At 34.5% G+C, this 71,559-nt stretch overlaps 5 protein-coding genes, 1 long non-coding RNA gene and 1 other non-coding gene across 7 annotated transcripts; 2 read left to right on the top strand and 5 right to left on the bottom strand.

The window, feature by feature from the left end:
• The first annotated feature begins 4,473 nt into the window (after window positions 1-4,473).
• On the top strand, window positions 4,474-13,261 carry LOC114323480 (disease resistance protein (TIR class)). Its single transcript, XM_082887871.1, has 9 exons — window positions 4,474-4,884; window positions 4,974-5,150; window positions 6,673-6,806; window positions 7,481-7,533; window positions 7,628-7,680; window positions 7,784-7,936; window positions 8,606-8,862; window positions 10,048-11,741; window positions 12,563-13,261. The coding sequence occupies exons 1-9, from the start codon at window positions 4,826-4,828 to the stop codon at window positions 12,779-12,781; spliced, it is 2,799 nt and encodes a 932-aa protein (XP_082743997.1). The 5' UTR covers window positions 4,474-4,825; the 3' UTR covers window positions 12,782-13,261.
• A 3,874-nt stretch (window positions 13,262-17,135) lies between these two features.
• On the bottom strand, window positions 17,136-23,502 carry LOC114323527 (protein FAR1-RELATED SEQUENCE 5-like). The gene is made up of 3 exons (XM_082889488.1): window positions 22,446-23,502; window positions 17,437-17,588; window positions 17,136-17,258 (listed from the first exon to the last, which is right to left on the bottom strand). Exons 1-3 carry the CDS (start codon window positions 23,500-23,502, stop codon window positions 17,136-17,138), a joined length of 1,332 nt encoding a protein of 443 aa, XP_082745614.1.
• Window positions 23,503-23,636: 134 nt separating this feature from the next.
• LOC145799855 (protein FAR1-RELATED SEQUENCE 5-like) lies at window positions 23,637-24,401 on the bottom strand. Its single transcript, XM_082889487.1, has one exon. It carries the CDS (start codon window positions 24,399-24,401, stop codon window positions 23,637-23,639), a length of 765 nt encoding a protein of 254 aa, XP_082745613.1.
• Window positions 24,402-28,940: 4,539 nt separating this feature from the next.
• On the top strand, window positions 28,941-33,623 carry LOC114323489 (uncharacterized). Its single transcript, XM_082889486.1, has 9 exons — window positions 28,941-29,073; window positions 30,402-30,599; window positions 30,721-30,816; window positions 30,919-31,120; window positions 31,158-32,496; window positions 32,606-32,771; window positions 32,861-33,025; window positions 33,129-33,281; window positions 33,394-33,623. The coding sequence occupies exons 1-9, from the start codon at window positions 29,023-29,025 to the stop codon at window positions 33,607-33,609; spliced, it is 2,586 nt and encodes an 861-aa protein (XP_082745612.1). The 5' UTR covers window positions 28,941-29,022; the 3' UTR covers window positions 33,610-33,623.
• A 6,768-nt stretch (window positions 33,624-40,391) lies between these two features.
• LOC114323507 (polyphenol oxidase, chloroplastic) lies at window positions 40,392-44,646 on the bottom strand. The gene is made up of 2 exons (XM_028271122.2): window positions 43,220-44,646; window positions 40,392-40,981 (listed from the first exon to the last, which is right to left on the bottom strand). Exons 1-2 carry the CDS (start codon window positions 44,411-44,413, stop codon window positions 40,436-40,438), a joined length of 1,740 nt encoding a protein of 579 aa, XP_028126923.2. The 5' UTR covers window positions 44,414-44,646; the 3' UTR covers window positions 40,392-40,435.
• Window positions 44,647-47,169: 2,523 nt separating this feature from the next.
• Window positions 47,170-49,243, bottom strand: LOC114323536 (uncharacterized). Its single transcript, XR_014340514.1, has 3 exons — window positions 49,138-49,243; window positions 47,622-47,682; window positions 47,170-47,470 (listed from the first exon to the last, which is right to left on the bottom strand). It is a non-coding gene; the product is annotated as an uncharacterized LOC114323536 (transcript).
• A 1,336-nt stretch (window positions 49,244-50,579) lies between these two features.
• LOC145798820 (uncharacterized) lies at window positions 50,580-51,599 on the bottom strand. The gene is made up of 3 exons (XR_014340513.1): window positions 51,344-51,599; window positions 51,203-51,267; window positions 50,580-50,853 (listed from the first exon to the last, which is right to left on the bottom strand). It is a non-coding gene; the product is annotated as an uncharacterized LOC145798820 (long non-coding RNA).
• Window positions 51,600-71,559: the final 19,960 nt, after the last annotated feature.

Here is a 71,559-nt window from a genome sequence, read left to right as displayed (position 1 = left end):
TAAAATTAAAAATTTAGAATTTATTTTGTTACAAGACTCAAATTTTGAAATTTTTTTTAATAATTATTTCTAAAATTAAAAATACAAATTAAATATTTAAAATCATTTTTAAAAACTTAAAACTACATAGATGAAAATAGAATTAGCATATTGGCTCCATTTGGCAAGGTCTTTTGTGGCTATTTTAATCACAAAAAACAAAATAAATTATTTTAGTTACAACAAATAAAACATCACATTCAACTCATAATCATTACACTCTTTTCTCATAAAAAAATTAAAAAAATTAAAAATTTAAAAAATGTTTTTTAAACTAAACTTTTTTGCTGAATGAATACATGTACAATAATTACAATCCGACAAAGAGACGCCGACTACCCAACTAACGCATGCCCCCATCACTCCCTTCATCATTTCATTTGTCGGTCCCATCCTATCTAACCTCGCAAAAGACAAAAGTAGATATTTGTAAATGCAATTTATCTGAATTAATTATAATTTATTTATTTATTTATTAATAATAAGGTTTTATATCAAATTATTTAAAAATTGAAAGTTGTGTGATTTTGATTTCTATTTTTCTATTACCAACCTAAAATAAGTTGCACACCTATAAAATGTGCCTGTTTGGCAGAAATTATAATCAGCTTATTTCAACTTTCAGCTTAATTTAAACTATTTTGATGTGTTTGGTTTAACTTATACTTATAGCTTTTTGGAAGTCAGAAATCAGCTTATTCTTTGAGTGAGGCATGAGATGCTTTAAGAATAAGTCAGAAATCAGTTTATATTCATAGTTATAAGCTATAAGCTATTTAGGCATAAGTTATAAGCACTTTCTCACAGCTCTACCAAACAGGGCTAATGGTTGAGATCATAATCATGTTAAATTTGTGAATTACATAATTGTGGGATAATTTTTTTTAAATTCACTAAAACAAAAAAACTGGATAAATTACAATAACTTCCTTAGCCTCAATTTGGGAAGTTGAGGTTGGGACATTTTTGCCACAAAAAAAATAAAAATAAAATAGATTTTTTAGTTTAATAAGACAAAATATCACGTCTAATTCATAATCATTACATTTTTTCTTCTACAAAAAATAAAAAAAAAATCAAAAAGCCCTTCTCAAATAAGACTTTTTAACCCTAAGCTAAAATAGTCAAAAAGATAAAAAATCAAAAAACTAACTCACTTCCCAAACGAACCCTTAAGATTTATAAAGAAAATATAAATAATTTTACCATAATTATAATAATATTCTTTTTAGTAAAACAAAATAACTGAAATTAATATAAACAGGGTGAAAACTCAACAATAAATAAATATATATATATATATATATAATCAAGTCAAATTAAGTCTTAAGTCTCATCAATTAAGAAAAAAAATATATATATATATATATATATATATTAGTGTAAAATAAATAATACATTTCTTTTTTTATTAATATGACAAACGAATTATTAATGAAAAGATAGTTAAGTGTTATGTAAGTTAAATTTAAAGAAAGTTCAATGTAATTATACCAAACCTATATCTTTTGGGGGAGATCAGTGCAAACCCTCGAAAAAAAAACAAAAAAAAAAAACACCATGCTAACTTTGTTTTTTTAAATTTACAAAAAAAAAATTATTATTTTAGATACATGTAGATTAAGTACATATATATAAAAAGCAAAAAAAATTGTGAAAAAAAATTCATGAAGACCAAAAAAAAATAAAAAACGCGCACAGAATAAAAATGCTCAAACACTCTCTAAGAGGGGCTAATTTGAGCCCACTAAATTATTTAGGCCCAATAGCCTAAGATTAGTGGGCCCGAATTTATTGCAAGTCCAAGACTGGCGGGACCAGATTTATCATCATCAAACAGGCTAAATGGCTCTAAGCCTCGAAAGGGTTCGGATCCACGAACCTAGAGACTTACTCGGCCCCGGACTCGAAAGGGTATTAAGCAAGCCTAGAGATCCGAGGCACTCGGACTCGAAAGGGTTCGTATCCACGAACCTAGAGGTCCGAAACATTTGGCTTCGAACGGATTCAGACACAATCTAGAAGTCGCTCCGTTAATGAGTCCCAGAACACTTATGGGCTCGGAGCTTTCCGGGATCTACGTACCAGAACTATGGGCGTAATGGAGTCCGAACAAAGGACCCGATCCTGAGGACAGTGAGTGGAGATAAATTCACTCTTCGGTTAAACTAGCCTATACCCGGGTCGAGGTGGCACGACCCCGGGGGGGTCCATGAGACTCGGCAATATTTTGCGGCAGGACGTCCTCTGGGACTACCCCTGACCCTTTGGGATGATTGGGGATCATTGGTTAGGTGTGGCTAAGAAGAAGGGTTCGCCGAGGGATTGATCTCCTCTTCGGGGTTTTCTCATCCTCGGAGAAGTCACCTCCTCGGAGAGGTCACCTCCTCGGACAAGGTGGTTAGAGAGAATATCCCCCATGTGCCTTGCACATGGGCTCCATCCTACATCATGAGGTGCCTATAAATAGCACCCACCCATAGCTTTACAAGGGATGAATTTTTGGATGGATTTTGGAGATTTTTTTAACTCTTGGGAAAGAACTAATTTCCCTTCTCCATTATCAACCTTGAGAGTGAAAGTGGGAGATCAATGGGAGAGCCTTGCCATTATTCTATTCTCTAGCCATTTTGCCTTCTTCTTCACCCAATCTCTTATCTCCATCATCTCCTTTGTTGTTGTGTTCCTAAGTTGAGATTATTGAAGAATCTAAGCCTCTCATCATATTCTAGAGAATTCGAAGTTGTTCTTCAAAGATTTTCGAAGATCTTCGAATTTTCCAACTCCTTTCTTGAACCCCCCTCCTACACACTTTTTTGAGATTCAAAACCTTAGCTTTAAATTATTATTTTTATCTTTTGTAAAAAAAAGAATTTAAATTTTTTTCTAAAAAGCAAAATATATGTGAAAAAAATGTCAAAAAAAATAAAATAAAACATTTCCGTGCGTGAATTAACATTTCCGGAAGAGGAAAAGATACTGGGCAGTTGAGGACCATGATATTATGATGAGTAATATTACACATCAAAAATAACTTAGACCCCCAACTGGGAGTGCTGGGGTCGGCTCCTATTAGCTAAAAAAAAACTGTTTTTTTTTTAATTTTTTTTTTTAATTTTCGGCCAACCCCAGTGCGCCACGTCACTGGGGATTGACCCCAGTGGGGGTCTGAAGCACCGCCCTACACATATTATGCTTAGCACATTATCAAACTGGGACTTACGTTAGATTTTTTTTTATTATTTATTTATTTTTTTTTGTCTTAAATTATTTTAGAAATGTTAGGCACACCAAAAACTTTTTGTTGAGATATCTAGTGGTTCAGTATATAGAATTTTAGGTATTAATAGCTTTATATTTTTTTATTGGATGAAAAATTAGTAAAATTTATCAAATTTATTAATTTGTATAGTATTTTTTATTATTAATCATTTTGACTAAGCATGGTTGATTAGTAACGTGTGTTATGAGATTTCGTGTTTTATCTTTGTCATAATATGGGTCTCAATTAATTGAAAACTCAAACTCATTTTTATTAAGCTTCCGTTTGGAAAGTGGGTTGATTTTTTGATTTTTTGACTATTTTAGTCTAGACTAAAAAATTTGGTTTGGGAAGAGCTTTTTGACTTTTTGATTTTTTTAATTTTTTTTTGTGAGAGAAGAGTGTAATAATTATAGATTAGATGTGATATTTTATTTGTTATGACTAAAATAACCTATTTTGTCTTTTGTCACTAAAATAACCACAAAAACCCTTGCCAAGTTAACTTGATTAAACAATATTATTGATGATGTGATGATTTCAAACTACTAAACATTAATTAATAGTAAAAAAAATTATAAAAATTTATTAATTCTCCATAACACTTTTATTAATAATAATTTTGATTATTAAGGCCTATTTTGACAATTGAATTAAAAATTAATTTTTTTAACCCTCTAACTTTTTTGAATTAGTTAAATTATTTCTTTTATTTTCTTTCATGTAATTTTTTTAAAAAATAAATAAATTAAAAAATTAATTTTTAACTTACTTGTCAAAGTATGTCTAAAAGCCCACTCCCACACACAGATTTAGGGGTTGTTGTGCGAGGTACACAACAGTTATTGTTGTGCAATCAAATGAGTACATTTTGATAATTCGAACTGTTCACATTTTAAAATATATCAAGTAAAATATACTTGTAAAAAATAAAGTTAATTAGATATCGCTTACTTTTTCATCCATGCACATTTGTATTCATTTAAATCACGATTATTATTTATTTTTGTAAATACAAATGTGAGTTGATGAAAGGATAAACGATAACTAATTAAGTTAATTTTTTACAAATATATTATACTTGATATATTATAAAAATAAACCATTTAAATTATCAAAATAAATTCTAAAATAGACGCATTTAACTGCACAACAGTAATTATTATACACCCGCAATCACCCCATATCCACCCTATTGGATGAATTTAGGAGAGAGAAGATTGTAAAGAGAGAGAGAGAGAGAGAGAGAGAGGGGGGGTGAGTGTGGGGCAACATGGCTGGCAAGGCAAGCCCCAACTTTTACAATTGTCAAAATGCTGTCTCAGACACCTTCCACTCCATGGCATGTGCTTTGCTTCATCACCTCTTGCTGGCTCTTTCTCATCTACAATACTGAATCAAAATTTTAATCTTCAAATACAATTTCATGAACTTTCATTTCAATATCAATATGCTCAATGATCTTTAACCCCTCATCTTCTCTTTCTCACTCTGTACCCTCTTTCTCTCTTTCTAGCTCTGGGTATGGATCCCAAAGCTCTTCTTGACTATGCTCTGTTTCAACTGACCCCAACCAGAACAAGGTACTCTCCCTCCCTCGCTCTCTCTCTCTCTCTCTCCTGTAAATACTGATTGATTGTGTTAATGGGTTTTGCTTAAAATGTTGAAATAGATGTGATCTAGTGGTCTTCTCTGGGAGAACAAGTGAGAAACTAGCTTCTGGGCTTGTGGAACCATTTGTTTCTCACTTGAAATTTGCAAAAGATCAGATTCCAAAAGGTGGGTATTCGATTACCCTTCGGCCACCTACTTCCAATGCCTCATGGTTCACCAAATCTACTTTCGAAAGGTAATTTGATTCTCAAACTCAGTGTTCATTGAATTTTCTATTGTAATTGTGCAATTTTGACTCAATTGTTTGTCAATGTTGTGAGATAATTAATTCTTGAATTGTTCATAAATTTCCCAAATTTGTCGCTAATTATGTTTAAGGCTATGTTTGGATCGTGGATTTTAGCTTATATTTTGTACACTTTTCCTTTCACTTTGCAAATCCATAGCTGAATCCATGATCCAAACACTGCCTAAGTAGACATTGAACACACAAATGTGTTTAGGAAGTACAAACTCTGAAAGTCCCAAGTGCTGCAAATTTGTCAAATTTTATCCAAAAGTGTTTGGTTGTTTGCTATTCTTATTCATAATTCTTTCTGGGGAAATTTTTCAATAAGTCCTACTTTTAGAGTTGAAGTTTCCCTTTAAGTCCTACTGACACATCATTCAGTTTTATTCTGTCTACCTAGTGTTAATAGGACTGAATTATTATTTATTGGGGAAAATAGGGCATATTGGTAATTTCCCCGTATTTTAGCTCTTCAGAAAATTTTCTTATGTGGCTTCTGACTTTTGAATCATTCTGGTTTAATGATATGTAGTTCCCAAATTTTAGCTGTTCAGAAAATTTTCTTATGTAGTTCCCAATTTGCAACCATAATGTTGATAAACATCTTGACAGAATTCTTGAATTTTTGAAATTTACCTCCATTTTTCCATTAAACAAAGGGTTAATTGCATTTCAGTTCAGTTGGATAGTGAAAGAATAATTGGAATCTTTCTTGGTGCAAGTCTGAAACACTGTATAGACTTGCACCATACATGGAAGAGACTTGCACCCCATGAAAATGGTTTTTTTGTTTTTTTTTCTCACTGTTCCATTGTTTTGAGATTCCCCTTAAACAAATGGCACATGCATTTTTTTTTTCCCTGTAACTAACATGGATTTCTGATTTTATTTAGTATTATAAATAATTTTCAAAATTTTTTAATTCTTAAATTTTAAAGCAGTAGATGTTAACTCATCCGTATTTTGGTCAAAGTGCACAAATTTTATATTATTTTAACTCATTTTTTGGATTTTGTTTAGTTGTTTGTTGCTATATATATTTTCTACAATGACTCCCAATATTAGAATACTTCGGTGTGAAATGATTCCCAAATCCTGAATCTGCCATTATTTTGATGAATCAGTAGATCGGCTGACCACTCAGCTTAGCCCTTTTTCTTTTCTTTTTTTCCATAAGTGACGAGAACCAGCATCTCCAGAAAAATATGGGCATAATGCACCTATCTACTACCTCTCCTAGATCTTGTTGTAAACGGGTACAATATTATATTTTAAGCGGCATTAAATTTTGATTTGCTGAATATATATAGAATTAAAAGATGAAAGCTGAAGCTTACTAGAAGTACAAAGTTGATAATTGTCAAACCCGGACTTGTGTTTGAATCATAAAGTTTAAGGGGGAACCAAGAGCTGATGGTAGAGTTTAGTTCATGTACTTGATTTGAAAGTTATCAATTTTCTGTGGCAGATTTGTGCGCTTCGTAAGCACACCAGAGGTTCTTGAGAGGTTTGCACGCTTAGAAAAAGAAATTTTGCAGATTGAGAGTTCAGTTCAACCTAATGAATTTGCTAACAACAATGCAGCAGGGCATGCAGACGAAGGTATTGGAGCGATATATATATATAACTATTAAAAACTCTGCAAAATTTCTTTTATTGTATTTTGTTAGTTCCATATCCATTGTTGTGCCCATTCCCTAATAGCTTAAGTTATATTTGGGGATAACTGGTGATCAAATATGATATCAAAGATCTAGTTCCGGGAAGTCCTGGGTTAAGTCTTGTCACACCGCTTATTTCTGTCATTATGCATTATGCTTTGTCTATCTCCGTGCACCTTATTCTCTCATTTTGAATGCCTCTTCACATGCAAGACGGGGTCATATGTGAGGGCGAGTGTTAGCTTGATGTACAGTTTTGGACCTATTTCCTTACGCTATATTTGGTTCATGGATTTGGGTAGGAATTTAGAAAAGAAAGGAGAAAAGATAGGTGAAATGTGAATGAAATATAACTACATTTTACACACCTTTTCTCTTTCCTTTTCCAAATCCATGAACCAAACACAGCCTAACAGTATAAGCTTTTTAGACAATTGTTGATCTAATGGATTCAAAAATCAATGTTGATTCCTTTCATCAATGTTTTGAACTATAGCATTTAATTAATGTGCATGTTTTTCATGAATACTCATGTTCTTTCTAGATTTTCTTCAATTATATAACTTTGCAGTACATGTGTGCTTTGTTGAGTCTGCTATTTACTATGGTTTTCAGGAAGCTTGTCCACTGCCAATGGGATTACAAAGCAGTCAAGTAATTCTTCCAAGGTCTCTCATTGTTTGCAAAACTGATAGAATAGCTAGTGATGATTCCGTTAAATTATATGTGGTTAGTTTGAATGTCTTTTATCTGTCATTCCAGCTTAAAGGTGAAATCGAAGGAACCAATGATGCTATACAAGAAGAGAACTCCAAGTATGTCATATTAACTTTGAAGAGCTAAGCTTTGTGGTAATTGTTCTTAATTTAACTCCATTAGTATTGTCTTGTATTGAATCTTTTAATTATTGTTGACAAGGATTCGTCTTCAACGTCTTTTGGAGACTCGGAAAGCCTTACTCCGGAAAGAACAAGCAATGGCCTATGCACGTGCTCTTGCTGCTGGATTTGAATTGGACAATATAGATGATCTCATATTATTTGCCGATGCTTTTGGAGCTTCACGCTTAAGGTATGATTTGGTAGAACAGAACTTATTAACCACTTCAAGTGCTAAACCTGCAAGATGGAAGTGAAACAAAAAGGTTAATAGTACATCAAATGTATGAGTTGATCAATTAGATTTAATTTGGATGTTAAATTTGACTTGGATGCAAATATTCATAAAGATTTCTCTTTTTTGAAATTAAATTTTACATTTTCATACATTGTTGGTTAAAACGAGAGAGAGGAAGTGAGTTGTTGTTTTTTAGCATTTTATCCTCTTCACTTTTTAAAATGCATCTACATTTTCTTCTCTTCTTTTGTTTTTTTTTTTTGTTTTTTTTTCCCTAGTAAACCATCTTCTAGTTGTAATAAGATACTTATATTTCTCATTTTGGGAAAATAAGAGCACAATATAATTGATTAGGCCTCCTCTTTATGCTCTCTTTATAAGTGATAGCATTTTGGAGTTCTCTCCGTTATTTACTGTCCTCAAACCATTGGGAATGCCAGAAACAAACGCTTCTAGGTTTCATGATTTACGATTTAACATTAGTTTCCAACAATGAAAAATAAATAAATAAATAAATAAAAAGGGGTACAAGAGCTTGGAAGACAAACTCTTCTTCTAGGTTTCAAGCATTTCTATCTAATCTCTAGTATGGTTGTCTCAACATAGAATTTTGTTTACATGTAGGGAGGCATGCACCGAGTTCAAGGAACTATACAAGAAAAAACACACAGATGGCCTTTGGATGGAGGAATTAGCAGCAATGGAGGCATACCCCCCACCAGACCTTTCATTCTTGGGCACATCGGGGATAATACTCGCTTGTGAAAACACAGTCTCATGTCAGAATAGTGGTGTTTCCGCTGGTAAACTTATGCCAAATGGCTCTTTGGATGCTTCATCTGACTCAACTGCAAGTCAGGCGAATTCAGACAGCAACAAAGGTACTTTTCTTTCATGCTTTTCCAGTTCACTTATCCATAACATGTATCAAAATATTCTGAAATTGTGGTGGTTCGGCACAATGATCGGGGGCACGTGACATCTTGCTTTAAACTTTATATTTCTCTCACATATACATTTTTATTAAGGTAAATTGCACTAACCTATTTAAAAAAAATACATCGAACCTCACAAGCTTGACATAATTACACATGACTCCCTTAAAATTTTGATCAACATTACATTTTGCCCAATTTCATCAACTTGTTATATGAAATATCGTGCGTCATTTTACACCTTTGACCGCTGCCAATTTACGTCCTTTCATGGTCAACGTTCTTAATCCATCTTTCTTATTTCAACTTATTTTATACATTTTCTTAAGCTATATACTTAGGATCTGTTTGGAATCTCCTAAAAAAGCATCTTTTTGGCTACAATCCAAAATCTTGTTTGGGGAAGGCTAAACCATATTTAAAAATAAAAAAAATAAAAAATCTTTATTAGCAAATTTGTAAAAAGATGATTTTACGCTCAATTGTTTCCGAAATTCCACCGTGTCCATACAATGGCTCCATAATACTAAAGTATGCGTAATTCCACACCAAAATGCAAGTTTGGAATGACTAAAGTATGCAGCTTTTTCAGCAATTACCAAAAGCACCAATTTTTTTTAATTCTAAAAAAGCAAAAAATCTAATAAAAAAGCAATTGCTAAACTTCACCTTTAGCTTTACGTTGCCTTTCTATAGATGTTCCTTCCATTGAATAGCATAACTCATTTGGCTTCCTCATTGAAATAGCAAAGGTCAGGTCTAATCATTATAATTCTAGTTTTATTTTTCATTCCTAGGGATTAGATAACTCTATATGAGAATCTGGTTCAACATCATTGCTCAAATCATCAATAAACACCAAACAATGGATTAGGGAAGGAAACACATGCCTTAACACAAATTGGTTGTCATTGATAAATGTGCTCGTGTGTTTCGAGCGTAAATCCTAGCAGCAAAAAACATAGCAACAATACCAATTGCTTGCAACGATAAGATTTTGTTCCCAACTATATAATCAAAACATGGCTTGACGGAATTAAAACATTTGACAACAAAATGTTACATGCATATGCAATATCTGTATATTTGTATTCCAACCAACAATGGCCTCTTGTCTGATGTCATGTGCAGATAGTAACGTGCCTCCATCGGATCAAACAGAAGTTCAATTGCAGATGCCATGGCCAAACCAAATTCCTCCATATATGTTCAATTTTCAAAACAGTGTTCAACAAATGCCTCCATATCAAGCTTATCCTTTCCCGGGTATGCAGCCCGTACCTCCTTACTATCCTGGAAATATGCATTGGCCTCGAAACATTGATGAAACTAGTCATGGACCTGATCAACGTCGTCATCAAAGGCCATCTTCAAGGAAAAAGGAGAAATCTCCTAATGTAGAAGAATCCAGAACGTCAGAAGAAGATGAACAAATTGAATCCAGTGATTCTGATACTGGGACTGATTCAGAGGCAATTGCGCTTCACGACAAAAAGCACGAGCATAAGAAAAAACACAAAAAAAGGTCCTCAAAAACCGTTGTCATCCGTAATATCAACTACATCACTTCGAAAAGGAGAAACGAAGAAAAGGACGGAGTGTCCTATGATTCTTCCTCGGTTGAGGATGAGTTAGTTGATGAAGATTCCATTAAACATAAGGTCGAGGATGTAGTTGAATCTTTGGAGAAACATCATAAGTCAACGTCAAATAATACCAAGAAACGAGGTGGGAACAAGAACCCGAGCTTTGTTAACGGATCCAATGACTCTGTTGACCAAGAGAACTGGAATGCCTTCCAGAACCTTCTGATGAGCGAAAAGGAAGAAAGTCAACAGCCTTCAAAAGTTCTGGATGAACACTTTACAATCAAGAGCTCCATTGACAACAGAACATCTGATAATGTCCATTTTGTAGACTTTGGTTTGGAGAAAGTTCAATCCCGAAAGACATTTGGAACGGATTCGTTTGTTGTGACTGAACGGAACGAAGTAAACGAAGGTAAAGCTGACTTGGAAGATTTTGGAAATGGTGAGACTTTCCGTCCAACTTTGAAAAGAAGGGATAGTGCGGAGGCATTGTTGTTTCCACAAAGGTTGGAAGAATCAAAAAGTGTTCCTGTAGGAACAATATCCTATTGTGGTACGGAGTCTTCCGTGATCAAGAGCGGGAAGGGAGAAGATTGGTTTGTTGTCAATCACTATGGAAAATCTGAAAGCCGAGAGGCAATCATCGATCACACAATGTTTGATGGTGGTTACACTTTGTCATCTGAGCGTGATCGCTCTCACGCGGAAATCATAAGTAAAAATATTGTTCCCGTTGATGATTCCTTCATGGTACAAGCTCACAAGTCCATGGACGATCAATATGATTCTCACTGGAAAACAGACATAACCATGGTTTCGGACCTAATTGTAGCTCGTCAACCTGAAAATGGCACCCCCGATGCTTCACAAAAGAAGATTGGATTATCCGGTGAACCTGATGATCTATGTGTCATGCTCGGTTGGAGTTCGGAATTTGAGTCTGCAGGGGCATCTTGGTCTCCTGAAATAGATTACAATATTGAAAATTCATTTACAGAAGCTACTAAGAAGTCTTCTGTTGAAGCAAACAATCAGATGGAAGAGAAGACTCTGAAAAATAGTAAGAGCACATACGGTAAGAATTCTGTAGGTCCAGGAACAATTAATTCAGCGAAACAATCAAGGTCTAATGGTTTGCAGGGATCTGTTGCAAAGAGCAAACTTGACGTTTTATCTCAGCCCAAGAAATCATTTCCTACAAGTAGGCCTACAATTCCAAAGAGCAAATTGGAAAAGGTGCTAACCATCATGTCTTTGAATTTTTACGATTATTGGGAGCTTTTACACAACAAAAATGTCTCTTTACATCCTTCATTTTGTATTTTTTAATTATAATTTTATCCTTGCATGAAATTACGTAAAAATCCTAATGTCATAAATTTTTAAAACCCTAATTTTTCTACCCACCCATCGCCTCCCCACCACCATCCACCCACTGCTGCCACCTCCGCCGGCAGCGCAACCCCCTCCCCTTCCTAATGCCCCCTTCCCTCCTCCACCCCCTCCCCCCCGCCACCCACTCTCCAGGCCTGCAGCACCCTCCACCTTCCCTCGCCACCCCTTCCCAGCCCCTCCCAACTTCATCAAGAACCATTGCACACCCTCCCCCCAACTTGCGCAGTACCTCGGCCCTCCCCCTCCCCTGCAAACCACCCCACCACTTTCTTCTTCTTCCTTTGCAGAACTGAAGGTGGGGCACAGCTGGGCTAGGATTGCAATGGTGGACGTGGACTGGGGTGGTGGTCAGAGGTGGTTGGGTCACGGTGATGGGGGGGTTGGGTCTTGGTGGTTCGATGTCATGGTAGTGGTGGGGTGGTGGGTGTGGAGTTAGGTTTGGGGGTGTAAAGAGAGAATGAAATGTTAGGAATGAGGATATTTTTTGGATCATAGAGGGTGTAATGAGATAAAATGAAAATTTTGAATTTTAGAGGAAGGTGTAATTAGAAAATGGGTGCAAGGAGATAGAAGTATTGTGTAAATAGTAGCTCCAAAATTATTTGATTTCTTGTAATTTTCTTCTTATTTGTACACTTCTAATTAAGAATTCTTTTGCACAGGAAGAAGAGGCTCGAAAGAGGACAGAAGAATTGTTGATTCAACGCCAGAAGAGAATCGCTGAAAGAACTGCAGGTAGTGGTCTCAGTCCCGCAGCATCTAAGAAAGTCCCGGTAGGAAATAAATTGGCATCTCCAAAGTCTGACAAAAATCACATTGTGTCCAAGTCTAATCAACTCAAGAAAACAAGCATGAAGGTAATGGGTATTGTCAATGGCTAGATCCTCCATCAACAAATCCCAGAACAAGGTTTATATGGTGTTTTTATGCAATTTGGAAGAGAATGAGATGAAATTTCACACTGGGTACACAAGATTCAACCCCACCACTACCTAGTTTTGAATGAACATGAAGATTCACTTGAGAATTTCTCAAGATGCTGCTATATCTTTGGAAGAGCCTCAAATCACTTTCCTGTTTCCGATGCATTCTTTGAGTTATATTCTATACTCCATTGTGTAGTCTTCTTCCACTTTAGATATTGCCGATGTATGTGTGTAGTTTGCTATGGATTGGATGATATGGTCTGTCGTGTACAGGCGCTAAGCCTCCGATATAGTTAGCTCATCTGAGTTGTATATGGAAATTGTTTCTACTGCTAGGAGGATCATACTATACACCAGTATTAGATGTTATTGATTTATGAACTTTGTACAACTTCATTGATGTAATAAATTTTCCTAGCAGTGAGCTTTTCTTTATGTTGAATCAATTACTTCCCATCTCTCTGAGATCCTTCTGGTGGTGATTTTGTGCCAGTCTTTTTGTTTGATAAAACAAACGATTGGTTCCAACAACTTTGGACCAGATTAGTCCCTTTGAATTAGCTGATCGTACAAGATCGATTGGGCGGGCTGGTTATCTGGTTGGGAAGGAGTGATTCGCGGAGAAAAGAATCGTCGGAGGATATTGACCCTTCCCCTTTTTTTAAAATTGAAATTCATGATCAACCATTGTTCAATCAAAGATTCAAGTCGTCTGGGTTGAAAGAGGTTAGCCACAACATTTTTTAGTTAGCTTTTTCCGCTAACCTTAAGTTTCGCCCTGTCTGGGACAGTTTATTTTAGCCAATAATACTTTTTTTCTAAAGAAATTTATATGGAAGTGTTTTCTAAAGCAAAAATAGCTTAAACAATTACCAAAAAAAAAAAAAAAAAAACAATATTATTTAGAAACTATGAGAGAAATTTTACTTTTTAATTATCAACTTTGATGTGAAGAAAACTACACTTATACAAGAGTGCCAGTTGAATTTAAGTATTTTTGAGTTATTATGATAGATTCACTTTTTTAAGTTTAATTCCTCAAATATCTCCAGAGACTCCAAGCCATTACTCTGAGTGTGAGTGAGTATGTTTTCTAGGCTGTAAAGCTTCGGCAGAGAGGTTGAGTGGTGTGTTTCTTCATCTTTGGGTCAAAAATGGGGATTTTATGGTTTTTTGTTGATTCAGTCCGGCTATGTCATGGCTGGTTTGGGTTTCTTGGTGGTTCACTCCTGGGTTATCAGACTCGAGGTTTGTGTGTTATGCTCGGGTGACCAATGTCCATGTGCTGGGTTCATGGTTCAGTGTCCAAGTGTTGGGTTCATGATTCTCTGCTTCTCTGAGAACGAACTGTAGCTTCGTAGGAGAGAAAGAATCGCATGTAATGGTGTCATTGTTGGTCTTGCAGATTGGCAGTGGTGGTCCGACCGGTTTGTGCACTGGATTATGGCTCTGTTTCATGGTGTGCTATTTGGTTTATTTCGGCAGTGCTTCTGAGGTTGGAACCTCTCTCCCTAGTTCTAGAGAGAGAAGGTTTATGTAAATGGGCGTGAAATCTGGGTTGATGAGCTTCGGTTGTGGGTGGCGCTATGGCCGTTTTGTTCAGTAAACTCAGGTTCAATAACTTTGGATGCTTGGTGGGTCTTCCGGTGGGGTTCTGCGGGTTGGCTGCCTTGGTTCATTTTTTCGATTGATGGGTATTTCCCAGAGTGCTCTTGTTTTGGGTTGTGTCATCGTGTTTTGTGGTCAGTGGTTCCATTGTTTGGCATGGCATGTGTTGGCCGGCGGTGCTGGGTTTATCATTTGCATCCTGTTCGTGAGATTTTTGACAATGGCGTTTCTTTGCCATGGTCAAGGAGCTTCGGATGTGTGACGGTGTAGTTGCTATGGTAACGATGGACCATTTAATTCCGAGTGCTGAGTTCTGGGTTGTGTTGCTCGCCGTCGTTATAGAGAAATGTTGACAATGGAAGTGGGCGAAGCTTGGTGTGTGTTTCACTCTCTCTTTGCGTATGGTTTTTGGTTGGTTGTGCGTGGTTTCACGCTCGTAGGCTTTGCGTGCACTGATTTTCCGTGCAAGGTGTATCTATGACGTAGGTTGGTCATTCACATGGAGTTCAGATCCTCTCCTTGAGGATCCTCGTCCATCCCCTGCTTGCAACGGCTCAGATGAGCCATTGGTCATCCAACGACTGAGATTATAAAAAAAAAAAAATCAAAAATGATTTTTTTTCAGATCCCGCCCAAACAAAACAACAACACAGCTCAGAAGGGATTCACTCTCACTCTCACTCTCACACAACACTCTCCTCTGCCGAACCCATCCTCATCCTTACCGGCGAACCCATCCTCACCGACGGCGAACTCCACCGCTCCAGCCTCTACGCTTCGTGAACTCCACCGCGACGACCACCATCGGTTCAGCAAAGATCTCTTCTTCACGAACTGGGTTGGTCTTCGAACAAAGAAATGAAGAAGTTAGGAGTCTGAAAAAATGTAGAGCTTTTAGTGTTGGAATTTCTGAAAACAATTAGGGCTTATTGATTTGGAATTTGAAAATTAGGGCTTTGTTTTGGGATTTTGAATCGTCTGAAAAAATTTAGGGCTTATTTAGCCCTAATTTTCAAAAAATTAGGGCTTTTTTAGGGCTTAAAAATTAGGGCTTTTTTAGAGCTAAATTTAGGGCTTACAAATTAGGGCTTTTTTAGCCCTAATTTTCTACAATGCTGTAATTTGCGATTCCTGTGATATCATTTGCGATTCCTAAATTTTTAGCACAATTGTTGTATCATTTCGGTTGGAAACTCCCTAATAGAAAGAAGTATGAAGAACTAGACATGGAAGAGGACCTTGGTTTGATTGTGAGAAGAAATAATGATCTGATCTTGATCCCCATTCCTTATGATCAATCCTTAAATTAAAATTTCACAAAATGAGATAAAGATGTGAGATAAAGGATGAATCCCTCAAGACTTAAATTAATTACTTCTAAATTAATCTAAGAATCAAATTATGAAGTTGACTCAACAATGTAATGTATTGATATACTAGAATGAATATATGTATACCTTTGTTGACCAACGCATCTGAGAACAATGAATATATGAATATATGGATCAATACATGCTAGAATGAATATATGAATATATGCTAGCATGAATATATGAATATATGGATCAATACAACAGAACAAGCTACTGAGATCCAAGCAATGCTCATGTATTCCTCAAGTGTTTGTCTACTTCAACTCTTTGATATCTCTGCTTCTGCCAAGTATGCATTGCACAGACCTGCCGACTGACATAAACCATAATTTATACATTAATACTATATATTCATAATTTCACTTTAAAATTGAAATTTAGTCGACATATAGATTTGACAATACACCATTTGAATGTTAACCCACCCTTTTCATTCTGGATAATTTTTCTTTTTTGAAAAACTTTATGAGTACATAGACTATTCCTAATTTATTACACAAGTTACGTGTAGTGAGTATATTATAATGATATTAGTTAGAATATATACATTAATTGATTAAAAATTGATTGAATGGGAATTCATTAAGTAGTTCCCATAGGAAAGACATCACTTCTATATAAAGAAATTATGGAGTTCGAATCTCAAAAGATAGTATTGTATTGTATTGTGTATATAGATTTAGAAATGCCTTCTTCTTCTACTGACACTAGCAACATCAGATTAAAACCGAGAATGTGCAATTGTGGAAGAATAGCTGCCATACATATTGTAAGAACCAATGAGAATGGAAATACAGGGCGTTTGTTCTTTGTTTGCCCATCAAAATATGTAAGTGTACCTATTGGAAATATTAAATATGTAAGTAGTGACAATTTAATTTGTGTTATTCGACTAACTAATTGTCATGCATTGTAGACTGAAACTCCCAATTGCAATTACTTCAAGTTTGTGGCTGAAGATGATGAAGATGTTACGTCCACAATCCGTTCCAACACTAGAGCTTCTGATGGTGTTATAGTAGAAGACTTTAACGAGCTGAGGAGGAGGCTGTATGACGTGGAAAATGAACATGATGACTATGGTCGAAGGCTTCGAATGGTGGAAAATATTTTGAAGGCGATAGTGTATTTGATTGTATTTTCTATACTTTTGTACATTATGATGCAATGTTATTATGGAGTTAATGTTATTATGGATTTATGGATTTAATGTTATTATGGATTTATGGATTTAATGTTTTTGGCTTTGATGAATATATGGAATTTGGGAACTTGGGATCTTTGAGATGTTTGAGATGAATGGTATAGGTTGTTTGAGATGTTTGAATTTAGAAGCTATTCATGAATGGGATTTGGGAACTTGGGATATTTGAGATGTTTGAGATGAATGGTACAGGCTGTTTGAGAAGTAGTGACTGGAATGTTGATCCACATGAACCTTGAAGTAGTGACTGGAATGTTGATTCACCAGAATACAGGTAAGACATTGAATTTGGCAAATAATTTGGCACTACATACATGTCCCACAAATTGTTCGCCTACAACAATGTCATCTATTAGGCGTCGCAATCATGGTTTGAGTCACATATTATATCCATAAAAAAAATACAATGTTAAAGTAAGACTTACATGATATATGGGATACATCAATGGCGGAGGAATAAAATTACCACCCATGGGCAAAGATGGAGGAAGAGGATGAAGGGGAGGAAGAGGTTGAAGAGGAGGAACATGTTGACGAACATAGATATCTCCTCCAACAGACAATGGAGAAGGTGCAACTGTTGGACTTGCAATAGATTGTGACGAAGCCAAGCTGTTAGCATGGGATTTTTTTTTGGAGTTCGTTACCAACGCCGCTTCGAATCCACCTTTTACCCTCCTTTTGCCCTTACTAGTTGCTGTAGACGTCCCCGAACGTCCCGGGAGGGAAATCCCCCGTTTTGTTCATTTGGGCTCACTACAGTTCGAACTCAAATGTCACGGTCCTGTATCTAATCTCGCAGAGTGCAATGCAAGACCGATGAATCATCAAAGAGTCCAAATCCGGCAAATCGTTTTTTAAAACAGATTTTTTTGAAAGAAGTGCCAAACATGGACTGTTTTGCCAGATACAGAGTCGCCACCTAAATATTTTATTTTAGAAAATTTAAGAAACCCTGACTCGTTGCCTAAGGCCACGTGTCCGTCATCACCAAAGTTGTCTCGGCTCGGGAACTTGGGTACGATTGGGGAAGGTCACTTCGTGAGCACCCCCGCTCGCCCGATCAAAGATCGGCATCTACTAACCATGATATTGAGTTTTGAAAATATTATGTGCTCTTATTCCGATTATTAGCCTAGATTTACTATGTGATGCACACAGCATACAAATATAGACCAGATCGCCTGAATTGGAACAAAACATCTCATGTTTGTTTTGAAAATAGTTTGCTACTCGCAAGTAGGCTAAAATGCAGGTTTTGCCACCCTCGGGTGGGCTTAGAAAATATGGTTTTGCCACTATCTAGTGGGCTTAAAACTCACGGTCAATGCATTATTCCAATTTAGATAATCCAATATTCACCCACAGGCACTCAGGCAGATATATCACATAAGTAATTAGCCTCATGGTAAGCATGCTATCATGGCAGTCACTCACACACATGCAAGGATGCTGAAGCATAAATACTTACCGAGTACTCCAAGCCAAAGAAAAAAGCTAATTAGAAAGCATGCATGGATCCTAACTATGCTGAGATGCCTAATGCAACACATGCAAAAAAATGCAATTATAATAGGCTCGGCTATTCTAAGAATGGCATATGAGATGCTACAACTAACACGTATTCAACTTGGAATTAAAATACGATGCAGTTAGTATGATGCGCCGAGCCCGGTGCATGCAAGACATATGAATAGATGCAAACATGCAAGCATAAGTATGCTAATTAAAACATGCCCTAATCTAACCATCATAAGCTGGTAAATAAAAGGGAGAAAGAAGTGGGTTGGAAGACATACATCACACTCACGCACACTTATTACAACATTGCCCTCGCTCGAAGGGTCCGAATAAATAATACAGTCCGAATAAATAATTACAGTCCGAATGAACGATTAAATATTACAAAACTCTAATTAATTAACAAATTAACTAGGAAAGCAAATAAGCTAGCATGCAAATTCATGGACGGCCTCAGCTCTGTTCCGAATGATGAAAGATGCATGCTCGAGTTGCCTTGCGCAGAAATCCATTGCGATGCCCCGATTCGCCTCTGTTTGCAATTAATCCCGGAATGCTGTGCAAGGCTTTAGAAAGTTACTGATTTCTGATTTGCTGCAATAGAGAGCAAGAAAGAGGCATGGCAAAGTATTTTCACATATGTATGCATACCTCGATCCTCGTGCCACCAATCACGCATCTCGATGCACGATGGCTGAGGAGTCGAATTGCACGACTCGATGTGAAATGAATGCACATATAAACACAACAAGGCCTAGATTCCATCATGGTTAATCCGGAGCGTCGGCGACCGGGAATTGAGACACGTTTCGTCACTTGGAGTACGAAACGTCCCTCGTTTCCTGTGCTCGGGCTAACTCCTATCCCAAACACAATGCAAATGAGAATGAGATGGCATACACAATGCGATTAACATGTAACCTAGCATACGCAATGCTATGGACTAAAATGGCATACACGATGGACGTGATGTAACATGGCATACACAATGCTCTAACATGCAACCTAGCATACGCAATGCTATGGACTAAAATGGCATACACGATGTACGATGGACTTACACCAACATGAGTGGACCTCAGCCACACTCACATCAGTGGCCATATGATGGAAATGAGACAACCGAAACACATGCAAACATGCACGATGCAAGGGATCGATTCTAAGACATCAAATGCCATTCTACCAAAGCATGGAAAATGATGCAATATGGCATACAAACACACAAATTCCAGGTTTGAAACATGATATAAAATGGTCCCGAAACATGCAAACATGGCACACAATGCAAGCTAGGGGGCTCAGGTACCGAAACTAGTGAAGTGCGTTACTCTAGAGGTACCCAAAACAATGCACTAATGGCAAAATCAACCCCAAATAGACCCTAGGCAGGTCTGAAACAGTAGGGAAATGGCCTAAAATGATGGCACGGAATGCAGCAAAATGGAACTCATTCAATGGTTAGTAAATGAGGCATATAAGCCCGACTCTCAAACGCATTTAAAGAGTATAAAACATGAAAATATGGCATTCAAACAAGCTCTGAAATATGACATATAATGGCCCCAAAACAAGAAAATGCCTCAGCATATACATGTAATGGACCTCAAAACTCAAAGCTAAGCAAGTGTATTGAACCACAAACATGCAAAACAAACACCATTCGACCAAGAGACCCAAAAACAGAGCTAGGGCAGTCCAAAATATGCACAAAATCAGTTTAAGGCATGGCCAGAATGTGCTAGAATCAAGGGTCAACAAAGCATGCAAAGTAAGCTAGTGAACCATGATTTGCACTACAGCTATATGAAGCACATGAGAGCTCACCAAACCAGCCAAAAATAGAAGTATGCCATGCCAAATAATGCCCAAAAATCCACTGAAACTCAGTCAATGCATGCAAGAATGATGTGCTCCTTTAGAAGGCCATGCAAGGGGATGTTCCACACATATAAGATAGACATACAAAATGAAAAAACCACTTCTGGACAGAGGTTATGAGGACCCTAAAACTCACTAAAAATGTCCTGAAATTAGTCTAGGAAGCATGCAAGTGAAAGCCCCTTTGAAAGGTCTTGAATAGAATTACTCTACACATGCATAATAGACACTTTATATGGAAAAATGGGCTCCAGATAGAGTTCATGTAGACCTTAATACTCACCAAATAGGACCTGAAACATGGCTTCAAAACATGCAAAGTGGAGCTCCTTTGTAAGGCTAAAAGGGCCAACAAACAAGGTAAGGAGAGAGGGGGTCACCCCCCTCTGATTTTGGCTCTCAAAATAGTATGCTAGCCACTGAAAATCCACTGGATTTTAGTGGCTAGAAGGCCAAACAAAGCACAAAACCAAGGTCTAGATGTAAGGCTCAAAATAAGATGCAAACAAGCATGCAAGGGGGTAAATGACCCCCAATAGAAAAATGACCTTAAACAATCTTCAAGAGGAGCTCAAAATAAGACTTTTTTCAGTTTATGTCAAGGCTCGAAAATGCTTGCAAGTAAGGCTAAGATATGAAGTAAAATAAGTCTTAAAAGAGGGATGGAGCATACAAGGGGGTAGATGACCTCTAACAGAAAAATGTCCTTAAACAAACTTCAAGAGGGACTCAAAATAAGACTCTTTTCAGTTTATGTCAAAGATCGAAAATGCTTGCAAGTATAGCTAAAAGATGGATCAAAATAATGCTCAAAAAGGGAAAAAATAGTTACCCTTGAAGACCAGCAGAAACCAGCAGCCTCTGGACCCAAAAACTCAACCTTAAACCTCTGAAAATACCCTCCAAGGACCTTAGGTTGATGATGGAAGCGTTAGGCTATGAGAGGTGGTGCAAAGGAGCCAAGAACCAAGCAATTTAGAGCTCAAAAGAGAGAGATATAAAGAGAGATATATTGTTTAGCCCTAGCAATTTTCTGAACCCTTTCAAGTGAGGGATATGGTTTCTCTTATAGAACAAAAGGTCTAAAGCTTCTCAAAGAAGCTTCAAACCAAGGGCCAAGATCCTCCATATGGAGGATGCAGCAAATGCCTCCCAGCTGGCACAGCTGGAACACACTCACTGAGACAAACAGGATGGGAGCTAGCCGACCAGGTCAAAAGGGTCAAGGTGGTCCGCCACCCCCTAGGATGAAGCCCCAGAAGTTAGCTTTCCAATGGTGCAAACCTTGCATTAAAATTCCATCTGTGCAAAAAGTTATGCCTGTTTTGGTGAAGCCGCGCAGATTCGGTCCAACCGGATTGATGCCCTACTTCAACCAACCATATCTCCCCCATCCGAACTTGGCTTTAGGAGATTCTTGAGTGCAAAATGAAGCCCCGGAAGTCTCCTTTCCAACAGTGGTGGCTTCATAGCTTAAATCCAAGTGTATAGACAGATAAGCCTGATTTAGCGAGGACCGCTCGACTCTCTCTTAGCGTTTCATGCCCATCCTCTTCCTCAACTAGGTTTTTTCTCTCCACTCTTCTTTTCTTCAACTCCAAATCCCTAAACAAGGTGTTTTGAAAGATTTTTCAAAGATTTCATCTCTCTTTCATTCATTTCCACTTTGTCCTTGCTCGGTTTATCGAAAAGCGCGACATTTAACAAAATGCGAGCGTCGGAACATCCTAGAACTTTATTTTCAAAACATTTTGAAAGAGAGGGTTTCAAGTCTAAAATCTTTTGATCAAGATTGTCTTGGTCCAAAAAACGGGTATGAAGTTGAGATTTGACTCTCTCATTGCCGAAGAAACTGAACCTTTTCCCTACACATCTTTCTCCACCAAGTAAACCATCAGTAGTGCCCAAGTCTTAAAGGCGGTCAAAAATGGGGTGTCTACAGTTGCCACATTTTTCTTCAATCCTTTTGGTTGCACAACATGATTCACGTCTTCGCAATCCACTTTAAAGCTTTGGTTGTCATCATCATTACCTACTTCATTTCCAACACCAAAATGAGCACTTAACTTGCCTTCAACATTTGCACCTAATGTAGCAAGCTGTGCAATACAAAAATCATAAGTTTCTTCGGTTTCGACAGCTCTACTTGCTAGTGCTCTAAATGCGGTCATCAATGTCTTATACCGCGAGGCTTGTTGGAATTTCACATCTACTTGAATGTCATTCCCTGTAATGTCCTTCACAGTTTCGGCTCTTGCTTGTTTGGTCCACCTCTTTAGAATATATTGTGGAGGAACCTCTTTCATCTTCAATATGTCTCTAATAACCTTCAATGAGTGACAACACAAGATTCCTTCCCTTTCAAACTTTGTACAATTACAACCCAAAGAGCCATCCCTCTCCATCTTCACTTTCCTTGCATATTTGTTACCAACATCAACAACTGTGTAAATGGTACTAGCCTCCCCATATTCAATTGTTTCTATGTCCGATTCAATGGATTGAAAGTACTCATTTTGGAATTCCTCAAAGATATTTTTTGTGTAGACATTACCCATTTGAATTAACATTCTTATTGTTGCTTTCACCTTTAGCAACCTTTGGCACAAAGCATATCTTGTTTCTAACTCCTTGTATCGCTTCTCATAAAGTACTCTTTCGAAATGCATGAAAAATTCATTTAAGTTAAAATCAGAACGAATGTAATCCTTCAAAAAAGCATTAAAAGATTCACTAAGTTGCGTGGTACTCATTCCCGTAGCCCATGTTGATCTAACGTAAGGCCAACCCCATTTTTCTTTCACCGCAAAAGTCAATTTCAACCAATGGTTTTCATGCGCATCATATTTATCAAGCATTTCCGTCCACTCTAACTTCCATTGATTTGCATCTTCAATGTGAAAGAAGAATTTATTTAGTACACCCTTCACCTCCTTATCTTGGAACAAACAGTTAACATGTTTTAATGCATTTTGCATCAAATGCCAAGTACACAATCGGTGACTTGTGTCAGGCATAACGATGGGTATGGCTTTAGCCATTGCAGCATCTTGATCGGTGAACAAAGTTTTAGGTGCCTTTCTTGACATAGCCTCTAGAAAATTTTCAAACAACCATACAAACGATTCGGCGGTCTCATCATACAACAATGCTACACCAAATATAACTGTTTCCCTATGATGGTTGAATCCCACAAAAGATGCGAAGGGTCTATGTTCTTTGTTTAACTTGTAAGTGTATCAAATGTGACAACATCACCAAATTGGGCATAATCCATGATCATTTGTGCATCGGCCCAAAACGTATTGGTAATTTGCTCCTCATTATCTAATTGAACAGCATAGAAGAATGAAGGATTCTGCAAAGATTTTTCTTTAAAGTATTGCAACACATTACCTACTTCCCCATATGCTAAACTTTGTTGTATTTTGGTTCTCAAATAATTTTTAGAATCAAATTTCGTAAAACCAAGACATTGCCTTCCACCAGCTTCCCTACCCATGAGTTCAAAAAACTGGCCTAAACGAAGACCAGATTGTGCCGCTAAATCTAACTGAATTGCTTGGGTAGTTAATATCTTTCTTTGTGACGGCAACATGTGGGCACACTCGGGTGATACAAGATCATGATTGTGTTTTTCTTTGAAATCAGTCACAACATATTTTCCAGTACCCTCATGTAATTTAATATAAAGTCGAGCCTCACAACCAGTCCTAGTTTCAGCTCTAGAGTTTTTTGACAATGGGTCTCGCTTGTCAACCTTTCGAAATCCCTCCTTGTTGCAAACCAAAAGTCTATGAATAAGTTGATTAGTGAACTTGTCCTTCTTACAATAATCCCTTCTTATGCTAAACCCCATTCTTCCTCCATATGTATTATAAAAATCATACGTACATTGCTCAGAATCAAATATCATTCCATGTTTTGGCTTCCAATCACAGTCATTCTCAGGTTCCATATCCATATCAAAATGCAACTGAAAACCCATATAAATAAAATCTTAAGTTAATGATAGTTGAGCTTCTTAATAAGATTGCAGGGTTGCTTAGGTTGTAGTGCTATGAAAATGAATTGAAATTGGTTTATAGATAAAATTTATCTGGTTTATAGATAGGACCATATGTCATAGAAGGAAAATTACTGGAATTAAGGAAATTGAATTATTAAAAACCAGATTAAATTAATATAGATAGATATTGCTTCATTCAATTATTCATGAGATTCAATATAACATATCTAGACACCAGTTAATAATTACATGACCCATGAGACTGCCATGTCTACAAAAACCAGGAGACATACTGTGATAAGGCCCATAACATTACCCTGTTATGGCAAAACTGAGATAATTTACGAGCCTTTTAACAAAACATCACAATAACAATCAGATGAGCAACAAAAGAGGTAAAACACACCAACTACATAAATTTGTAAAAGGAACATCTTAGAGGAAACAAACAACATACAACCCCGTTCCAGCAGCAAAAAAATCACAGTCCACCAAACCACAGTGACTTATTTAGCCAATATATAAATGTAACAATAATCATCCAACCCAGATCAACTTAACTTCATGCAGACAATCAGAACAGAAAATCATATGGCAACACATGGCAACAATGAATTCCAGCAAGCACCAGTTGCTTATTCATCAGATAGAAAAGGGAATTGACTAGTGACCAAATACCCACTTCCCAGTTCTTGTGAAATCCAAATTCCAGAACCCAAAAACAAATCTTTATAAGCCAAACAATAAATTCTTGATAATATTGATTACAAAGACAGCTCAATATTCACATAATTCCAATTTTCATGCGATTGTTCAGAGAATGAATTCAGGATTTTTCTTGGGGTTTAGTGATTTGTTTGTGGGTTATGAAAAGCGATCAAATGGAAACAATTTCAAACTCAAAATGAAAACTCGTATTCGATTTCTGACCTTGGTGTCGACTGTAATTTGTAAAGAGCATTAGTCGAAAGCTTTGGCGGCAGAAGGCATCTTAGGTTCTGAGGAGTTCGCCATCGGTGAGGATGGGTTCGCCGGTGAGAGTGCTGTGTGAGAGTGAGAGTGAATCTTTGAGCTATGTTGTTGTTTTGTTTGGGCGGGAAATCGAAAACATTTCATTTTTGATTTTTTTTTTTTTTTTTTTTTATAATTTCAACCGTTGAATGACCAACGACTCATCTAAACTGTTGCAAGCAGAGAATGGAAGACCTTTCTCAAGGAGAGGATCCGAACTCATTCACATGGGTTTTCTACAACTGCTATGACGTGGTTACAGATGTGGCCAGTTGTATACAGCTTGTTTATTGGGAATGTAACTGCTTTAGGGGCTATCGCCTAACCACGTGGGTGTGTGCCTCAGTCAATGAGCTGATTTGCTATGGTTAGGGTGTTGGTGTTCTTTATTTTGAATTTCTTTTATCCCACCTTCGCTGAAGCATATGTGGGTTTTGTTATTGGGCAGTGAATCTATTTTTACGTGGGCTGTTTTTACTGAAGATGTGGCCCCAGTATGGTGTTGTGGGCCCGCTTGGGTAGGCTATTTTGTGGGCTAATTTTGTGGCAGTTAGGTGGGTTCACTTGGGCTGCTTTTATACGTGATTATGGTTTGGTGGGCCCAAGTACGTGATTTGGTTGTATTTTTTTTGGGCCCATTGTTTGCTGTTTTGAATTTTGCTGGGCTGTCGTGGTAATTAATTTTGGGCCCACGGCTATTTGGTTCGTGACTAGGTGTTTGCACAGTTGTTGCCTTTGGGCCCATGAGCATTGGGCTTGATAAAATGTGGCCTATTTTTTGTGGGCCCATATGAGATTTATATGGGGTTTTTTGCCCACTACAAATTTTGGGGCTCATTTTGGATAATTCTCTTTGTTTAGTTTCTCTGCAACGGATCATTTATAATTGATTATTTTATGATGTTTGATCATGTGATTTTCATGTGACTCGATATGAGGATGGTTTTAAGCCATCTCTGCCAAGAGTGATTGGGGAGTCACTGCTATGGGGAATAGTGGTTCATTTACTAGCCGAGTTCGAGACTGAGAGATGAGCGAGAGGATAGCTACCGATTTTCTGGTCGCTTCTTGTCTTCATATGACCCATCCTAATTGATCATATTGCCACGCCTGACATGGAGTGGATGGCATACTACCATGGGGTTTGAGGCTTGTGATCTACCAAGGAAAGGACTGGGGGATGTAATGATTAATCTCATGATTTTGTTGGCTATATATTGGTTTGTTGCTGTGGGGCTATTGATTCTTCACTACAACTCCCTAGTACGTGGCTTATGGTTTTTGATCGTGCTAGCTTCATGTGACTTTGTTGGGATTCCTCATGGGGTAGATTTTTTCTTCCGTCACGGCTTTAGTTAAGTGGCTTGGATGTCACGGCTGTGAGGAGTGGAATGTTTATTGGATTCCATGTGTTTATTTGCAGCAGAGACTGGGGGCATGTGGGGTTAGTTATCATCTTTGATTCGGCTTGAGGGTTGTTTTGTTGTTCTGTGTTTGTGTCTGTGTTGTTTTTTAGCTTTGTGGTGTCTTTGTATCTTTGCATATATATTCACCTCAAGTTTCCATCTATTATCTCTGATGGTAGGAGTTACTTGGGGACAAATAGGATATATGGACAGAGTTGGGTTATTGTGTTTTCTGTTGTTCTGGTGTGTACCCCTTTTAGGGGTGCAGTAGTAGTTTAAGTTGGTTTTGTTTTTTTTTCTTTGTTGTTGGGCGTGCCTGGGGTATGCCCCTTGTAAACTTGTATAATTTCATTGTCTTTATTTTATGACTTACTTACCCAAAAAAAATGTTGATAAAGTTTTCCATTGATTTATAATTATTTTTTTGGCACTACACAGATTGATAATATCTCCTTTTTTTAGTTTTTTTTTTTTTTGATATTTAGATGCACTTAATTTTGATATAACCTAAAAATTAAATATTTATGAAGAAATTTAGAGGGAAAATCATTAAAAAATACACAAATGTGTCATTTTCATTACTTTTTCTTGTCTTCGGTGAATTTTTCTTATTTTTCATAAATATTTTATCTTTTAAATGCATTTTGATTAGATACATCTATTTTTTTAAAAGAAATACTAGAATATAAAATTCAAAAACACTTTTAGTTTGAAAACCAAACAAGTTTGATCGGGGAGGAGAGAGAAGGGGGATTGAAAAGGATCTCTAGTGGTTCAAACCCGATTTTGAGAAAGACTAAGGACGTGGTTTGACCTAGATTTATTCGGTGCAACTTATGGGATTATTTATATATTTTTTATTTTAAAAATTTAGATAAGAAAATTTGATATAACTTTTGTTTATAACTTATGATTCAAAAATAATTTAATTAAACTAGGAGAAGGATTATGTTCAACTTTTTATTTTAATTATCCACTTTCAACTTATAAGAAATTGTACCAAAAAGGATCATTCTAGAATATTTATGACACAGCTAAATCATTTTCAGTCATAACTGAAAAAAATAAAAAATAAATAATCAAAACTAAACACTACATAAGATATAAATAAAGACATTTTCGATCATAACAAAATAAATCACAATTAGTTATAACCAACATCACATCGAGTCATAACTAGCATTAGAATGAGTAATAACCAACTCATGACTAACACCAGAATTAGTCATAGCCAAATACCACAAATGTCATAACTTAAGACATATAATATAAATCTTAAAATGGGTCTCATATTATAGAATTTCTTAACATATTTTATGTATAATCTTTCAATTTTAAACTTTCAGAGGGGGAGTTTGATTTCTCTTTCCTACTTTTTGTTTCTAGGGCTAATTTCATTTATCAAATGTGAGAGAGAGCAAAAACATTTAAGAGCAACTCTAACAATTGTTTTTTAATCGTTACAATATATTTTTTAAAATAATTTTATATGAATGTATACAGAGATATATAAATAATTTAAATAAAATTTATAAAATATATTACTTAATTTTTTTTACTTATGTGCATCAGGTCAACTACTAGTACACAACAAAAGCACCAAAAAAAAAAAAAAAATGTCATCTTAAGACCACTCAAGTGCTGTCATGTACCTGAGTTGGCAAATTTCTCAAATTAACAATACTCCTTCATTCCAGGAAATGGATTAGTTATTAGCCATTATAAACCCACCCTAAATACCCATTAATTGACAACATGCCAAAAATTAACAATGACAAACCTATCATTATCCGTGTTTGCGCGCCTATGTTTGTAAAAAAAAGAAAAAAAAGAAAAAATAATAATACAAAACCAACATTTTTGCATGTAATTTGACTCTCTCCCTCTCTTCAAAGAAGAGAACAAGTTACAAGGGAGAGGAATCGAAATCCAGACATTTGCGTCACACGTTTTCATGTGTTTTTTTTTTTAATTCAAAATTTGATCTTGAACTTTGAATATTCATGTACAGAATATTAGTTGTCGTTTATTTTTTATTAGGCTCACAATTTCTAACCCTGCAGGCCTTAGGTTTAACCTAAGGAAGTTGACTTGGAATGGTGAATTGTTTAACAAAAAATTACCAGTCTTATCTTCCTCTTTTTGTTGAAAACCAAATAAGGTTTTTTTCCCAGTGATTAGCCATGAATAGCTGTGCACCGTTGCTGTTTCGTAAAAAGTCACATGGATTTGAGGTACGTTTCCATCATTGATACCATGTTTAATGTTTTTCTTGATTGCCCTTTTCACTTTTTTAAATAGGCAACCATTTTTTTTGTGAAGATTAAGGCAATTTCACTTCTTGTTTCATCTGTTGCATTCAAAATTGTGCATGTTTGTATCGTATCAAGTATCTGTTTCAAACAGCCAGAAAGTTCTTTTTGTGTTTTTGACAAACGTTAGCTTGCTTTGCTTGAATATTTTCGATGCCATGTTTGAAGTTTTTTTCCTGATTGCCCATGTTTTCATGTATGAATAAACAAGCCTTATTTTGTGGAGATTAAGGCCACTTCATGTTCTTTATCCTAATATTTCATCTGTTGCATTCAAAATTGTTGTGTTGGCGTGTCTATATTGCGTCATGTATTCATGCTTCTTAGTTTTGAATAGCATGAAAGTTCTTTTCATGTTTTTCACAAACTTTAGCTTGCCTTTGCTTGAATACTTTCAATACAATGTTTAAAGTTTTTCTTGATTGCCTTTTTTTTTTTTTTGGAATGAGCAACCCGTTTTTTGTGAAGATTAAGATGGCTTATGTTCTTTATCCTATTGGTTCATGTGTTGCATTCAAAATTATCATGTCATGTTGGTGTTTATGTATCGTCTAATGTATCTGTATTCGTGCTTCTTAATTCCGAACAGCTTGAAAGTTCTTTATATGTTTTTGACAAACTTCAGCTTGCCTTTGCTTGGGTATTTTCAATACCATGTTTAAAGTTTTTCTTGATTGCCCTTTTTCCTTAAATCAATAAGCAATCCTTTTAGCATTCAAAATTGTCATGTTGGCCTGTCCATATTGTGTCATGTTTCTATGCTAGTGCTGCTTTAGTTTTGAGAAGCCTGAAAGTTCTTCTTTATGTGTTTCGTGACAAACTTTAGCTTGTCTTTTCTTAAATATTTGGATGAAACTAATTTCTTTCTAATGATCTATTGCTTTTAGTACATATCAAGAGATATAAGACCTCAAATAATAGCATATTGCAATCAAAATAACCTAGTCCACAAGAAAATCCTTGTTATGTATAATCTCATTTGCAGAAAATTAACAATCCACGTAATCTATATATCCTCAGTTGATACATATATTTGGCGAAAATGATTATCAATCCAAAATAAATAAATGAACTATGATCTTCAACTCAAAAAATTGGCTTCATGATTCAATATTTGATCATTAAACAAAAGTACATGACAAAATTCTGGTAAAATAGAAAAATCAGAAGAGAAAGTTTAGGTTATGTAAATTCTTAAACTCGAGATCAAATGGCTACCAAGTATAACTATTAGCTAACAATATCGACAGGGAAAGGAGTCGCCAGTGGCGACAACCAAGAGGTCAAATATATTGAGGAATCTCAAGTTATTCAAAGGCTCTAAAGTGCACAATTCCAACAGTGCGACCAGTGTATTCCTTAAAATGGAACAGCTTAGGAAAAAGATTCTTACTTTTAGGGACTTAATTGACCTACCTCCATGTGTCGGCTCTGCTTCTGCAAATGAGGTACGTACTCTTCAATGTTTTTCTCTCTCCCATTCTCTCCTTAGAAACTCATAATAATCGATGACTAGCCGTAATTTTCCCTGTACTTGTTCTGCCCATTAACCTTTTTGCTTTCTTGCAGCTGGTGATAACGACAGTGAAGGATCTGCACGTGTTGTACCCTAATATTGTACCCAAAAATTCGATGTCAGAAATCGAAGGAACACCTATAAATCAGGTTATCCAATTTTAAGGAAGAAAAATAATGCTTAAAATTGTTAATGTGTGCACTTTTACAATGTCTTAATATGTATGTTAATCAACGTGACATTTCAAATAGGCACTGGCCTCGCTTTGCCAAGCTTTGAAATCTATCGGAGATATGTGGATGAGTAAAGATGAGTGGGTGGAGAAATCCAAAACCGTGGCATATGATAAAATGACTTCCAACAAGTTGGAACAACATGGTATATATGTCAGGTTTTTTCTCCAAAATGTGGCTGGTAACTCTTCTTATTTAAGATACTGTTTTATTGATAGGAGTTGACAAGATTTTTTTTATTTTTATTTCTTTTTTGTAAATTGAAATAGCATTGGCAATGCTCCATGACATGATTAAATTAGCAAGAGAAAGGTTGTTTGATTTGATGGATGAAGATGAACCAGTGAAAGTTAACAGTCCCAAAACTGGTTCATTTGGGAGGTCTTTGTCAGAGTCCTCCTACTCCGAGAACAAATCTCCATTTGGTTCTCCGGCTACTCCAACTTCAGTCCTCCCAGTGATGACAACTCGTTCCGAGGCTCCTTATTGTTCACCTCTTCTCTTACCTCTTAGAGTTCAAGCAGTTGAGAAGTTGAACCCCATTGATTTTAAGCGCCTTTCATTCCACATGTTCCATTACATGGCAGCCTCGGGTCATAGGAATACAACAGTTGGGGAACAAAAGCAGGAGAAGGAAGTAAATAATGACTGTGAAATTACAGAAACAAGTGGCATTGAACTTGAGGATACTGAAGATTGCAAAATAAAGGAGGATATACAAAAAATTCTAATGATTAATCTGGAAAAGATAACTAGTGATAAAGGGAGAAATTGGATTGGCAACCCAAATATTTCACTAGGACCAAGTCCTCGTTCACTCAAGTTTCGACCGAATGTAGCAGAAGCTGGGGTGTTACCCCCACCACCACCGTCAACGCCCACGTCGCCAATGGTAGAGGCAGAGGTAGAGGCAGAGGTACATGTTCTGCCTCCGCCACCACCATCAACACCCATGTCCCCAATGGCAGAAGAATCAACACTGCCACCACCACCGCCACCACCACCGCCACCCCCACCCATGTCACAAAACATAGTGGCATCACCACCTTCTCCTCCTCCTCCTCCACCACCACCGGAACCACCCATGTTATCACCCCTGACTCTGCCTCCACAGCCACCCCTACCACCATCACCAACCAAACTGGCACCAAATGTACCACAAGCAATGCAATCAGCAATGCCATCACCACCTCCTCCACCGCCACCATTCATGACATCAAGACACTCAGCAATGCCACCACCACCGCTGCCACCACCTATGATGGAAAGCAACAGAGAAACACCAGTGCCACCTCCACCTGGAATGTCATCAAAACAATCAGTTCTATCACCACCACCACCACCCATGGCACTGGGAAAGGGAGCTCCTCCCCCACCACCTCCTACTTTTGGTGGCTCAAGATCCCTACGTCCCAAAAAAGCAACAACTAAATTGAAGAGATCATCCCAGATGGGTACTCTATATCGACATCTAAAGGTGAAGGTTGAAGGATCTAATCTAGATAGTAAATCATCACAGGGGAAAAAAGGTAAAATTGGGACCACAACTGGTGGAAAACAAGGAATGGCCGATGCACTAGCAGAGATGACAAGGAGGTACATATTCCTTATACAAAACCTCTAACCAAATAAACTACTTTTTCCGAAAAAGAAAAGTTTACAAGTACACGTATTTCAGGTTTTCATATTCCTAATTGTTCTTCAGATCAGCATACTTCCAACAAATTGAAGAGGATGTTAAAAAGCATGCAAAAACAATCATGGAGTTGAAAGTGACCATTAGCGCTTTCCAAACAAGAGACATGGTTGAGCTCCTCAAGTTCCACAAATACGTGGAGCACCATCTAGAGAAACTAACTGATGAATCCCAGGTATTTTTCGTTTCCTTTCTTCTTCTTCTTCTTCTTCTTCTTTTTTAACTTTGTGATCATGTCATGACATACAATTCTTCAATGTGCAGGTGCTAGCAAGGTTTGAAAGTTTCCCTGAAAAGAAGTTGGAGGCATTGAGGATGGCAGGTGCACTCTACTCTAAGTTAGATATAATAGCCAATACTCTGCAGAACTGGAAGATTGATGCCCCTCTAAGTCAATTCCTTGACAAGTCTGAGAGTTACTTCAATAAGGTAAACCTGTGGATCCTGAAGGACCATATACGTCACTGTTATGCTAACCAAATTCCTAATAGTATCCACATTTTCCTCACTGACAAAAAGCAATTACGTATAGATCAAAGGAGAAATCGACACATTAGAACGAACTAAAGATGATGAAGCCAAGAAGTTCCGAAATTACAAGATAAATTTTGATTTCAGTATCCTAGTAAGGATCAAAGAATTGATGGTGGATGTTTCCTCAAACTGCATGGAGTTAGCACTTAAGGTAGTTTAATTCAAAGCAAAGTGCTCAAATAGATGTTTGAATTGATGAACTCCTTACTTTCTTGGTCAAGTAGCTAACCGGTACAATGGAAATTATTTGCTTTTTGACTCAGGAGAACAGAGGAGCAAAGGTAGATGAAAACGAACAAAGTCGATCTAAAACCGACAGAGAAATGAAGGGATCTACTAAAATGCTTTGGAGGGCTTTCCAATTTGCATTCCGTGTTTATACATTTGCCGGTGGACACGATGATCGTGCTGACAAGTTGACAAGAGAACTGGCTCAAGAAATAGAGAATGACTCTTGTTGTAGTAATCTACTAATATAAATATTTTGGGCAAATAAATGTAACAAAAAGAAAAATAGAACAGTTGAATATGTGATACTAGTATAAGATGATCTCAATATTATTGCGAATTTTGAGGCTTGCGATCACATTGAAGCAAGCATATCTAGCCAAGTGCCCTGGAGATGCTTCTTCTGAGTTGGTCAATTTAATATATTAGGACATAATATGCTACAAAAACAACATTGCTAAGACTATGGAGAAGATCAAGCTAAACTCTAGCTCCGCTACTCCACAAATGCTCTATGTTTATATCCAAGTGATTGGTTTTGTAGTCTCTGCATATTGTCTTTTCTCAGGACTGAAAATATTATTTGATCATTTTACTTTGTTTGATTTTATATTCCCCTTTCTCTCTTTTATACAATGTTATCACACATGCCTAGTTATAAACATCGCCTTTGTTGCGAGTGTCTTGCATTTTTATGGTACTCAAAGAGTTACCTTAATGCTGTGTTTGGTTGGGGGATTTGAGGAGTGATTTGGAAAGGAAAATGGAAAAGATAGGTGAAATGTGAATAAAATATACCCACATTTCACCTAATTTTACACACCTTTTCTCTTTCCTTTTCCAAATCCCTCTCTAAATCCTCCAACCAAACACAGCGTAAGGGGTCTTTTGCGGAAGTGGAGAGCCAACGGCCATTAAGGTTTCAGTGTGAGAGTATGACATCATTGTAGAGTGGTTGAGTTCACGCATATTGGATTTGATCACCTTTCCTCTGTGAATGTAGGCGCATTGTTGAACCACCTGTATATTGTATTCTATGTATTTGATTTGTTTTTCATAATATTTTGTGGTTGGTACAATTTGATTTCTGCATAACACCGTTGTTCTCAGTATTTGGCATTATCACCTAGTTACTAGCATCAAAATCTAGGGAAGATTACTTACTAAAATTGGGTGCAATTATGCAAGTATTAGCATGCAAAGGACATGGATTCTTGTAAGCAATAAGAGCAACTCAATGGCAGAGAAGTAGAAACAACTTACAGAACTATATGCATATCTTATAGAGACAAGAAGTCAACCGTGAAGCCAATATAGCCTTTGCATTTTTATTGTACACTCAAATTAGTATAAAGGACCTTTCATGAAGACAGAGAGCCAAGTCTGTTAAGGTTTCAGTGTGAAAGTGTGACATTGTAGAGTGGTTGAGTTGAGAGGTTCAGAGCCCTGTAATCCTTTTTGTACATATTGGGTTTGATCTCCTCCCTCCGTGGAGGTCGGCACGTTGCCAAAACCACTTATATCTTGTGTGCTATGATTTGATTTATTGCAATCATTCAATTTTTTGCATAACATCTCCGTTATTAATAGGGCGAATTATACTAACAATCTATGTAGTTAGGGCTTGTATCACTTTGGTCCCAACTTTTCAATTTTGATACATTTAATTTTAAATTTTGAATATTTCTAAACAAGGACAATTAAAGATGTTTCCTTTGCAAATGATCCACTTTAAGAGCAAAGTTATTATACAACTTATTTTGTGTTGGTTAACTCGTATATTGTTTGAAATGTAATGATCTTTTTTTATTTTATTTTATTTTTATGAATAATCCTGGCACTTTCTTGGTTATAAATTTTTATTTGGTTTGGTTTTCAGAATTCATTTTCAAAAAAAAAAAATAAAAAAAAAAATATGAAACTAAAAATTAAATTGGTGAAAAAAATTAAAAACGCATCATTTTTATATAATTTTATCTTTGGAAGGGTAGAAATAATTTTTATATTTATTTTTGTTAAATTAGTTTCTATTTTTTCAAAAGTCAAACATGGTGACAATTTAGATGTCATTATTAAATCAATTCATTAAATCAAAAAAATTCAAAATTAAAAACATTTCATATATTAAACATATCGATTACGTATTAAAAATCTAATAACTATCTACTACTTGATAACCATCTATGTAGCACGGACACGGACACGCAACACGATACGGACACGATACGGACATGCAAAAACGCAAATTTTTAAAAAATAGGGGACACGACACGCTAGGGACACGTTTAATATATATATATTTTTTATATATTATATGTAAAATTAAAAAATATATACTAATTTTATTTATTTATTTTATTTATTATATGTAAAATTAAAAAATAAATATATTATTTGTATTTATTTACAAAAGAAAGACATAAAAAAGAGAAAAAGAATAAAAAGAATAAAGGGGGAGAGACAGACATGGTAATAAGAGGGAAGAGAAAATAGAAAAAAAAAAAAAAAAAAGGATAGAGAGAGAGGGATCAGCAAAGACGAGAGCGAGAAAGAGAGTCAGAAAAGCAGAGACGAAAGGGAGGAGAAGAAAAACAGAGACGAAAGGGAGGAAGACGAAGAGAAGAAGAAGGAGAATATCACCTCAGCTTCTTCGATTGACAGGTTAGGCTTCTTTCTCCCTCAATCTCTTTCTCTCTTTCTCTGTCTCATCTCCTCCCTCGATCTCTTTCTCTCTCTCTCTGTCTCCTTCGATCTCTTTCTCTGTCTCCTCTGCAACAGTTAGGGTGTCTCTCTTTCTTTGTCTCCATCGATCTCCTTCTCTCTTCCTCTGTCTCCTCTGCAACAGTTAGGGCTTCTTCGATCCACTCACGCGTGTCTGGAGAGTGTCCCGGCGTGTCCATGGCGTGTCCAACTAGAAAATTTCAAAAAAAAAAAGGGAATACGTTAGAGAGAGTGTCGGACACGTGTCTACGGCGTGTCCGACGCGTGTCCGTGTCCGACATGTGTCCGACACTCGTACGTGAGGCCTAGGGACGTGTCGGTGCTTCATAGATAACCATCCAAAAATATCTGTTAACAACAAAAACAACTATCTATTACATGATAACCATCCAAAAACAATAACAAAAGTAGCCCATCCATTACATGACTATTAGCCAAACAAATACTAAAAGTTAATTTGGTAAAACATAAAAATATAAAATATTTATCATTTTTATATAATTTTATCTTTGGTGGGTAAGAATAATTTTTAAAAATTCAAAAATAATTTTTTGATATTTATTTTTGTCAAAGTAGTTTATATTTTATCAAATTGACGATTTTGCCTTAAAATAGAGCATTTTCCGTTTGCAAATGAAACGGTATTTTCAATTGTCCTTATTTAAAATGAGAATAAAAATACAAGATCAAATATATCACAATTGAAAAATCAGGGACAGAAGTGATACAAGTAACAAATCCCAAACTACTGGACCGTTAGTGTAATGCACCCTCATTAATATTTGTCATTGTCATTCAGTTAACTAACCTAAAATCTTGTGAAGATTACCTACTTAAACTGAATGCAAATTTGCAAGAAATAGAAAGTAGAAACAACTTACCAGAAACATGAAGCATTTGTCACAGAGACAAAAAATCAAACAGTTGGTGTGCTTTTTCAATTACTCACAGTGGTAGAAGTCCAGTTCTGATTTTTGAGTCCCTCCAACAGTTTTGGCCTTGGATCCTGAATGCAACTGATTCAATTTTCAAAACCCAACTGATTATAATGTTGAATGATTTGTAGAATAATCCTATATAAACCAGTAAGACTGGCTCAACCAAGCTAATATATGGCCCTTGCATTATACCCCCAATTTTTTAAAGGTCCAATTCTTTGAAACCTCAGAATGTTGCTGTTAAGGTCTCGTAGGTCTCATATATATGAGTCATGCAATACGCGTGGATTACTTTGACAGGACCGGATAGGGGATTAGTATTTGGCCTAATTTGGTCGGATATCCTTTATCACAGGAGTCATGCTAAATTTAAGTGTATATAAAATGAGCATCGATAGAAACTTCCTTCAATTACTATCCCACCACTCTCCGTGGCGGGTGGTGATTAGAGGAGAAAGAAAGAAAGAAAAAAAAAAAAAAAAGTAACTAATCAAAAAGAAAAGGGGTCAAAGGGGTGGGAAGAAAGGGGTCTCAAACATTTTTGATATAAAATATCTAAAGTATAATTGTTTTTATTGAATTTAATAACTAAAACACCCTATCTAATAATAATAATAATAAATAAATAAATAAATAATTAAAACACCATTATTTTTAATCAATTTTACATAATAAAAATAGACAAATAGTTTACGTTAAAAATAAATCAAAAGATTAGGATTTAAATTATTAAAATAAAAAACTCAGAATTTATTTTATTACAAAGGCCATACTCTGAGTTTTATTTATTTATTTATTTATTTTTTGTAATTACCCCAAAAAATATATACATGAGTCATGCCACATACACAATTTTGAGTAAATTATACCTTACCCCTTTATGTTTTGACATTTTTACACTTTGGCTCTTGATTTTTTTTTTTTATTTTGACCCTTCATGTTTAAGTTTTTCTGAATTTACTCTAAAAATTAACTTATGTCCAAAATTAGACAAGACACATTGACAATCACATTGTATAAAAATATTTTATTATATATAAGTCACACTTCTGACACAAACACAAATCTTAATATAATAATATATTTTTTATTTCATGTGACAGCTAACGTCAAATTTTTTGTCTAATTTTAAATAGAAGATAGCTTTAAGAACAAATTAAAAAAAAAAAAAAAAAAAAAAACTCGAAATATGAATAACTAAAGTGAAGGAGGAAAAAAAATTTAAGGACCAAACATAAAATACACAAAATGTAAGTTGTCACATAAAACCACACGTATTTTTTTACAACATTTTACGTCAGTCAGGAGTGGGCCCGCCACCATGGTGTGCCTAATCTCATTATAAGTAGACAGTATAACAACCATGATACAGGCCTTTACTATCTCCACCCCGCTACCTCCATACATACGTAGGGTTAGTGATTAAAAAAAAATAAAATAAAATAATAATTTAGCTAATGATCGCTCACTGAGGGAGTCTCCCTAGTGAAGTCCCAAGCATTAGTGGACAGTCTAAAATGTTGTAAAAAAATGTCCTTATCTTGCCTATGATACAAAGGAATATAATTGGAGATTTGTTTACATAGTGTTACCGAGAAAAGAAAAATAATAATGCACATTAAGTTATTTAAAATTTTCTCTTTTAAGGATTGATTTGTTTTGTTGGTGAGTATATAATAATAAAAAAATTCTGATAAAAACGAAAATTTTGGTTTCAGTTTTCAAAATTTACCTTTTACAAAAATTCTATTTTTTTTGTATTTCGTATTTTTTTTTGTTTTCATTGAATTTTTAAAAAATTTTTAGATATGCCTAATATAAATACACTTACAAAGTATAATATTTGTGAATTTTTTTTAAAAAAAAAATTCACTGAATACCAAAAAATATAAAATAACAAAAATACAAAAATTCAGTATATTTTTTTTATATTTTTGTGTATTTATTAATTTTTTAAAATATTTTTTACAAATATTTTACTATTTAGATACATCTAAGTAAGATGCATCTAAAAAAATTTAAAAAAATAAAGAAATTGCTTGAAATTTTAAAAATATTCACTAAAAACAAAAAAAAAAACACAATTTTTAAAAAACTAAATTTAAAAAATTAAAACCAAACATACGAAAAACAGAAAACCCAATTTCACAAATAAAAGAATTTTTCTTTTCATTTTGTGGTTCCAAGAGATTTAACCTTGGGCCTAACGGTCCAACAGACCTAGAAATGGATCTCGAGGTTAAGTACAAAAGAAAAAAGGGAAATTTAGCTATAAACCCCCTTTATCTTCCTTTTATTGTTAAAAAGACTCAGAAAAAAATTATACTTTTTAAACTCCCTCATAATTATAAAATCTTGCATAAAGGACAAAATTTATTATTTAAATATTTTATCAGACTATTATACCTTCACATATACACAATCCAGATACAAAATTTATCTTCTCTCTCGTCTTTCACTTCTAACCCTAGCTTCCTCCATAGTCGGAGCTGTGTCATTCCTAAGCTCCGACGATCTCTCTCTGCATCTTCTCAACTCTCCTCATTCAACTCTCCTTCAACTGTTCATCTTCTATCTTGTCTCTTTCTTCTAATCCTAGCTTCCTCCATGGCCGGAGCTGTGGAGAACTTGCAAATCGCGCTGATACATTTATATATATCTATATATATCTATATATATGTGTGTGTTTGTGTGTTTTGAGATTTGAATTTGAATATATAGATTTTTGAAAGCTCAAAGTTTTAAAAATCTAAAAAATCTGTAAAATCTGAAGAACCGGAGTATGAAAAATTGAGATTTCTCTTAAATTTTCAGATTATAAGCCTGATTCAAGGATTATAGGCATGATTCAATGTTTTTCAAAGTAAACATCGATTGATTCAAGGATTATAGGCCTGATTCAAAACTCAAAACTCAAAGTTCCATTGATTTTTCAGAGTAAATATCAAATTTCATTTGATAGAACCAGAGTAAAATTTTACTCTGATTCTATTGCTCTGTTTTTTTCATTTGACAGAACCAGAGTAAAATTTTACTTTTGTACAGAGTAAAATTTTACTTTTAGTTTCAGAGTCTTACAGTTTACTTATTTTTCAGAGTAAAATTTTACTTTTATATAGAGTAAAATTTTACTTTTAGTTTCAGAGTGTAAAATTTTACTCTCATTCATAGTAAAATCTTACTTTTATACAGAGTAAAATTTTACTCTGAAATACATAGTGAAAATGTCTTAATAGGAGAGCTGATAGATATGAGGGTAATATAGTAAAAGAAACAAGTTTTAAAATATCAGGGAGTTTTGAAAGTACTTATATAATTCTTATCATTTTGAAAGAGAAATTAGATAGTGAGGGAGCTATGACCAAATCCCCCTATTTTCTTTTCTTTTCTTTTCTCACCCTAGCATTTAAACAGAGAATTAGGAATCAAACTCAATCTTGATACCACCTATGATCAAAGCATCAGAACCCTTTCTTGGGACCAAAGTAACCAAAACACTCTCATCATCTTCAGCTTCTAAGTCCTCCAACAACTCACTTATCCCTAACCTCAAGCAAGTCTTCATCTTCTTCCCATGCTTATGCCTATGTGGCACATTCACAAAGCTTCCGGCGAACTCCGAGTTCTCCGGTCCGATCACTGGCTCATCTCCGTCATTAATGAACACATCGAACTTCACAAATTGATCTCTTTCGACCTCGATCCCATCGATCACTAGTATTTCTTCTTCTTCTTCTTTCTCTTTCTTGCTTCTTGATTTCTTCGGTCTCTGAACCGTCGCTCGCACCACCTTGTCGAGTTTTGTTGGGAAGGTTGGTTGTGTCTCGGCCGCCTTGGCTACGCCGGCCTTGTTTGTTTTCCGGGAAAGTTTTGAGACGCGAGGGGTTGGCCGACTTTTCAGCCATGGGATGTCCACGTCTTGGTATACATACCCTAGCTTTGTCATGTCCAAACAATCCTTGACCTGTAAGAAATTTATATCAACATAGGGCAAAACTGATTTTTAATTAATTTAGCTTAGTCTATATATTTTTAATTAATTTAATTTTAACTCTTAACTTTAAATTTTATATCAGTTTAATCTTATTGATTATGCTGGTAAGGTTTTTGACCCAAAACTGATTGTCCTCTTTGTATATCATTTAACAGTTGATTATTGAGTTGGTTCACATTAAATTATTGAATTGATCAAATTTACAATTTTGATCTTAAAAATATGACATATGTTAATTATATACATATATTTTTTTATTAAAAAATACTAATAATTGAAATCAATTGGATCAATTTGAGAAAAAAATTAAAAATTTATAATCAAAACCAAATTAATTAAAATTCAATACGTTTGAAATCCAGACTTATTTATGCAGATTTTTCTAAGTGTGTAGTTATGTGATAGAGATTAAATTTATATAGCGTAAAATTTATATGTAGAATAAATTTTAATTGTAAGATAATAATTTTTAAATAATTATGTTTACAAGATTCAAAATGCCGCAACAATTTTCACAAATATATACCATGCCTCATCTTCTTGTGGTCACTAGAATTTTCACAACTATACAACTAATATTTTAAGCAGCAAATTGACAACCACTGCCACAAATGTCAAACTAAAACTCCACCTACCTATATTGGCCACATACATGACAAATCTCACCCTGGTGTTGTGGTTTGTGGAGGCATAGTAGGTCCCACATTTAAATTATTTATTTATTTAATTATACAGATAAATTATTTTAAAAAATTAAATTAATTTTATAATTATAATTATTGTTTTAATGATATTTGTGTAAAAAATTGAATGACAAAAATAATTTTAAAAATAAATTATTTATTTTAATTACAAATAAATGTAATAAAATTATAAATTAAAATTACCCAATTAATCTAGATTTTTTCATAAATGATTTGCACCTTCAGTTAAACAGAATGATAGTGTAGACGATTGAAGTGAGACCCACTTACGTGACCCAACACCAACTCCAATCTAGATTGCATACCTAACTAAAATTTTACCAATATTATTTCAAAAATAAATGATGTGTTTATAATTATTTAATTAATTTAATTATTTTCAATAAATAATTATTTCAAAAAAAAATTACAAAATAAACACTTTCAATTATCAAGTTGTTGGGCCCCAACAGTATAATCTAACCCAATTAACATTGTCAACTAGAAATATATATATATATATATATATATGTTATTGGATATCCGAACTAGCTTACATAAAGATTGAGCAAACCTCCAAAGACCACTTAAGGAGTTGTTTGGAATGTCTTAAATGAGTACACTTTTTGATTTTTTAGACTAAAAAGTAGAGGAAAAAAATATGATTGTTTGGGATAACTTTTTGTCTTCTTAAAAAAATATGTATTAAAATATTGTTTAAAATAACAAAATTATGTTTTTACCCCTACATTCTAGACTCATCAGTGACAGTGCTGCAAAAGAACCATACGGAATGGTTGAAATTGTGAGAAGAATCTGAACCATACGCATATATAGCATAAGGCTTCACGAGTACTGTTGGACTCGTGGGGGCCCACCACGGGTCTCGTTTCAATAATTCAAATTGTGCAATGTGTAGAACTCATTGAGTACTATATGTCTGTAAAAAATCACTTTGATCGGATATTGATAGCTATGTGATCAAAATAGTTTTGTATGAGAAAAATGAATGGTAAAAAATAAACAGCTGGAAAAAATCTGATTTGATCACATAGCTATCCATATCCGATCAATGTGATTTTTTTCAGGCATATAATACTCGATAAGTTCTACACATTGAATGGTTCGGATTATCGAAACGGGATCCGTAGTGGGCTCTCACGGGCCCAACAGTACCTTCCAACTTAATGAATATATATCTAATTTTTTTTCGGTATCATCACTTCGTAAATTTCTCGTCACTTTAGTACCATCACTGTGTAGCTTTTTGGATTGTACTAATATTGTAAAAATTAATTTTTTTTATATTTTTAATTTGTGAATAATAATAACTTTTTTACTTTTTAAATAACTTTTTGACTTTTTCTCAACGTGCCAAATCAATTTTTAGAGTGATTTAAATTCAAAATTTTAAATCTTACTATCAAATTTTTATCGTTTGACCAATAAAATTAACTAGAAATAATCTTAACAATATATATGTTATTAAGTAATATAAACCACAAGCAATAAAGTTCCAACCTACCTTCACTTTGACAGGCTGAGCATTCTCATCATAAAAAAAGAACCCGGAATCCAACCAATCCGGGTCGGTAAAATCCCGCCTACCCAAACTCTTCCAGATGGTCCACATCCGATCCACATTCCCATGATGGGCGAAAAACATCGGGTCCCGGCCCGACGAATACAAGTTCCCCATATTCTCTATATTGGGTTGGGTCCGATCCCCGCACCATATATGAACTGGCCCGTGGGGAATATTCTCCAAAGCCCCAGCTCCCGGGTCGGGATCATCCCCAGCCCGATAAGCGCTTCCCAAAAAGAGCTTTGCAGTCTTACCACTCGAAACAACTTGTCTATACATAATAGTGAGATTGTTCGAAATGAGCTTCTCAGAAGGGCTTTTCGAATCAGTTAAATTGTAGTCGAGGTCGATCGTGATCGGCGGCTGGTGCTTGGCGTCGCGGAGCCGATCGTACATCGGCGATTTTGGATCGGCGTAGATCGGCGGCATGCTCATTCCGATCGGGGAATCCCAATTCCAGAAAGGGATTGCGAAACTGGGATCGCCGATTAGTTTTCCCAAAATCTTTTCGAAGAAGTAGAGGTAGTATCGATGATAGGGGAAGAAGAGCCATGAGTTGTGGACTTGAAGCTCGAGGTCTGGGAAGCCGACTTGGTGATAAGCTCCGTCGCAATAAGCGCAGTGAACATTGGCTTGTTGAGTGAAGCTACGAGGGTCGTCTTCGGGAAGTGCTTTCATTAGAGCAAGTGCTTTTGAGAACTTGGCTATGTACTCGTCATCGGCTAAATGGACGGCGGGTCGGACTCTCACGGTGGTTGGCGGCGGCGGAAGCTTGAAATCGATGATTTTTGTCGATTTTGGGGGACAACAGTTGGTGGGTTTTGCGCCGGAGGGTAGTTCGGCGGGGCCGCATTTGGTTACGTCCGGTGGGGAGATCGGAGAAGCGGTGGCTGGTGGGTTTCCGGCGAGGGTGGCGGCGCCGTAGCCTCCTAAGCCAATAAGCATATTTCTTCTATCGAGCTTTGGTGGATTTGGATTTGGGGTTTTTTCATTTGTATCACCATCTATGGCCTTGCATGATACTTTAAAGCAATGCTTGCTCTTTCCAATTGTGGGAACTTGGAATGTGTTTTTGAAAAATGCACATGAAGAATGGGTGGGAATGGTGGTGCATGATGGTGGAAGAGAATTCATATTTTGTTTGGGATGTGCCCATAAAAGGTGCAAGACCTATGTTTATATATAAAGAAATGAAGTTGATTTAAGAAACATGGAGGAGATTCTACTGTTAAAAGTCAATCGCAATAGTAAACATTACATGGTATATATTTTATTTGTATATAAAAATTACACAAGAGAGAGTGATTATTGCGTATTTTGGAAGCACAGCTCCATGATATTATGATTGGTAGAAAAAGTGAAATATTATGATTTTGTATTAGGTGATTGAGGAATATGAGATGACATAGTGAATGATAATTGCTGAAAGAGTATGAACACGTGATCCGAGAGTAACTAATAATTTTTCTAAAAATAATGTGATAATTATATTTTTATAATTTTGATAATTGTAAAATAAATTAAATTATTCAAGCTTTATTTATTTTTTGTTAGATTAGTTGTTGTGTAAGTAAGTCAAACGTAAATATATTTTGAAACTTGTTCGTGTTTTGAGATTGAGCTTAACTTGATTCAATAAACTTATATACGTTGTTAAAAACCTATTGGATATTGGTTCAATTAAAATCGGTTTAAGATACGTTCGAAAACTAATCATGTTAAACTCTAACATATTATGAAATTTGTAAAATGTTCAAGTTAAACTTGAATAATTTCCTAAATTGTTTACAATTTATTTTTGAAAAAAAAAATTTATGCATTCAAATTTGTTTGCCAATCATTTTCTAAAAGGATGGTGTTTGTCAATAAATTTAATACAATATTGTATTTTATGTTTTGCCTGTCTTTATACAACAAATATCAAACACCATGTCATACATGAAACATAAAAATCACATAAAAAATACAACCCCATTAAGTAACTTGAATTTTTCGTGGCTCGAGTGGCCCAAATTTCCAAAATGACTTCATTTTGGGATTTCTTTTTTTCTTCCTTTTCTTCACCCATTCCATGACTCACAAAAGAAGAAGAAGGAAAAAATGGAAGAAAAAAGAAGAGGAGATTATCATCATCAACACATCATCATTATCAACACCACATCATTATCATCATCAACAACCAACACAAAGACTTATTTGTGTATATAGAGAACGAGAGACTTCAGAGAGAGAGTGAGATACAGAGAACGAGAGAGAGAGAGAGAGAGAGAGAGAGAAAGAGAAAGACAGACAGACATAGAGAGAGAAAGATAGATACAGAGAGAGAGAGATACAGATCTGTGTATACACAGATCTATGTATACACGCAGAAGATGGCGGGCACCGGTGATGGCGACACCGGTAATGGTCTCCCCTCACTCTTCTTCTTTCCTTCTCTCTTTCTCTCTCTTTCTCTCTCTCTCTCTCTCTCTCTCTCTTTCCCTCTCTTCCTTCCTCTCTCTGTTTTTGTTTTAGTTTCAGATATAAAAGAGGGGAAAAAAACAAACCAAAATGACAGTCGTTTTGGATTCGGGCCACTCAAGCCACGAAAAATTCCAACTCTAAAGCATTTTTCTAAAAAATATTGTAAAAGTTATACTGAATAGTAATATTATACAAATAAATATTTCTTACGAAGTTGATTCACAAATTGATATGCGAATCGAATTGTTTCAAATATCATTTCACACAAACATTACAAACATATTTTCAATAAGTCCATTTTGAAAAATCAATGCTTTATTATAAAAATATTTTATGCAAAACATTGTTTGTATAACGATGGGTTTGGTTTGAAAAGTGGGTTGGCTTTTTGGGTTTTTAATTTTTTTTTTGCTATTTTAGCCTGTGCCTAAAAAATTTAGTTTGGGAAAGACTTTTGATTTTTTTGGCTTTTTATGAGAGAAAGAATGTAATGATTATGGATTGGATGTGATATTTTATCTTATTAAGGCTAAAAAGCCTATTTTATTTTTTGTAACTATTTTAATCCTAAATCCACCCAAACCCACTTCCCAAACAATGGCAAAATATTCTCATGATCAGCATGTTCCATATATAAACGCTATTGATGTTAGGGTTAAGACTTTTCTACACCACTAGTTCTCCATGTAACAATTTCAAAAACTAAAACCATCAATGTGGTCCCGTGGATGTAGAAAATTTGACATTCCAAACCCTCAAACTTGGATTGGGTTAACTTTTTCTTTCTTTTAAAGCATCTCGACAAAAATTGAAAAAACAAAAAATAATTATCACTACAAGAATTAACACTTTTGGCAACAAAAAAATTGGTCGCTAAAAGTCTATTTTTGGTCGGCAAAAGTTATCCGCGACCAAATTTTTTGGTCGCTACTTTGGTCGCCAATTGAGGGTCGGCAAAAGTAATTCGCGACCAAAATTATGGTTGGTCGGCAAAAGTTGGATTTTGCCGACTAAATTTTTAGTCGCTAAATATTTAATTACCGCGACTAATTTTTTTTGTCGCCAAAACACTTTGGTCGCGAAAAGTGATATTTTCCCGACCAAATTTATTAGTCGCCAATTGTCACATTTGGCGACCAAAAAGTTTGGTCGCCAATTATTACATTTCGCGACCAAAAAAATTGGTCGCCATTTGTGTCTTTTCGCGACCAAAACTTTTGGTCGGCAAAAGTGAGATTCCACGACCAAGAGCTGTTTTGGTCGGCAATACATGTATTTTTTGCGACCAAAACTCTTGATCGGCAATTGTCATTTTTTGCGAAAAAAAATAATTTTGGATGTCGCGACTAATAAATTGGTCGTCAAAGCAGGAAAACAATACACCTGTAATGATGTTATAATTCAATCAATCCATAATAAACTTATAATTTTAAAGCATCATTCAAATTAACTGAATTATTAACATTCGACACAATACATAACTCATTAACATTCGACACAATACAACTATTCTAAGTTTTCAATTCATATTCAACACAATACATTAAGTTGCCTTGATAGCCAATCAAAAAGATCCACTAAGTTTTAATTCATTAACTATTCAACACAATACATAATTCATATTCTAAGTTTTAATCCACTAAGTTGCCTTGATAGCCAATCAAAAAGATCCTTGCGCCCTTTCGTGCCAAGCTTCGCATCCATCAAAGCAGTAGTGATGTAAGGCACCTAATAAAGAAACATAATTGGAAAATTTATCAGAGAAGCATGATAGTGGCAGCAACATTGGATTGCAAACCCGTATCTTTGCAAAAATCAATTAAATCCTATAAACATGTACATCGTATTAAGACAACTAGCTGGCATAATAAAACTGTACCTGTTGTTGTACCTGCAAATTTCAATACACGATGATTAATAAGCTAACAGCCATAACAACCCTACCAGTAAGATAAGCAAAAAAGTTAAATACCTGTGTCATTGTCAAATCCTACTCCAACACAAATAAAATTCAATGATTGCTAATTGGAGGTTGAGCAGTTCTATCAGACACTAATTACTTCTCTAGGTAGCATATCTTACAAATGATGAGTTATTGAAGACCTAACATGAACTTATTCGGGCATAGTTAACTATCAAAGCTCCATTCCCTTTAAATGACCTAAAATTTGCAATTCACCTGAAGTGGGCCCTTCAGCACAATAAATATTTTCTTACTTTCCAATTTCCCAATAGGCAATAACATAGCACATAAATTCGAGGAATGGCACAAGTGACGTTCCATACAGTGGTAAACCCAACGTCATAAACTTTGACGCTCTTTCATTCTTCCCTTCATGATCACCAAAACTCATGGTGCATGTTCAAGAGAAATCAGAAAAACTAAGTATAAACATTGGACATGGAGAGAGAATAACCTTCCAGCCGTTCTTTCCATACAGCACTCTTCAATTGTGAAACACTATCAGCATTTACTCCTACTGACAGTGATGAATTGCATTACTCATATATATATATAGTGTTGTGGGTTATCATGAAAAATTAGATTTTATTATTTTGTCCAAAAAGAAAACTTACTTGAAGAACAATCATAATTTAAAAATGAAAAGAAAAGAAGATGGTATTAATTGATAGGAACAACGGCGTGCAAATAAAACTACATATTCAGGCATTTGACAAAAAAAATTAATTAAAAATACCAGACAGTAAAAATTGTTAAGCTGACGTTGTCAAACAAAGCAAAACTGACACCCCCACAAAAATTACTACTTTTTTTATAACTATTTACGCCATGTAATTTCCCCTTCAATATATATATATATATATAAATGTAGTACCGCAAATCATAGGGAATGCGACCGTCCTGATGCTGTCAAACAATTTAATTGTTAGGTTGCAAAAGCCACCAATTTATACTGAGGCATAAATAAATACATTCATATAGTTTATTTATTTATAAATATTTTTCACTGATTCTATTCTAGTCCCAATAATTACAATTTGAACACACAAAAAAAAAAAACCTCACCACTTTGAGTCAGTTTTAATGTTGACCTACATCCAAGTTAATTAGTAAAAAGATGACCCCAAAAGGAATGTATCATGCACATTAAGGGCAAAATGAGCACTACTTTTGCCTTGGACCCACCAAATCCAAATGGGTTATCCATTTTCTAAATGAATAAACCCATCATCCTCTTCCCTCACCAACCAAACACAACCTAAGGAAAACAATTTAAAAATATTACAAACAAAGCAAGAGAAAAAAAGAAGTGGGAATTCTCAAGGCAAAAGAACTAGTAGGAAACTAGCCTTTAAAAGAAAAAAAGAAAAGAAAAATGAAAATAAATAAAGCAACCTAAATTGCATTTTAGACTAACAGCAGAAACACCAACCACTGAGGAAGCTTCCACAATTTCATCGTGCAGTCTTCGCTATATGTCGCGACAAGGTTTTTGTGGGAGTGATGTGTGATACCAATTACATCCTTCTCATGGACCTGCCAAATTATTAAGAAATAATAAGAGCACTTTCAAGCCAGAAATATTGGATTTCTGCATAATGCAAGCCAAATTAGTAAATAAATATAACTAACAATTAATACCACATCCTGTAATGCAAGCCAATTAATACCACATAAATATAACTAACAATTAACAATTAATACCACATCAAAGCAGAACATCAGCAGACCAAATAGCAGCCTCAGAGCAGCAACATAGAGCAATAGCATACACCATTAAATAACCTTTGATGGGGTTCTAATTTGTTGGATATGGGAAACAACATCCTGTACTGAGTATACTCTGCAGTGTTGTTTTTAATCCACAAAGCCACTCTGAGTTTAATCAATTCCTTAACATACTAGAACCTTAACCAAAACCAACTCAAGCTGCATAAGCCTGTGACTCCAGTCCACCCACACACAGCAAGGATCATACCAGCAGTGGCTCGGCCCACCCCCAGCTCACCTTAACACAGTAGCATTCACAGTCACTTGATCCACATTGCTACCCTCACCCACCCCCAAAGGTATTCCTAGAGCAGAATCACAGCAGAAAAAAAAAAAAAAAAAAAATACCAGTAGAGCACACCCACACCCAATAGAAAAACATACCAGCAGAACACACCTGGGACCATGTCAGCATCAACCACCATGCTCACAGAACAACAAGGCAGCCATGCTCACCCTCCAGTTCTGCTACAGTGCTTGACTTGAGGCAGATTAAAGACCAAGACAATAATAGAGTAGAAGTCCATTTTCCTGACTTAACATTCTATTCCTAAAGAGAGCCAAAGTTTTACTTTTAAAATTCTACGATCAAATTCACAGGTGACTACTTATGTTACAGTTTCACTTCCATCTCCTAATACATACATACATACATCTAATACCATTAACTTATGTTGTGTAACGAGACTCTCCTTCCATTACTTTTACAATTCTTAAATTAAATATTCTTTTATCAAGTATCCTAGTAAGAAAAGAAATCTATTTGACTAATTTTCACTCCACTTTCAAATGCAATTAATTATTAAATGTTTATCCCTCTTCTTAAAAGTATATGTTTGTAAAGAAAGAAGTATATCATTGCAAATCCTAAAAGCAATAGATTCATCATTGCTCTCTTACAATTATTAGAAATAACAAGCTTTACTCTTACAATGGAGGTGCTCATAACATATAATAAATGTATAAATATATATAATAATACAAATAATATATTTTGTGTGTGTTTCCCATGTGTCATGTCATGGGAAACATTTGTGAAGATTTTCATGTTGACATGTCCGAATCCATGCTTCTTAAGATGCAATGTGGAAGATATAAAAGAGCTTGCCTATGTATATCGTCATGTGATCCTTGTCACTTGAGGATTTCTTCCAAGGGATGATGATGGAGGTTTTGCTTTTGCATCTTTGGAGAGCAATGAGAAGTCCAACAATGAAAAGAGAACCCACCATGGTCCCGATCACTATTTCCAGAGCTAAAAGCCAGGCGGGTTTTGAAGCTAAGGCAGGTTTTGGAGCTTCCTCATTCATAATTCCATCTTGACCATGCCAGTGGTTCTGGTTGACTCCTGAATGACTTGTAGCAGGTGGAGCTTTGGCTGTAATACAAGGAATTTTGTCATTTACAAACCACAAAGTTGCACTTAATTTGCAACAATTTGCACCAACATCATGTTCTAGTGGAGTGGATGTTACAAAAGAGATTTGATTAAATATCATTATACTTGTAACTAAAACAAGGATTAAATGTCCCCAAAGAAACTCAAATTGGCCATTTAAAATAATAATTAAAAAAAGAGTTAAAACTCTTTTTAAAGGGCTTTATCAATGGTTCTACTCCCTCCCGTACTGACATCTTTAAAAATTTTCATGGGTGTTTATGAATCCTCTTAGGAAGCTCACCAATTACAGAGCCCCAAGGATGATCATGTTGTACATACTACATACCACATCGTGCAGTAGAGCGCTGTTTGGGATCTTTGTCTTGAAGGCAGTTCCCTTGAAAGCTTGACCTGCATGAATTAAACTATGTAATGAAAAGTTTAGGAAACAAAAACAATCCAGATTGAAGGTATTTCAAAAGAGTACCTTAGAAGGTAATCTAAGCACTTGGGAATGCTCCCAACAAAGAAGTTGAATGAGAAATCAGCAAATTTTAACTGAGATGAACGACAGAAGCCAGTAGTGTTCTCACTTGAGGTATACCTGTAGCAGAAATGGCATGTGTCAATTTAAGAAGATCAATACATTGGGAGCGATTTGCTGCAAAATGTTGGTATTTTATTTTTCAAATCGACTAGATTAACAAACGCTGAAGTGGACTTCAATTTTCTCAGCATACCCCTTGTGGTTTGCCCTTTAAGCACTTCATGTTCCTGATTCTTAAATAAAGTTACCCTCATACTCTTGGATTAAATTGTAGATGTTATATTTTCTATCCAAATTGACAGGAAGGCAAGTGACATGCCTATTGTTCACATCATTTTAACTTAGTGCTCCCAAAGTCAGCCATAGAAAAGGGTAAATCTTCAAGTGAACCAAGAGCATTCCAGAAAATTCAACTTTTAAGAAACTTCATAGTTCATACCTCACTATGTAGAGCAGAAGCTGCAGAACCACGATCAGCAAGATCTATGGAAAGTAGGGTCTCCATAAGCTCTAAGGCTTGTGCAGGGAAGTCCTTAAATGTATCTGCAACACAGCGTCTATAAGGCTGTTGGGGCTTGAAAATGGTAGCATGAGGCAATTTTGACTTTCTCCAGTATTCCTCAGAGGGTGAGCCACAAAGCTTAAAAATTTTATGCAACTGCTCAACCTACAAGGCAGAAACTACAAACTTACAAACAACATTCAATTCATATAAATGACAGAAAAGAAAAGACGTAATAAACAAAAAGGAGCACATAGGTAATGCATCCAATGGTGTTTAAACACATTGTAGGACACCTTTACAAGCCCAAGTCACCATGAGGCCAAGAGTCCGACCTTAATAATATTGCCAAGTATCATTTAAGAAGATGATATGTAAGTTAATTCCATGCCCAATGATCATATTAAAAATTATATTTCTTCAAAACAAGTTAAAGCTTCCAATGCTTTTGAAACTATGGCTCATTAACACGCAAAGATTTTTTGTTGCCCTATAACAATAGATACACAAAAAATATCATGTAATATACCTTATGATGATGAATAGACTCATTATTCAATGATGAACAGACTTGTGATTCCAAAGGGGTGGTCTCATCACCCACCCATAGAATCGTGATGTTGCCAAGGAAGTTTCCTTTGTTTGGGAAGGATAACGAAGGCTAAAAAAATTTCTAGTGAATAGAATATTGTGTACTCCCACAAAAATTAGGAGGTATAGGAGAGATGTTTAGCCACCACAAACCAAAACCAATTGTGAAAATAATTATGAAGAAGTAGCACATTAAAAGTCTCAAGGGATCGCTTATTGAAGCCAAATAAGGTGCTTTTCTTTGAGCTTCAACACAATATGTAAGAGGACCTCATGGGAGGCGTATGTCAATTTCAATGATATAATCACAAAAAGAGTCAAACTTTAGGCACAGTCACAAAATTCAAATATGCTACAGTCTACAGATGAATTCTTTCCCTGGAGATAAACTGCTCAAAATGGTCTTAGTTAACCCACTCCTGGTGACAATGGAGTAAAAAGAACTCTTTGCCAAACAAAACTTTTTTTTTGCTTCCAGGTTTTAGTATTAGGCTTAACTCAATTGATAGAATGGTTTCATGACATGGCAAATTGATAGAACTATTCTTAGTTGTTGGGTTGTTACATGACATGGCAAATGGAGAGAAGACAAACTAGAGGTATTTATCAACCGAAAAAAGAAAAAGAAAAAACCCTACTAGAAGTATAACCAACTGGCAGTTAATTAGCTATGAATTGTAATGTGAGACAAAATCTGCTATAAAAAGGGGTGTGAGAGAGATAAGAAAATCAAGAAATATATTATGTGAAGTTGTGATGTATTGAATCTGTAGAAAATAAGAATTATTTCTCATCTTCTTCTTTGAAGCTCTGTTTTCTTTCTTTTTCTTCACTTGATCTGCTCATATATACACATTCCACTACTCAACCATTTCTTCTTCATTTCTCAGCAAATTCTCATTGTTACATAATACACAGTGTGCATCAGTTTCAAGTCCAACAAATTATATAAATTTCACCTTGGCATTTTATCAAACACTTTGTGTGAAAGAAAGAGACAGTGAGGAAAAACAAATAATCACAAAGAAAGGTATAAAGAATTAGATGATCACTAAATTACAAGTTGAAGAACAAACACTGTCAAAATTCATCAATTTGTGTCTATACAAAAAAAATAAAAAAATAAAATAAACACATATATACATATACACTTAATCAAGGAACACAAATTCAGATGTGGAAATCATCAGTAACCCATTGAACTCTACTTTAATAACATCTCATATTCTACATGGTAAGCTGTAAAGACTAAAGATCAACATAATCAACAAATACATATACAGATACATGGACATATCTAAGTAGAGAGAGAGAGAGAGGACTCACCGAAAGTGTACCGAGTCGAGCGGCTTGGGAAAGGAAGAATTGGGTCGAAATGTGCATATTACTTGAAATGCGAGTAATCGAGGGGTCAGAGTTCAGATCTGGAGCTTCGATGGAGCTTCGAAATCGGTTTGATCTGGAGCTTCGATGGAGCTTCGAAACTGCAGTGGTGGTGCGTACGATTGGAAGTGAGGGCACTGGAGGGTGCAGGTTAAGGAGGGTAAGGCGGTTGGGTTAGGGTTTGGTGGCGGCGGAGCTGGAGGGGCAGCGAGGCAACTGATGAGAGAGGCCGATGGCCGACCTGAGACTGAGAGGAACGAAAGAGCCATTCCCGTATGGCAGTGGCGGGAATGGATAATCTCATTTCTTACGAATTGGTATTCATTTCCCCCCTCCATGTTTCAAATTCCACCCCCTCACACTTTTGGCGACCAAAAGACCATATTAGTCGCAGAAAAGGTACTTTCGCCGACAAACTTTTTTAGTCGCCAAATTTCAATCAACGGCGACTAAAATATTAGTCGCTAAAAGTACTAATTTGGCGACTAATTTTTTTTGGTTGCTGAAATAAGTTTTTGGCGACCAAATTTTTGGTCGCCAAAAAATATATGACCTTCCGCGACCAAATTTGTAGTTGGTCGGCAAAAGTATACCACTTTCTGCGACCAACTCATTTTTTGGTCGCCAAAATATAACCTTCTGCGATCAATAATATTTGGTCGCCAAAAATAACGATCATTCGCGACTAATTAATATTTAGTCACCAAATGTCATTTTTTTGCGACCAAAAGATTTTTGGTCGGCAAAAGTGGTCGGCAATTGTGTAAATTCTTGTAGTGTATGTTATATACACTACAACATATAAAATTTTAATGTAAAAAATATTTTGAAAACTAATTTTTATCGTCACGAGAATAGTTATATTTTGAAAGTCAAAAAAAGATAAATTACAAACATATTCTTAAAATTTGTTTAAAATATGAATGACTCAATGTATTTCTGAAAATTACATTACGTCCCTTTAAAATTCTAATTGCATAACCATCAATGTGGTCCGTGGATGTAGAAAATTTGACATTCCAAACCCACAAACTTGGATTGGGTTAACTTTTTCTTTCTTTTAAAGTATCTCAACAAAAATTGAAAAGACAACAAAATATACACTATAACATATAAAATTTTATTATAAAAAAATTTTGAAGACTAATTTTTATCATCACGAAAATAGTTATTAGAAAGTTATTTTGAAAATTTAAAAAAAGATAAATTACAAACATATTCTTAAAATTTATTTAAAATATGAATTGCTCAATGTATTTTTAAAAATTACATTACGTCCCTTTAAAATTCTAATTGCATAACCATCAATGTGGTCCGTGGATGTAGAAAATTTGACATTCCAAACCCACAAACTTGGATTGGGTTAACTTTTTCTTTCTTTTAAAGTATCTCGACAAAAATTGAAACGACAAAAAATAATTGTGTTACATATACTACAACATATAAAATTTTATTGTAAAAAATATTTTGAAGACTAATTCTTATCGTCACGAGAATAGTTATTAGAAAGTTATTTTGAAAAGTCAGAAAAAGATAAATTACAAATATATTCTTAAAATTTGTTTAAAATATGAATTGCTCAATGTATTTCTGAAAATTACATTACGTCCCTTTTAAAATTCTAATTACATAACAAATGATTCATTTTATTAATAAATTATCACTCAATTAAAATTTTTTGATGATATCATAAATATTTCAATTAATAATTCATATAATTTTATTGTCATACAGAAGAGTAGTTAAAACTTTATCTGTCCAGGTAATTATGTTAAATAAAAAGTATAACGAGGGAGTATTTGTAATTTTCAGAATTTCAGCGCAATTTGTATTTTAAGTAAACCTCAAGAAACGTATTTGTAATTTACTTAAAAAAAAAGACTTTTACCGACAAATTTTTGAAAATATCGCTAATAAATGTAGTTTTAGACACAAAATAATTCAATCCCAAAAGGTTTGTTTTTTGAGACAAAAATTGATCCCAAAAGGATAATTCATCACTAAATGTTCAATTTCATTGTTAAAAATAAAATAATGACATTTTTGGTAACAAAAATATTTCCTCCCTATAAAGTGATTTTGTTTCTCAACTTTTACCTCTAAAACCTTAATGTTGTAGTGATGTTTAGAAAAATTATTTAAAATTTTACAAAAATAAAATATGTAGATGAAATTCAGTTTATATTTAGTTCACAATACACTATTTTTATATTTACACCTTATAATTCATTTTCATAGTAAAATTTTGATTAAGTTTTCATAATGCCTGAAATTATTGAGAATTTTTTTTTTCCTTTTGGTGTAACTAATGATATACCAAGAAAAAAATTCTTCATAAAATTTATATAGAATAGTACTGCCATATACTTGTATACCTTAATTTCAAATCAATTTTTTTATCAAAATAATTTATTATTTTAATGATGTCACCACCACATTATTCTAGTAATCAAGGTTTTGTTGGAAATGGTTATAAAATTCTGGATAAAACCAGAATTTTTTTCTAAGTTCGGTCAATTTTTTAGGTGGGCTTCGTGCGTCGATTTTCACGGGTCAAAGTGGTAACGCGTTCTATGCCGCGTTGTGATTCACGTGGTATATTTGGTTGTTCAAAACCATTACTGAGTGAATGGGAAATTGAAGCCAAAGTGTGTTCCATGGAAATGGAGTTTTGGTGAAAATTCTTTAAGGTTGTAAAATGGCTTGTCCCACATTGATTTGGTGGGAGGTTTTGAATGGGTTTATAAGGCTTGGGTTTGGTACTTGGGGTGTTCCCCAAGGGATGCCCAAGTGTTTTAGAGGGAGAAGTTATGGGCAAAATGGGCTAGACCCATTGAACCCAAAAATCACCACACGCGCGCCGCCGCCGTCCGTTCGGTCGGGCACGAGTGCGTGGTGTGAGGTTGGGTTGGGCTTGTTCGGCCCAATACTAATCTTTTTGGGCCAAAAACATTTGAATTTAATTTTATTTTTGGTAAAATAAAATCCAGAATTCAAATTAAACTGGTTTGATTTTTCTGTACATCCAAACAGGGCCCTTCCCGTATTAAACCGAAAATAATCTAATCAAGGCCCTTCTCGTTTTTGTTATCTGTTGTTTGAATTCAAAACCAACAGGTATCATACCTGTTCAATTCAAAAACCTAGAGCCACCATTCCATCTATAAATAGGACATCCCTCATTTGGATTTGTAGAACTCTAATTTTCGTCCTTCATAATTCTAAAAACATCCTCTTCATTTTGCTGCATTATTTTCTTGTCAGAGAGAGTATAAACACTTTGTGTGTTCGTTAGACAAACAATTTGTAGTGCTGCTATTGTTTGTAGTAGATCATTTTATCCTGGGAGATAGACATCCACATTCTGAAAGCACCGTGGAGAGGACGAATCTGTCTTAAGGACACAGTGTCAAACACTGGACTTGATCAGATTATAATTCGAAGAAATTAAATCAAGTAAGTTATTTAATTAATTTTTGTGTTATTGTTATTTATTTAAATCAGATTTTAATTTTGTTTTTGTAATAAAATAAAATCTGTTTTTATTTATTTATTTATTATTTCGAGTTTGATTTTTGTAATCAAACAAATTCTTTCTTTTTCTTTACTTCTTTAAATTCTAGTTGTTGTTTTGTACACAATAGAATTAAATCTTTTAAATACAGTGAAGATTGTCCAACAATCTTAAGACAGAATCCTTTTTGGTATCTTCATTGTATTTAATTTTCTGTGTTTTCAAACTAATATTCTGGTTGGAAAAACAAATAGTGATTTATGTTATTTGACAGATAGTAGTAATATACTGTCTCTTTTTTTTTACAACTAGTAGTAATATACTGGTGTCATTAACAATTGCAGAATATTATTTGGTGTTACAGAAAATTATTTTGGCATTTTATTTTTCTAGTTTTAGTAACAAGGAAAATAAAATTATATTATTTTCTAATTTTAGTAACAAAGAAAATATAATTATTTTGTGTTTTAATTTATTTTCTGATTTTGGTAACTAGAAAATTATTTTGTGTTTGTTCTGATTTTTGTAATCAGATAGTTTTGTGGTATTTTATTTTTGAGTTTCAGTAACAAGGAAAATAAAATTACAGTATTTTCTAGTTTTAGTAACAAGAAAAATAAAATGATTTTGTGTTATAATTTATTTTCTGGTTTAAGTAACTAGAAAATTAAGTTGTGGTTTGGTTTTCTGATTTTTGTAATCAGATATTATTTCGGTATTTTATTTCACTAGTTTTAGTAACAAGGAAAATAAAATTATTTTGTATTGTAATTTATTTTCTGGTTTTAGTAACTAGAAAATTAATTTTGTTAATCAATCATGTAACTTTGTGACTCGGTCACAATCTGTTAATTTTGTAAGTAACTTATGGTTTCGTTTGGTAGACCACTTATTTTTGAACCCTTTGTGAAAAGGTGTTAATTATTTTGACTTTATCATAGTTCATCGTGAGTATACATGGAAGAATTTGTTTCTAGAGTAAAATATTAATTTTACAAACTAATTTTATTTTTATTACAATGTGGATTCATGGTCTTGAATTGTTTCTGCACTTGAGTCGGAATATATATATATATATATATATTCACAAGAACATTTTAATGCATATTTAATTTGTTTATTTATGTACAAATCAAACTTATTAAATGAAGATATGTTTTGTTATTTTGAAGTTTAAAGTTTAAATGCGTTGGATTTTATTTATGAGTTGAGAATCCTTTTATTTCATGATGCAAGTGATGGGATCGTGCATGATTAATTTATTTGTTAATTCATTATTTTTAGTTGATGCGTTTGATATGCATGTATGATATCAACTCAAGTTATTTCTTAACAATAATTTCAAGTGATTTGGAATGATAAATTGTTATGTCTACTTTGGACATAAGCAGGTTAATTTGAATATTTCTAATCAATTTTGAATGGGTGTTTAAACACCAGAGAATTTAAACATGAAGATGTATGTAATTATATCGGTCCATTTAATTGGGAAGTAATTTAAGAAATCTTTTATATATGTTGATTATTGAATTATGTGACTTGAGATGTCATTAATAATTATTTTACTTGCGTAGTAGAATTTGTTAAACCATGAACCATTTTATTAATATGGGGGTGTATCTCTTGCATTAGTTGAGATAATTTAATTTTCTTCTGTCACAAATATTTTTATGACAGTGACATTTATTTGTTATTGAGTTGCAAGAATGTACACAATCAAATGGGTTTTTGAATTGTTTGATTCTTAGGCAAAATTTTTTATGAGGATATGATTTTGTCAAAACATTAATTCTAACTTGAGTAGTCATAATTATTTTGGTTTTTTCTTGAATTTATTTTAAAATTCATTGATTTATATCAGAAGTAATAGGGGTGGTGAATACGATGCACCATTAGATGAATTTTGTGCACAACATGGCATTATTCACCAAACTACAGCACCTTATTCTCCACAGCAAAATGGAATTGCTGAAAGGAAGAATAGAACCCTCAAAGAAATGATGAATGCCATGTTACTAAGTTCAGGCTTACCACAGAACTTGTGGGGGGGAAGCAATATTGTTTGCTAATTATGTTCTTAATAGAATACCCCACAAGAAAACCAACAACACTCCTTATGAATTGTGGAAAGGTCGACCGCCTTCCTACCAATACTCAAAAGTGTGGGGATGTTTGGCAAAAGTTGAAGTTCCTGTTCCTAAAAAGACTAAAATTGGACCAAAAACAGTAGATTGTGTGTTTATTGGTTATGCTCAGAATAGTAGTGCATATCGGTTTCTGACTTATAAATTAGAAATACCTGATATAGATGTGAACACTATTATAGAGTCAAGGAATGTTGTGTCTTTTGAACATGTCTTTCCTTACAAGAAATGACAGGAATTAAGTTCACAGAAAAGAACTTATGATTGTACACAAAGTCAAGAGACTAATGACAATCAAACACAAGAGACTAGTAATAGTCTCGACCAGCAGGATTTAACTGATGATGAACCAAGACGAAGTAAGAGAGCGAGAACTTCAAAATCCTTTGGTCCAGATTTTCTGACATACCTGTTAGAAAATGAACCTCAAAGCTTTAAGGCAGCAATGACAGGTCCTGAAGCACCTTTGTGGAAAGAGGCTGTTAATAATGAAATTGAATCCATTATGCAAAATCATACTTGGGAATTGGTGGATCTTCCACCAGGTTCTAAACCTCTTGGATATAAATGGATATTCAAGAGAAAAATGAAAACAGATGGTTCAATTGACAAGTATAAAGCACGATTTGTAGTTAAAGGTTACAGACAGAAGAAAGGTCTGGACTTTTTTGACACATATTCCCTTGTGACATGAATAACATCCATTCACATGCTTATTTCTATAGCAGCGTTGTTTAATTTAGAAATACATCAAATGGATGTTAAGACAGCTTTCTTAAATGGTGATCTAAATGCAGTGATCTATATGGAGCAACCAGAAGGGTTTGTAGTGTCGGGGCAAGAAAAGAAAGTTTGTCGACTTGTAAAATTCCTTTATGGATTAAAACAAGCACCTAAGCAATGGCATGAAAAATTTGATCATGTAATGCTTACTAATGGGTTTAAGATAAACGAATGTGACAAATGCGTCTATGTTAAAAACACTGACCAAGGATATGTCATAGTTTGTCTTTATGTGGATGGCATGCTTATCATTGGAAGCAGTTAAAACATGATCAAATCAACTAAGCAGATGGTTAACAAAAGATTTGATATGCAAGATATGGGGGTCGCAGATGTTATATTAGGAATGAAAATTACTAAAACATCTGACGGATATGCATTATCTCAATCTCATTATATTGAGAAAATTCTTGATAAATTTATCAAGGATAATTTGAATTTAGCTAGAACACCTGTAGATATCAGTCTTTATTTATTGAAAAATAAAGGTGATGCAGTGTCTCAGTTAAAATACTCCAAAATCATTGGAAGCCTAATGTACCTAATGAATATTACTCGTCCTGATATAGCTTATGCTATCAGTAAATTGAGTAGGTACACTAGTAACCCCGGAGAAGACCATTGGAAAGCGATCATTCGGGTTCTTAGATATCTAAGATTCACCCGTGATCATGGTTTGAACTTTACTCGATATCCAGCAGTACTTGAAGGTTATTGTGATGCAAATTGGATATCGGATACTAAAGATTCAAAATCCACAAGTGGATATGTCTTTACTCTAGGAGGTACTGCTGTTTCTTGGAAATTCACGAAACAAACTTGCATCGCACGATCCACAATGGAATCCGAGTTCATTGCTTTGGACAAAGCAGGAGAAGAAGCAGAATGGCTTCGTCACTTCTTAGAAGACATTCCAATGTGGCCAAAACTTGTGCCAGCTATTTGCATTCATTGTGATAGTCAATCTGCAATAGGCAGGGCATAGAATCATATGTATAACGGTAAGTCACGACATATTCGTCGTCGACATAATACCGTAAGGCAATTGTTGTCAAACGGAATAATCTCAATAGATTATATAAAATCTAAAGAGAATATTGCAGATCCGTTAACAAAAGGTTTGACAAAAAAGCTAGTGTATAGTTCATCGAAGGGGATGGGATTAAAACCTATTACATAAGAGTCGTCATAATGGTAACCCTACTTATATGACTAGAGATCCCAAGACCTAAGTTCAAAGGGACAACTAAGTTATGTATGGCTCGCCAGAAATCACCAAAGGATTAAGTTCCTACCCATTCCTATAGTGAGAGTGATATCTGCAACATATGTTGTATGCAGGGGTGTAAGAATAAGCTTTGCTTTTAATGATTACTTATATCTTGATTGAGGCATAAATCAAGACGAGTATAAGGAGATACTCACAATAAGAATCACCTATATGAGTGTTGAACTGGGGCCGGTTCTATGAGAATGAAGAGGCTAAATTCTCTAAAAACACTTATGAAAACCAGGCGCGTTCAAGGCCCAAATGAACACAACAGTGAGAACCACGATGTGTTAGAAGATATTTTGTGTGAAATCTATTGTCTTGGCTTACACAAACGGCTGAACAATTCAAGGCATTACGTCCATTGGTTAGCCAGTAAGTCCGATAGGTTATCACTAGAGAAGGTTCAAGGCCGAAAACTACTTATCCTGATGCAAGATATTTTTGACTTATACTCTTTCGATAAATCTGCATTTTGTTGCATTTCCGTTGTCATCAACTTCGATTCATGTGGGGGATTGTTGGAAATGGTTATAAAATTCTGGATAAAACTAGAATTTTTTTCCTAAGTTCGGTCTATTTTTTAGGTGGGCTCCGTGCGTCGATTTTCACGGGTCAAAGTGGTAACGCGTTCTATGCCGCGTTGTGATTCACGTGGTATATTTGGTTGTTCAAAACCATTACTGAGTGAATAGAAAATTGAAGCCAAAGTGTGTTCCATGGAAATAGAGTTTTGGTGAAAATTCCTTAAGGTTGTAAAATGGCTTGTCCCACATTGATTTGGTGGGAAGTTTTGAATGGGTTTATAAGGCTTGGGTTTGGTACTTGGGGTGTGCCCCAAGGGGTACCCAAGTGTTTTAGAGGGAGAGGTTATGGGCAAAATGGGCTAGACCCATTGAACCCAAAAATCACCACACACGCGCGCGCGTCGCTGCCGTCCGTCCGTCCGGTTGGGCTGGGCTGGGCCTGGGCTTGAGCGCGGGTGCATGATGTGAGGTTGGGTTGGGCTTGTTCGGTCCAATACTAATCTTTTTGGGCAAAAAACATTTGAATTTAATTTTATTTTTGGTAAAATAAAATCCAGAATTCAAATTAAACTGGTTTGACTTTTCTGTACATCCAAACAAGGCCCTTCCCATATTAAACCGGAAATAATCTGATCCGGATTTACTGTACACCCAAACAAGGCCCTTCTCGTTTTTGTTATCTGTTTGAATTGTAACCCAACAGATTCAAATCTGTTTGAATTCAAAACCAACAGGTATCATACCTGTTCAATTCAAAAACCTAGAGCCACCATTCCATCTATGAATAGGACAACCCTCATTTGGATTTGTAGAACTCTAATTTTTGTCCTTCATAATTCTAAAAACATCCTCTTCATTTTGCTGCATTATTTTCTTGTCAGAGAGAGTATAAACACTTTGTGTGTTCGTTAGACAAACAATTTGTAGTGCTGCTATTGTTTGTAGTAGATCATTTTATCCTGGGAGATAGACGTCTACATTCTGAAAGCACCGTAGAGAGGACGAATCTGTCTTAAGGACACAGTGTCAAACACTGGACTTGATCAGATTATAATTCGAAGAAATTAAATCAAGTAAGTTATTTAATTAATTTTTGTGTTATTGTTATTTATTTAAATCATATTTTAATTTTGTTTTTGTAACAAAATAAAATCTGTTTTTATTTATTTGTTTATTATTTCGAGTTTGATTTTTGTAATCAAACAAATTCTCTCTTTTTCTTTATTTCTTTAAATTCTAGTTGTTGTTTTGTACACAATAGAATTAAATCTTTTAAATACAGTGAAGATTGTCCAACAGGTTTGTATATCAAATTTCTTCACACAAATCATATTTCAATAATGTGGATATTTTGATTTAAGAATGAAAGCCGCACTTGGTTTCGTATGACAATTTGATTTAAAATTTATATGTAAATCATTGCTCAAATTATGTTCACAAAATGAACCATTCATAAAAGTTAACAGATTTAACATTTCGGATGTAGTTGAAGTCAAAACATTTATTATTGTGATTCATAATTGTAAATAAAATAAAATATATATATCATAGTCATCTCATTCTTGACAGGTTTTATGTATAAAAATTATGTTTGTATATTATTTTTTCTAGAAATTATCAAATTAAAAAAAAAAAGAAGTTATGAAGATAGCAAAGAATTATTTAAAAATTATGTTTGTGTCACTTTTTAAACTATTTATAAATTCATTTTGTTATATATTTTTCAGTCATGCAAAACAAGGTGATTGCGATATTTCAAGAGAAAATTGAAAAAAAAAAAATACAATTCAGTAACGTTTTCAAAAAAAAAAAATTATAAATTTATAAAAAAAATTTATAACTTTAATTATTAATATTTGTAAAATTTACTATTAATTTTATAAAAAAAATTGTTAAACTTATACTGGATTATAATTTCTCCGAGAAAATTTTAATAATACATCCATGTCAAAAAGTTTGTTTTTAGTACATAGTATAGTCTGTTTGGTTTTGTTTTTGTTTTCTTTCTTTTTGTTTTTATTTTCATGTTTTCAAAATAAAATAATTAAAAGTTTCAAAAACAGTCATTGTTCTAATAATTTTCATATTGTTTTTATTTTTGTGCAAAAAATAATTTTCAAAATTTTGAAAACACTTTCTTGAAGTTTCTTAAAAATTGATTGTTCTCATAAAAAATTTTGAAAAATAGTTTATCAAATAAGCTTTTTAATTTTCTTGTCACTATGTTATTTTATAATTACACGTGCTGCTAACTAATCTTCTTCTACTTTGTTTTTCTAGCTACTCCCTCCCTCCACACGTGATAGGGCCACCAACCCTCGGTGAAGACCGGGGCCATTCTATTTGAGCCCAAAAACGTATTTAAAATTTTAATTTATATTATATTTTAATGTGAATTTATTAATAAAAGTAACACATAATAAATATTAAAATAACATTTTTTCTAATGGTGCACCTTGACTAATTATACGTATTCTTTATATTCAAATATTTTCATCTTCATCTTCAAATTTCAATTTTTTTTTTTCTTCCTCACTCCAAAACTCTAATCTACTTCCACCAAAACTCATCATTATCATAAATATTATTATTTGTTATTATATTGTTACTTGCAAATAGAAGAAAGTTTGAATAAAATCAAATAATAGATGAGAGTAATAATCAAAATAATTTTTTGAAGCAACCCATCAAAGAGGATATAAGGATTCACATAAATATCAAAGTATAATTATTGATTTCTATATATTTTTTTTATATATAAAAGTGAACATGCAATCTGTTTTTCGTTATTATTGTTCGAACTTTCAAAACTGAATAATTTCACTTTATTCGATAGTGTACATCCAAACAAAGTGAATTTGTTCGGTTATGAAAATCCAAACAATAATGACAGGTTGAATATTCATCATCCTCCTTAACTAATGCCGCCTTCGCCGGTGTCAGATTTTCTGATCGTGTTTCATGTATGTACGTGAATAGAAGAAATGTTTTTCAATTCTTCAATGTAAAAGAAATGTTTTGTTTGGGATGTGCCCATAAAAGGTATTAGACCTATGTTTATATAAAAAGAAATGAAATTGATTTAAGAAAGAGGGTGATTATTCAGTATTTGGAAAGCATCGTTTCATAATATTATGACTGGCGAAAAATGTGAAATATTATAATTTTGCATCCAGTAATTGAGAAATATGAGAGGACATGATGATTGGTGAAGGAGTATAGATACGTGATGCTTTGGGAGAACCTAATAATTTTCCTAAAAATGATGTGATAATGACATTTTTATAATTTTGATAATTATAGAATCAATTAAATTATTCAAGCTTGATTTATTTTCGTTTAGATTAGTTGGTTGTGTAAATAAGTCAAACATATATTTTGAAACTTGTTATTTTCTGTGATTTAGTTTAACTTGATTTGATAAATTTATATAAGTTGTTAAAAAACTATTGGATATTGATTCAATTAAAATTGATTTAAGATAGGCTCAAAAGTTAGGAAAAATTATTTATAAATCCTATTTGAAAGACTTACTTAATGTGAAGTCCTATGAATAGTCTTTTAGAATTTGAAGTCCTATTTAAATAGAAATGTGTTTATAAGGTCTTATGAGTTGTAAATGAATGATATTAGTGTACTATTATACCCCTAATTTATTTTCATATTGTACCTTATTTTCTCATTCATCATATCATATTTGGAAAAACTTTTAGGAAAGACAAGTCTACAGGTAATGATCGTGCGAGTTGTTTTTTGCTTTGATCGCGAGATTCCAATGCATTTTCAAAATGTTGCTTAAATGGGTGTAGATATGGTCGATGATATGATGAAGTTTGAGGGTTGTGTGCTGATTCCTTCAATAGATTTCGACTCCAATCAATTGAGGGGAAGAGGTATGTTTCTTTCTTTTTTTTTTGTTGAAATGTGTTACTGTTTGTTGAAGTGTGGATTATGCATCTTTAATAGGGCATTCACAATCTATTACTCTCATTGATAGACATACTTTGGTCAATGTTCTGATTGAATGTATGTAGTTGACATTGTGATGGTTGATACATTTTGATATGTTCGATGTGTGGGGTGTTGTATATGGGTTCAAGGGGTTAGGGGTATTTGGGTTTGGTTGTTAATTGGATGTCGAATGTGAACCACGTCGTAGAATGACAATTCTACGTTGGGACTTAAATGATTGTGTTATGATGCATGTTACATTTAGTGTGTAACATTAACTTGTTGGAACAATCTTCTGTGTAAATAAAATAACTTGAAATAAATAAATAACATACCAGATTTATTTATCGAACCGAATTAAAATTAAGACCAAGTCGAGTGTGTGACACTTTGTCCTTAAGACAGATTCGCCCCGCTATGGTGCTTACGGTTGAGTGGCGTCTATCTCCCAAGATACAATGATCTTTAATCAATTTGTAATAGCACTCCAAAACAAATTGTTTGGCGAACCAAACCTGTGATCTAACTCTCTGAATATATTTATTCTAAAACTAGAATGAAGAAAAATGCACAAAAGAAAAATCTGGACAGCAAAAAGGCAATGTTCAGACTGTTTTTCGGATAGAAAATCTATATCCAAGACTGCTGGAATTGATGGTATTTATAGGTAGCAAATAGTCCCGAACAGGTATCAATCTAAAGGCAAAAGGTGTACAATCAAATTGAACAGGTGCCACATGATTTGTCCGTTGCTGACCGTTTGCATCTTGGAACATATTTTCAAATTGCTTTGAAAATAGCACCGTAGGTGGAATAGTGAAAGGAACTATTGGGATATATATATATATTAAACTAATTGCTTTGAATATATATATATATATATATATTAAACTATTTGAATAGTTTAATAAATAATGGAAGAGGTACAAATTTTAAGAAACCACTAAGGAATCAAAATTTGAATTTGGAATTAAATTAAATTTCCACAATTACAAACTTTAGGAAACCATTTAGGAACCCAAAATTTGAGTTTAGAATTAAATTAAATTCCCACAATAATTTTTATTGAAAAAATTCAAATAAATTTTATCTGAAAAATTAATGTTAGACCCAAAAACGACGTTAACTTCCCATTCACTCATAAATGGTTTTGACGTTCCGTCTTCACCGTGTGACTTGCCACGCGACAAGGAACACTTCACCTCTTCGGACCCACCCCAAAAGACATTTGGGGCCCACTCAATTTTGGGCTCAAAGTCGGCCCAAAATATGCCTATATTAACCATTTTTCCAACAATCCCCCACATGAATGGAATTTGACGGAGAGAAAATGCAACAATATGATCTAATTACAGAGAGTATAGAAGTTGGAAATATTCTGCAAAGGATAGGTAGCTTTTGGCTTTGAACCTTCCCTTGTGAGACACTATCGGATTTACTAGCTAACCAGTGAACATGATGTCTTGAACTGTTCAGCCGTTTGTGTAAACCAAGACAATAGAACTCACACAGTATATCCCCAAACACAGTTTAGTTCTCATTATTATGTTCATTTTGGCCCTGAATAACCTGGTTATTCATGAGTGCTCTAGAGAATTGTAGCCCTTCACAAATCTCATAGAACCGACCCAGTTCACATTCACATAGGTGATTCTTATGAAGAGTATCCTACCATACTCCACTAGGTTAACCTAGATATAAGAATCATTAAAAGTATTACTTAACCTAAACCGCTGCGGACATCACTATTTCATCAAAGAAATGGGTAGGAGATAGACTCCCCAGTGATCCTTCTGAGTCATTCACAACTCGGTTGTCCCTTTGAACCTAGATCTTGGGATCTCCAGTCAACTAGGTTGGGTTGCCGTTGTGGTAACTCTTATTTAATAGGCTTAAGTCCCATTCCCCTCGATGAATTCTCAACTAACTCTCTTGCTAACCCTTTGGTTAGTGGATCCGCTATGTTGTCTTTAAACTTAACATATTCTATGAAAATAATTCCATTAGAGAGTAGTTGTCTTACGGTGTTATGTCGACGACGAATGTGTCGTGACTTACCGTTATACATATGACTCTGTGCTCTACCTATAGCTGATTGACTATCGTAATGTATGCATATAGCAGGCACTGGTTTTGGCCATATTGGAATAGCTTCAAGGAAGTGGTGAAGCCATTCTGCCTCTTCCCCAGCTTTGTCTAAAGTTATGAATTCAGATTCTATAGTAGACCTAGCAATACAAGTCTGTTTGGAAGATTTCCAAGATACAGCCGCACTACCAAGAGTAAAAACATACCCACTGTGGACTTCGAGTCTTTAGTATCCGATATCCAATTTGCATCACAGTATCCTTCAAGTACTGCTGGATATCTAGTATAATTCAGCCCAATGTTACGAGTAAATCGAAGATATCTTAGAACCCTTATAATTGCTTTCCAGTGTTCTACTCCCGGATTACTTGTATATCTACTTAATTTACTTACTGCATAAGCTATATCTGGGCAAGTGCAGTTCATCAAGTACATTAAGCTTCCAATAATTTGGGCATACTTTAATTGAGAAATACTTTCCTGTACATTCTTAGAGAGATACAAATTAACATCTATAGGAGTTCTAGCAAGATGATCATCATCTTTGTTGAATTTGTCAAGTATTTTCTCAATGTAATGAGATTGTGACAAAGCATATCCTTCTGATGTTTTAGTAATTTTCATACCAAGTATTATATCAGCAATGCCCATGTCCTTCATGTCAAAATGTTTATTTAACATTTTCTTGGTAGTTTTAATCATGTCATTATTACTGCCAATGATGAGCATATTATCTACATAAAGACATATAATGACATAACCTTTATCTGTGTTTTTAATATAAACACATTTGTCACACTCATTAATTTTAAATCCATTTAACATCATTGCCTTGTCAAATTTCTCATGCCATTACTTTGGCGCTTGTTTTAAACCATATAATGATTTAACCAATTTACACACTTTTTTTTCTTTTCCTAGAACAGAAAACCCTTCTGGTTGTTCCATGTAAATTTCTTCATTTAACTCACCATTTAAGAAAGCGATTTTTACATCCATTTGATGAATTTATAAATTGTATAGAGATACAATGGCAATTAGCATTCTAATGGATGTTATTCTAGTAACCGGTGAGTATGTGTCAAAGTAATCAAGACCTTCTTTTTGTCTAAACCCTTTGGCCACAAGTCTTGCCTTGTATTTGTCAATTGATCCATCCGCTTTCAATTTTCTTTTGAAAATCCACTTGTACCCAAGAGGTTTACAACCTGGTGGCAAGTCTACTAATTCCCAAGTGTGATTTTGCAAGATGGATTCAACTTCACTGTTGACAACTTCTTTCCATAAAGAAGCTTCAGGACTGGACATAGCCTCCTTAAAAGTTAAAGGCTCATTTTCTAACAAATATGTTAGAAAATCTAGACCAAAAGATTTTGAGGTTCTAGCACGTTTACTACGCCTAGGTTCTTTTTCCCCATTTTGGTCTAACTCTTGTTCTTGATCATGTTCTTGATCCTGACTAGTAATGGCATCATGAGATCTTTTATTATTAGCAGTCTCTTGTCTAGTCTTATTTGGAAATACATGTTCAAAGAATGATGCATTCCGAGACTCAATAATAGTATTTACATGTATTTCGGAATGTTCTGATTTATGAATAAAAAATCGATATGCATTACTATTCTTGGCATAACCGATGAAAATGCAATCAATGGTCTTAGGACCTATCTTAGTCTTTTTAGGACTAGGTATAGCCACTTTAGCCAAACACCCCCACACTTTTAAGTATTTGTAGGATGGTACTCTACCATGCCACATTTCGTAAGGTGTTTGATTCACTTTCTTTCGGGGTACTTTATTTAAAATATAGTTAGCAGAAAGTATTGCTTCCCCTCACAAGTTCTGAGGTAATTCAGAACTGATTAACATGGCATTCATCATTTCTTTTAAAGTCCTATTTTTCCTTTCAGCAATTCCATTTTGCTGAGGTGAGTAAGGAGCGGTGGTTTGATGAATTATTCCATGTTCTTTACAAAACTCACCAAAAGGTGATTCATATTCACCACCTCTACCACTTCTAAGTTTCTTGATTTTCTTACCAAGTTGATTTTCAACTTCATTCTTATATTGAATAAAAGTTTCCAAAGCTTCATCCTTGGTTCGAATTAAATAAACATAATTATATCTAGTATAGTCATCTATAAAAGTGATAAAATACTTTTTCCCACCTCTAGTTTGAATTGATTTAAAATCATAAATGTCACTATGAATTAATTCAAGTGGTTCCGTACTTCTTTCAATTGAATGAAAAGGAGTTTTAGATAATTTTGCCTCAACACAAATTTCACATTTATGATTTGAATCAATGTTAAATTTAGGTAAACATTCCATATTAATTAATTTACGCAAAGATTCATAATTAACATGTCCTAGTCTACCATGCCATAAATTTGAAGACTCAAGCAAATAAGAAGAAGATGTAATATTATTAATAACTGAGGGTACAACGGTCATTACATTTAACTTGAAAAGGCCATCGGACATGTAACCTTTTCCTACATGCATCCCATTCTTAGTAAGTACAAATTTATCACTCTCAAATACTAGCCTAAATCCATTCTTACTCAACAAAGATCCGGAAACTAAATTCTTGCGAATGTCCGGTACATGCAGCACATTATTGAGAGTGAGTTCCTTTCCAGATGTCATCTTAAGTACAATCTTTCCTTGTCCTTCAACTTTGGAAGTTGAGGAGTTGCCCATAAAAAGTTGTTCACCATTGTCCACTGTAGAATAAGATGTGAACATCTTTTTGTCGGCACAATTATGGCGAGTAGCACCAGTGTCCACCCACCATTCTTTAGGATTTCCGACAAGATTTGTCTCGGAAACAACTGCAGAAAGATTGATATCATCTATACCATTGGAAATATTGTCCACTTCAGTCATGTGGGCTTGAGCAGGCTTCTTGCTTGTTCTTCTTTTGCTTTTGCCTTTGTTACGACAATCTCTGGCCCGATGTCCCTCTTTGTCACAGATGTAACATTTGCCATTAAACTTGTACTTTTTATTATCCCCCCCTTTAGAGCCTTGTGATGAACTTTCTCCAGAAGACTTTCATTTCTTGGTTTTGGAAGCATGTTCCACCACATTTGCCTTCGACTCCATAGGATGCTTACCAGCCCGCTTTTCAGAATTGCGGTTGTCCTCCTCAATCCTTAAACGCACAATTAATTCGTCTATAGAAATTTCTTTGCGCTTGTGTTTGAGGTAGTTCTTGAATTCTTTCCAGGCTTTTGATAATTTTTCAATTAAGGCTGCAACTTGGAAGGATTCACTAAGTGACATGCCTTCTGCGTGAATGTTATGCAGAATGAGTTGGAAATCTTGAGCTTGGCTGATCATAGTTTTTGAATCAACCGTTACAAAATCCAAGAATCTGCCAACTACAAATTTCTTTGAG

This window comes from Camellia sinensis, chromosome 9, assembly GCF_055761805.1.
Source record: "Camellia sinensis isolate YWXY chromosome 9, ASM5576180v1, whole genome shotgun sequence".
NCBI lineage: Eukaryota > Viridiplantae > Streptophyta > Magnoliopsida > Ericales > Theaceae > Camellia > Camellia sinensis.
The sequence above is the reverse complement of the archived record's forward strand: the minus strand, read 5'-3'. Positions and strand labels throughout refer to the sequence as shown.

Bases quoted from the DNA above. Each gene is read 5' to 3' on its own strand.
- LOC114323480 (XM_082887871.1), top strand. From the start codon at position 4,826: ATGGATCCCAAAGCTCTTCTTGACTATGCTCTGTTTCAACTGACCCCA. The intron at 4,885-4,973 runs GTACTCTCCCTC...ATGTTGAAATAG, and splicing joins CTGACCCCAACCAGAACAAG to ATGTGATCTAGTGGTCTTCT. The intron at 7,681-7,783 runs GTATGTCATATT...ATTGTTGACAAG, and splicing joins ATACAAGAAGAGAACTCCAA to GATTCGTCTTCAACGTCTTT.
- LOC114323507 (XM_028271122.2), bottom strand. From the start codon at position 44,413: ATGAATTCTCTTCCACCATCATGCACCACCATTCCCACCCATTCTTCA. The intron at 40,982-43,219 runs GTAGGTTGGAAC...AATTTCTTACAG, and splicing joins CTCAGCCTGTCAAAGTGAAG to GTCAAGGATTGTTTGGACAT.
- LOC114323527 (XM_082889488.1), bottom strand. From the start codon at position 23,502: ATGTCAAGAAAGGCACCTAAAACTTTGTTCACCGATCAAGATGCTGCA. The intron at 17,589-22,445 runs GTAATGATGATG...CAAGTCCAACAG, and splicing joins TGGTGTTGGAAATGAAGTAG to TTGCACCTTCTCCATTGTCT. The intron at 17,259-17,436 runs GTAAGTCTTACT...TCAACATTCCAG, and splicing joins TGATGTATCCCATATATCAT to TCACTACTTCAAGGTTCATG.
- LOC145799855 (XM_082889487.1), bottom strand. From the start codon at position 24,401: ATGGGTTTTCAGTTGCATTTTGATATGGATATGGAACCTGAGAATGAC.
- LOC114323489 (XM_082889486.1), top strand. From the start codon at position 29,023: ATGAATAGCTGTGCACCGTTGCTGTTTCGTAAAAAGTCACATGGATTT. The intron at 30,600-30,720 runs GTACGTACTCTT...GCTTTCTTGCAG, and splicing joins GCTCTGCTTCTGCAAATGAG to CTGGTGATAACGACAGTGAA. The intron at 30,817-30,918 runs GTTATCCAATTT...CATTTCAAATAG, and splicing joins AAGGAACACCTATAAATCAG to GCACTGGCCTCGCTTTGCCA.